The 72,089-nt window shown below is 40.6% G+C and overlaps 7 protein-coding genes and 2 pseudogenes across 7 annotated transcripts; 7 read left to right on the top strand and 2 right to left on the bottom strand.

Annotated features, from left to right (window-relative positions):
- Nucleotides 1-20,316: 20,316 nt before the first annotated feature.
- LOC148934660 (uncharacterized) lies at nt 20,317-21,330 on the bottom strand. Its single transcript, XM_089084619.1, has 2 exons — nt 21,290-21,330; nt 20,317-21,081 (listed from the first exon to the last, which is right to left on the bottom strand). Exons 1-2 carry the CDS (start codon nt 21,328-21,330, stop codon nt 20,460-20,462), a joined length of 663 nt encoding a protein of 220 aa, XP_088940745.1. The 3' UTR covers nt 20,317-20,459.
- A 3,359-nt stretch (nt 21,331-24,689) lies between these two features.
- Nucleotides 24,690-26,273, top strand: LOC112552955 (uncharacterized; annotated as a pseudogene).
- Nucleotides 26,274-40,981: 14,708 nt separating this feature from the next.
- On the top strand, nt 40,982-42,112 carry LOC148934659 (uncharacterized). Its single transcript, XM_089084494.1, has one exon. It carries the CDS (start codon nt 40,988-40,990, stop codon nt 42,110-42,112), a length of 1,125 nt encoding a protein of 374 aa, XP_088940620.1. The 5' UTR covers nt 40,982-40,987.
- Nucleotides 42,113-42,170: 58 nt separating this feature from the next.
- On the top strand, nt 42,171-45,536 carry LOC148934658 (uncharacterized). Its single transcript, XM_089084493.1, has one exon. The coding sequence runs from the start codon at nt 42,171-42,173 to the stop codon at nt 44,757-44,759; it is 2,589 nt and encodes an 862-aa protein (XP_088940619.1). The 3' UTR covers nt 44,760-45,536.
- Nucleotides 45,537-46,750: 1,214 nt separating this feature from the next.
- On the bottom strand, nt 46,751-47,915 carry LOC148934657 (uncharacterized). Its single transcript, XM_089084476.1, has one exon. It carries the CDS (start codon nt 47,913-47,915, stop codon nt 46,755-46,757), a length of 1,161 nt encoding a protein of 386 aa, XP_088940602.1. The 3' UTR covers nt 46,751-46,754.
- Nucleotides 47,916-48,050: 135 nt separating this feature from the next.
- Nucleotides 48,051-51,006, top strand: LOC148934656 (uncharacterized). The gene has a single exon (XM_089084478.1). It carries the CDS (start codon nt 48,953-48,955, stop codon nt 50,054-50,056), a length of 1,104 nt encoding a protein of 367 aa, XP_088940604.1. The 5' UTR covers nt 48,051-48,952; the 3' UTR covers nt 50,057-51,006.
- A 12-nt stretch (nt 51,007-51,018) lies between these two features.
- On the top strand, nt 51,019-52,044 carry LOC148934655 (uncharacterized; annotated as a pseudogene).
- A 237-nt stretch (nt 52,045-52,281) lies between these two features.
- Nucleotides 52,282-52,813, top strand: LOC148934654 (uncharacterized). The gene has a single exon (XM_089084479.1). The coding sequence runs from the start codon at nt 52,286-52,288 to the stop codon at nt 52,808-52,810; it is 525 nt and encodes a 174-aa protein (XP_088940605.1). The 5' UTR covers nt 52,282-52,285; the 3' UTR covers nt 52,811-52,813.
- Nucleotides 52,814-52,859: 46 nt separating this feature from the next.
- On the top strand, nt 52,860-54,573 carry LOC148934653 (uncharacterized). The gene is made up of 2 exons (XM_089084480.1): nt 52,860-53,495; nt 53,560-54,573. The coding sequence occupies exons 1-2, from the start codon at nt 53,434-53,436 to the stop codon at nt 54,131-54,133; spliced, it is 636 nt and encodes a 211-aa protein (XP_088940606.1). The 5' UTR covers nt 52,860-53,433; the 3' UTR covers nt 54,134-54,573.
- Nucleotides 54,574-72,089: the final 17,516 nt, after the last annotated feature.

Genomic DNA, 72,089 nt, shown 5'->3' with positions numbered 1-72,089 from the left:
AACACACACCACACACACACACGCGCGCGCGCGCGCGCGCACGCACGCACGCACACACACTTATTACATGTAAATTTAAAATTGTAGACAATGTCTAAATGTTCTTCAATTCAAAATTTTTAATAATATTGTTAATAGAAGATTCTATATTTCAGAAATTTTTATATAATCTTATAATTTTATAGTATATAATCTTATAATTTTACGTCATTCAAAGCAAATAAATGTTGATACATATTTCTATTTATTTTTGCAGAAGTTTAATGAAATATTTTTTACGGTTGTCCGAATGGTTTCTGAATTGCTTCTAAAATTAAAATATATAATGACGCTACTGATAATTCCTATGTCAAATTTATTTAAAAATACAACTTATCTTTACAATAGATAAACAATAAATAATTATTTAAATGAATACTTTAAAATTCTCTAAGGATAGCTCAAGTATTTAAATCATTTTGTCAATTGTATTCATAAAATTTCAAATATTGGGGATTGCAGTGCCAATTATAATTTGAAATTTTGAACTAATTATCAATATTCATGCCATTCTTCGTTAATTATCTTGTAATTCTTTTCGTAAAGCAATATTCAATTTCGAAAAATAAGTTTAGTGGACTAGTCAAAGTTAAGACTAATGTAAAATCGTTAGTATTATTTGATGTTTATTATACACGCATTTAAAATATATGTACAGAAGTGATTTATGCATTTTAGTATATCATAATATTATTAATGAATATTATAAAATTAATTATGTACAAAAATAGTTTATAATAATATTAATAATATTTTTTAAAGTAATGCTAACATAAATGCAAGAAAGATGCGAATACCGATGTGTATCTATTCTAACAACCGACCACAAATCACAAAATGAAAAATGCTATATTATATTCCGATTTTCTCTAACAATATTGAAAATCTATAATATTTGACACAAATTACGGATATATTTTCAGTAGTGGTAATAATATCGAAATGATTCATAGAGTTGCATAAATTTAATGCAACCTTCTCTTATATAATCCATTATATAATCCATCCAGGCTAAAGTGGGATCATCTTACATACTTCATCATACTTACATCTATAGTACCAACATATCATTTCCTGAGATGCATATATATTTTATATTCGAAATTGAACTGAAGTAATGAATTAGTAAGGTTTTTATGAATCCATTTCTGTATCTGCAAAATTAGCATGATCATGTTAAATATGCATACATTTTGCAAAATTAATAATTTTATTAAAAAAATTATAATATAAAACATGATATTATATAATAATATTATTACATTACTTGTGTATTATACATGTATTTGTTTATGTATTTTTTTACAGGCTATCTGGTCATTATTGACAGAGCTTATGTGCAGATAAAAACGATTTTACTGATAATAAATTAAAAAATCTATACCGCGTCGCGAGTTTTGCAATTAATAAAAAGTTATTGATTGATAAAAAGATAGGAGCGAATTTGGAGAGACAGTCCAATATTACGCGTATTTACAATTGTTAAATATATCATGAGATGTTTTGGAGTATAATCTACAAATAATGCACTATTCGCTTATTTGCACGTATTCAAACATCTCGCAGCGTTTCTAATAATAATGGAGGGCTTTCTCTCCTAAGCATATGTTTATTCACGAATTTTTATTAATTAATGATTTACTAGCAATTGGGAAATACGAAAAATATAGGACTTTTTATCCTATTTTGACAATGCTACTTGCATACAAACTTGTGTCAGGAAGTATAAAAGATCCTTTATATCACACGTGAGAGTATATCAAGTTTTAGAAAATACAGACGTTATTGTTTTTGTGTAAACATAATTTTCTAAATTTTTGTTGTTTGAAAGGAAATAAAAATATACATTAAAAATTATTCATTTTACCGACTTTTATGAAATAAATAGGAATAGAGTATTATTTTCCTTATGTTACATTTATAAGTTATTCATCTGATTTCCTACTCAACAACATTAAAGTAAAATTTTTGTAACATTATGACATATAAAATATAACCAAAAAATCGTAATTTAAAGAAAAGAACAAGAGTTATTGTGCTTAATAAAACTTACCTTACAGATTAATACACTAGAATAGGTATAATTTATAATATTAATTAATGCTGTGATTGTACTAATCTCTCTAGAAAAGAAATTCCATATAATTATAACGACACCCGACTCACCCCCCTCAATTACTAACAATTATTAACAATGTTAAAAGTCCCCGACCGATCAACCGTTGGGGCGCCGACACGGCGATCCTTCCGCGATCCCACCGTCGCGAAAAGCCCGTCGAACAGCGGACGCGGCAAACCGGTGATCACGCGGCTTCACGTGCGCGCCGCGTGAAACAATAGACACACGGTAAGGCCACCACCGCCGGCCCCGCTACCGACCGCGCCACCGAACATCCTCGCGGAATTCCCGAGCGCGTTCGGCGAATTATCGCGGAGATTCCGACAAAGACATCCCCGGAACTACCCCGACCCGAGTCTGGCCGACCCGTTCCCGACGACTCCCGACCGATGGCCGGCTCGGGTATATTAAGCGAGTCCGGGAGATAAATGAGACCTATCTCCGGCGAGACAGTAACCAGTCCGATACTGCTCTCCGATACTGATATTCCGAATCCTCTCCAGAAAAAGTGATCTAGGATGCTACCTATCGTGCCAGGAGCTTCTGGCCGATCGCTCCTCTAAATCCACCAGCGCACAAGTATTCACAGGTTGAGGAGCTTCTCAACCTGGGCTCCACAAAGAAAGCCCTTGTGCACGTATTCCTCTGACGATCGAGAAGCAGGGAGCTTCCTGCATTCGAGTCGTCATAGCCTTACACACAGCTGATCCGTCATAGCACTACACACAGCTGATCCGTCAAAACAAGACGACCGAAATCCCCGCGCACCGTCGCGCCGCGCCTATCGAAGAACGCGACGAAATTCGGAGAACCGACCACGAGCAAACGATTGTATATAATACGTAGAAACCGCGCATCTTTTCGCCGTACCAACGGCGAAATACCTGTAAATACTGTACATATAAAAACAGGCAGTCGGCATTGTAAATATAAACCTAGACATATCAAGAGACACGATATTTTATTTCTCGTACCGAATCCTGACCAAAAACCGATCGACGCTATCCTGCAAAACCGATCGACGCGAAGATAGAGATGTTTTATGGCGCCCGAACAGGGACCGTGACAGAGAAATAAAATATCGAGGAAAATGCCGACGACTGACTGGGTGCACCGTCTTAGAAAAGAAGAGCTAGAAATCGAACTTACGCGCCGTCACGCCGAAACCGAAGGGACAGTAGAAATTTTGCGTCAGCGATTACGAGAGCTAGTAAAAACGGAAAACGCGGCCAGCGCGGCGAAATCTTCCGACATACCAGCCGCCGCGTCCGTAGTCAAAATGACCGAGAACGACTCAGAGCAAGCCATCGCGAAAACCATTAATCAAATTAGAAAATGGGGCTGCCACTTCGATGGCAAGGACCCATGGGCTTTTTTAGAGCGAGTCAAGGAATTAAGTCTCGCGTACGGATACAATGGTCAGCATCTTATACTCGGTTTACCAGAACTACTGAGAGGGGAAGCACTCTCGTGGTACCGAAATCGGCGACACAAGTGGAGTACATGGGAACAATTTTGCGATGCCTTTCGAACACAATATTGTCCACGCCGTTACCGCAATCAATTATTGAAAGATATCGCCGGTCGCGCACAAAAACCCGACGAAAGATTTCATAAGTACGCCAATGAAGTAGAAACCATGATGCGTCGCGCCGGGAGGTTTACAACGGCCGCACAGGCGAAACAAATTTACGAAAATATGCATCTCGAGTACAAAATGTATATCCGCCGGCAAGATGCTATCGATCTCGAGAGCCACTCCAAGACTTAGCGGTGGATTTTGAAGATATCTTACGGCAACGAAAAACAACGACGACAACCGCAAAACACGACGCCCCTGCACTCACGAAACCAATCACCGCCGCCGTATATAACCGAGCCGAACACTGCTGGCGGTGCAAGCAACGCGGACATACGCGCTTTAATTGTCAGCGCCCGCCGCGCAAATTCTGCTCACAATGCGGACGGGACGGAGTTTTCACTCGGGAATGTCACCCTCCGGCGGGAAAAGCCGCCGGGGCCGGGACAAACGCGAACGAACCCCGGCCCCGCAAGTAACGTTCACGCTACGACCGCACCTCCAAATCAAGATCTGCAATCAATCAATAATCGCGTTGGTAGATACCGGATCCGAAATTTCGTTCAATCGGGATACTGCACGCCGTATGCAGGAACTCCGTTTCGTACCCGACGACACCGCGAGTCAGGCCAAACTCGCGGACGGCTCACCCGTAGAAATACCAGGCACCGTCGAACTTCCAGTACGAATCGAAGGACAAATCATTGAGCATCGCTTCCACATCCTACCAGAATTAGAAAGCGAAATGCTCATCGGAGTAGATCTGTGGGGAAAATCAAATATAAGGCTTATGCCACCGCGATTCGGTAGGAGGAAAGACCTCACGCCGGCCCGCGTCTCCGCCGCTAGACAATGCGGCGAAACTGAAAGCATCAAGCTCCATCACTTTTTGGAAAATGAAATGCGGAAATTCACGGAGGTTCGGGGTCCGACCGAACTTCTGCGGCACCATATCCGCCTGAAAAAAGGCACGCTTCCAATCAAACAAAGATACCGGCCGCGTAATCCGACGATGCAGCGCGTGATCGACGACGAAGTAGACAGCATGCTGCGCGAAGGAGTAATCGAACCATCTGAAAGCGCATGGAGTTCGCCGGTAGTAATCGTCCGAAAACGTGACGGCAGACCGCGGTTTTGCATAGATTTCCGACGCTTAAATGAAGTCACCGAGCGAGACGCGTACCCGCTTCCACAGATCACGGCCACTCTGGATAAATTACGCGGGGCACAATTTTTATCAACCTTAGATTTATGGAATGGCTACTGGCAGGTACCACTGACTCTCGCAAGCCGACCGCTGACGGCATTTACCGTACCGGGCCGGGGATTAATGCAATTTAAAGTAATGCCATTCGGATTGCATGCAGCATCAGCCTCATTCCAGCGACTACTGGATCACGTGATCGGTCCAGAACTAGAACCTTTCGCATTCGCTTACCTAGATGATATTATCGTGGCGAGTCGTACGTTTTCCGAACATCTCGAACATCTCGCCGAGGTTTTCCAACGACTACGCGCCGCTCGTCTGCGAATTAATCCGGAAAAATGCCGATTCTGCGTAAACGAGTTGAAATATCTCGGCCACGTCGTGGGCCGACAGGGCATCCGAACGGACCCCGATAAGACAAAGGCCATACTAGACTGGCCATCCCCGACGACCGTCAAGCAGGTCCGGCAGTTCGTGGGAATTGCCTCATGGTATCGTCGATTTATACAGGATTTCGCGACGGTTGCCGCCCCGCTCACTGCGCTGACAAAGAAGAACGCTCGCTGGACCTGGGGAGAACTCCAGAGATGAGCCTTCGAAACGTTGAAAAACCGTTTAACTACCGCACCAGTGTTAGCCTGCCCAGATTTTTCCCGACAATTTTTCCTGCAAACCGATGCCAGCACGACCGGAGTGAGCGCAGTACTCACGCAATTTTTTACGGAAGGAGAGCGTGTAATTGCCTACGCCAGTCGCATGTTAAATGCCGCGGAGTAAAATTATAGCGCCACGGAATTGGAGTGTCTCGCGGTCGTGTGGGGGATTAAGAAAATGAGGGGATATCTCGAAGGATATCAATTCACGGTGATAACGGACCATCAATCGCTAAAGTGGCTACAAGGCCTAGAATCACCGACAGGAAGACTAGGACGTTCGAATTGCAGCAATACCAATTCAATATCCGCTACCGAAAGGGAACCCTCAACCGCGTGGCGGACGCCCTTTCGCGACAAACAACCGTTGCCGCGATACAACCGACGCGGTGCTCATGGTACGACCGGATATGGGGAGAAATTAGAGCCAAACCCCACGAACTACCAGACTATTGCATTCAACAAAAACGACTGTTCCATCACGTACTCCACGATTTAAATTTCCACGAAACCCCGCCTCAGGAACAATGGAAACAATGCGTCCCCTCCCAGGAACGCACCGAGGTAATGAGGCGCGTGCACGAAGAACCTACCGCCGGACATCTCGGAATTGCGAAAACCATCGCACGGGCCGCCCGAGAATTCTACTGGCCCGGAATGTTTCGCGACATCGCGCGCTTCGTCCGAAATTGCAAGAACTGTCAAGCCTACAAAGTAGAACGGAATAAACCGCTGGGAATGATGCACGCCACCGCGATAAATCAACCATGGCAGCAGATTACAGTAGACTTGGTGGGACCACTGCCACGTTCGAATCGCGGATATACGTGGCTATTAAACATGCAGGATCAGTTTTCAAAATGGGTGGAAATGTGCCCCCTGCGAAAAGCCACCGGCGAAGCGATCGCGCAAAGCCTAGCCGAAAATATCTTTTACCGACATGGGTGTCCCGACGAAATTCTCTCCGACAACGGGACACAGTTCCATTCCGCGCCCGTCACACGTCTTTTACAAGCTCTCGGCGTTAGACAGCGGTTCACACCCCCCTACGCACCACACTGTAACCCGACGGAACGGACGAACCGTACGATCAAAACGATGATCTCGCAATATGTGGGACGGGAGCATAAACGCTGGGACGAACATTTAAACGAGCTGCGATTCGCATATAATTCGGCAGTCCATGAAGCGACGGGTTACACGCCCGCATTTCTGATATACGGCCGCGAAATCCAGCCTCCCCGCACCATCACTACTCGCCGCTCCACCGCACCCGACAAGCCCAGCGCCGTATACCGCCGCTTGCAAGACGCATACGAGCTTGTACGAATAAATCTAGCGCGAGCGTTTCAAAAGCAAGCAAAATATTTTAATTTGCGCCGCCGTGCCTGGCGATCGAAAGTAGGAGAGTGGGTATGGAAGCGGAACCCCTCTCCAACAAAGGTACTGCATTTAATGCAAAATTAGCGCCGAAATTTATCGGTCCCCTGGAAGTGCGCAGAATTATTTCCCCGGTAATTTTCCGGGATATCCGAGATCCTCGGGGAAAGTGGTACCGTCATACGCACCTGCAGGACTTCAAGCCATCTCACGTGGAACGCGAGTCCCCGATCGAGCCGAACGTTGACGAACCAACCCCGGAGGACAACGAAGGCACCCCCGATCACGATGACGCGCCGGCACGACGGGGGAATCAGCCCAGGAGAGGGAGGATCCAGGCGGCGAGACCACCGACTGAGACGTCGGGACCAGTTAGTCGAGAAATCGATAATCATCATGGACGATATCCTAGAAGACATCGATCATCTCTTAGAATGCGCAGATCTGCCCGGATACGATCCTACCAGACCGGGACTCGACGAGCTGTGGAATCGATGCTTCTGATGCCGAAAAGCAGCAGCCCGAGAACACCGACCGGACAGGCCGAAAGCGGGGAAGGCCCCGAAGAAGCAGTCGCTCCTACAAAGCGTGCACCCAACCCAGCAGGGTCAGCGGAACCAGCGGCAACAAACACGACGAGCCTCCGCCGAACTAGTCAACCCCCACGGACAGTGCCTCGAGTAGGAACACTTATCCAACGATCCGACGTTCAGCAACGCAAGAAGATGCTAGCGTTGATGACACCGCCACCACCGCCTCCGGTGCGCCGGCGGCCAGGAAACGCGGCCGCCCCGCAAAAACTAACCGTCAGAGCCCGCAAGCCAGCGACCGTTCCGGATTACAATAACAATACCCCGGTGCCAACAATCGACGCCACCATCGGACGTGCAACAGCCGACGACCAGGGTCTAGGAGTCCCCTTCGGACCAGCTGGACCACCGCCCGTGGAGGTCGAGTTAGCGCCAGGCCTCCGATTCACGGTACCGTACTTCGCGGCACATATCGGGCGTAAATATCGGGCCCGCCGCGGTGACGAAAAATATGTATTGCGATTCGACCACGAAGGTCGCCTGCGCACGTGGCGCAGAGTATACTAGAATATGCCCCAAAATTCGGGCACGTAAAGGAGGGGGTGATATAACGACACCCGACTCACCCCCCTCAATTACTAACAATTATTAACAATGTTAAAAATCCCTGACCGATCAACCGTCGGGGCGCCGATACGGCGATCCTTCCGCGATCCCACCGTCGCGAAAAGCCCGTCGAACAGCGGATGCGGCAAACCGGTGATCACGCGGCTTCATGTGCGCGCCGCGTGAAACAATAAACACACGGTAAGGCCACCACCGCCGGCCCCGCTACCGACCGCGCCACCGAACATCCTCGCGGAATTCCCGAGCGCGTTCGGCGAATTATCGCGGAGATTCCGACAAAGACATTCCCCGGAACTACCCCGACCCGAGTTCGGCCGACCCGTTCCCGACGACTCCCGACCGATGGCCGGCTCGGGTATATTAAGCGAGTCCGGGAGATAAATGAGACCTATCTCCGGCGAGACAGTAACCAGTCCGATACTGCTCTCGATATTTCGAATCCTCTCCAGAAAAAGCGATCTAGGGTGCTATTTATCGTGCCAGGAGCTTCTGGCCGATCGCTCCTCTAAATCCACCAGCGCACAAGTATTCACAGGTTGAGGAGCTTCTCAACCTGGGCTCCACAAAGAAAGCCCTTGTGCACGTATTCCTCTGACGATCGAGAAGCAGGGAGCTTCCTGCATTCGAGCCGTCATAGCCTTACACACAGCTGATCCGTCATAGCACTACACACAGCTGATCCGTCAAAACAAGACGACCGAAATCCCCGCGCACCGTCGCGCTCGCGCCGCGCCTATCGAGGAACGCGACGAAATTCGAAGAACCGACCACGAGCAAACGATTGTATATAATACGTAGAAACCGCGCGTCTTTTCGCCGTACCAACGGCGAAATACCTGTAAATACTGTACATATAAAAACAGCCAGTCGGCATTGTAAATATAAACCTAGACATATCAAGAGACACGATATTTTATTTCTCGTACCGAATCCTGACTAAAAACCGATCGACGCTATCCTGCAAAACCGATCGACGCAGAGATAGAGACGTTTTATAATATAATATAATAAACTAATGTAAAGTTAAAATGTAATAAAGTTTTAATTGTATGCAAATTAAAAATTTGCATTTAAAATTTAAAATTTGTGAAAACGTATTATTACTTAGGCTTGATTTTTTTCAAATCCTTTAATAAAATGTGATTAAATAAAACATCATTTGCATGTATCTGAATAACGTAATAAAATAGATTAATATAGTGTTTAGTAATAACAGTGATTGCAGTGATTATCTTCTGCATAAGCAGACACATAATCATTTTTGGACGTTTTTAGCTTATAGAGGAGAGACACAAGACTAGAAATATTATTATAGCAAGTTACAACTTTAAACACATTTAGATTTTTAATTTTCAACATTTCATCCCAATCTTTAAATAGTTTGTCAAGAGAAATAGATCTAGATACAGATAATCCATTACAGAACGTCCATTCTCTCCATGGTAATAGTTTATTTTCTCTGAAACATTTTATCATAAAATTAATATAATTTATAGTTTTACATATTTTTATTTAAAGTATGACGTGTGTTGCAAATATTGTAAAAATATTATAATAGAAGAATTAATAATTACTTTGTATTTGACAAATGCCATTGCAATTTAATTTCAGAATGTTTTTTGCATTTGCTATCATCGAGAATACATGGCCATCTTAAAGCTTCTTGTCTTAAACATTTAATAAAACTGTTGTCGTTAGGTTCTTCCTCGTACCCAATCTTTTCAAGAAGCGGACCCAGTTGCATTAGTAGTTTCCTCTAAGTATTGTGAAGTAACATAAAGATAACATTAATTATTCAAAAGATTTTAAGCTGAATCTTGTAGACACGTAACAAATTTTACTTTCTTCAATTAGTTACATTATATCTTTTAGAGAAAGATTTAGATTATTATAAATAAAATATTTTGAACATAACAACATAAGTTGTCAAAATTTTCCTTGCTGAAATCGCTTTTACCTTAAAGTTTATACTTTCGGTATCAAAATAAGGTAGAATGTATGACAGGTACTCAACAACTTTAAACATAGGATACCATGCTACATAGTCCGTTTCCGACTTTAAGTAGCTTGTGGCTTCCCAAAATACAGAAAAATTTGATTGGCCTGATATTATTAAATGGAACGTATTGTCGATGATTTGAGCACGATTTAAGACATTAATATTTGTATAATTTTCGGAATTAAGACAACTTACGATTCTTAACCAACTTTCCAAATTATAAAATACACGGTAATATCCTATCATATAATAAATAAATATTATTTATCATTAAATTGTATTAAATTAATGTAATTGGTATTAAGAGATGGAATATCATTAAATGTTATTTTTATTTTTAAATGCGACTAAATATACTTTCATTATGTAATAATTAAGCTTGTATTATAAATAATAAGAAATTGGTATTTACAAATATAATATTGAATTTTACGTTGAATTCTGCACACCATTTAGTTGACAATTTGTTTACAGAAATAAATTAAAGTTTTCGGAAAGATAATCTTTGTTCATAAATATTTTATGTCAGAAAGAATTAGTCAAAGAATTTCATCAAACCTGTGAATATGGTTATTAAACAAAATGCGTTAAATGTAATTCATTTAAAAAAAAAATTGTAAACAGATTAAGATCTCTATTAGGCAGTTCTAATTTATGGTAAATATACAATTTTAAAGTCATATATGTTTTATTTAAGAACTCTGTTATAGAAATAAGTAAAAAATCTTTCCTTTTCCATAGTTAACAAGTCTATATAATACAAGGTAAAGGTGAACAAGGTGAATTAATGATATTCCACATTAAAATATTTGATCGTTATTTACCCATTTGTTGCTGATTAATTATTATAAATTGACTATTAAGACAGTCGGGGTGATATTGTGCAAGAAAGTGCATTTATTCCCGGGCTAGACAAAATGTGGGTAAAATTCGTTTTAAATTTATACACTTGATTTGTTAATGGTATCGTCCAGTGCTAGGGTTTGAAAGCGGTTTCTAGAACAATTTGCATCCATTCAAAGCTTTCCGTTATATTAAGAATAGGATATTGCTTTTCTTGTATCCAAGGATTCATTAAATCTTTTACATTAATTTTTTCCAAATTCATAGTTTGTGAATCATAGACAGATTGCATTACAGTCCAAAAATCGTCCAAACTACCCGCCTCCTTATAAAAATGTATAAAAATTAATTCTATTCACAATGTACATTGTGTAATCGAGACATTATCAGAGGAAAAACATGATTCTCTCTATATATAACATAAATACAAATTTATACAATTGTTATAACTGTCAAAAGACATGCTCAGTTTAGTTCTTGTGGTACAGATGCCCGTGATTTTATTTGCATAAAACTCCGATGTAAGTTATATCTCAAAGAATAGCGATTAGACTGATTGAATTTTAGTTCATCATCAGGAATCATTGAATAACAGATAAATAAATTTTATAATAAAAATTTTATATAAAAATTTATATAAAAAATTATTATATAAAATTATAAAATTTATATAAAAATTTTATAATAAATATGTTTTTAATTTTTATCAATATAATTTACAAACAAAAATATATATGACGATATATTTGAAAAATAATTACATTATAAATTTTATTGCTGATTAGTCACTTATTCCGAATAGCAAATTTTGGATAGAAAACTTTCTACTTATTTTAACACATTTAAATTTTTTTTTATTTCGAGAAGTAACAAATAGTATTTGAGAATATAATTTTATATGTAGTAATACAGTTGTTATACTTCGCAAATATAACAAAGAATATAGACAAAGAATATAGCAAATCATTATTTACATATAACCTTACATTATGTAACGAAAAAATGAAAAATTATTCATTATTCATTTGAAGGAAAGGAAAAGAAAGAAAAGATACAAGACATGAAAATACTTACTCTCTTTTCATATACGTTTTAATTCCTTTCTGAAAAATTTCATCGCCCACTGTATGATGCAGCATATAGAAGGTGCTACAAAAAATAAGCGTTATAAGATCAAACATGCAAGAAATTATACACTAAATTTATGAAAGTTCTCAGAAGTATTGATAAGATTACAATTAATTAAAAACTTCTTTGTTTTTGGAATATATTTGTTTTAGAATATGTCTTTATTTATTTTAATGAATAAAAAAAATACGTAAAGTAAAACTTATTTTTGCTATCTTAAATAATTTTACATGTTTTAATTGTTTTAGTTTTATTTATTCAGTATTGTATATCTTTTATATAATAAGTGAAAGAGGAGAGAGAATTAATTTCAGAAATATTGTTAACTTCTGAACCAAGAGGATTCATAATTTGTGAATCGTCTAGACGGAGAGATTCTTGTTGAGTCTGGACTACGAACAAATCCAACATCCGAGTATCTGGCATAGTCTAGATATTACAAGTATAGTCACGGAATAATTAATTATTAATTATCAGTTTATTATCATTATACTAATAACCATTAACAATATAATTAAATTATTATAAATAAATTTTATAAAAGATGTCATATGAATGCGACAAAATTCTTTACGTTTAACATAATGTACGGGCTTGTATTAGATACTCGAATCGTTTCTCCAACTAAAGTCTTTATTTTGCATATTATTACAATTTGCTCAGTTCACTTACTCAATCTCGACTCTTCGTCTTTTCGCACGCTTGTCTATTTATACAATATCAAATATTATCCTACCTAATAAGCAAATGACACGTCGTGATCTCTCATTTGTTATCTCGCTCGCAAATATATCGATTTGTAATACACGAGTTCGCTCACAATTCGGAGCAACAGTTACAGAAAAAAATTTATATTTATATTATTAATTATTATTATTAATTAAATTTATATTTATATTATTTAGTCACCAACACATAAATATCATTGAAAATATTGGAAGAATATTCTTTCTCTCCGTGTATATCTTCAAATAGAACTTATATTTAGTTTTCTTACAAAGTATTATCACAGACATGAGGAAATACCTGATTGATTATGTACACGCCGAAAAACGTAGCAATACCCTCGTTCAACCACATGTAAGACCATCATGATGGACTAACCGCAGTACCAAACAATTGGCCTACAATTTTACGTCCTATTATACGTGATAGCTCCATTTTGCGTGCAATGGGATATATCTCTATATAGTAAATAATATCTTCTTCTCTGAAAACAGAGTCCCCGTAAACAGCATCCAATTCGATTTTAATTTGCGCAGGCGTATTGCCTTTCAAATGTAAGAATTTAATCACGGCACGATATTCAATTTTTTCCATTTTTACAAAAACACTGACATCGACTGACGCAAACGACTGTCAAACAACAACTGAGCGTCCAAAATGGCTGAAATGTTCACAAAAGTCTTTCAAAGCATATACTATTGTAGTACTAGAATGGTTTTGACGAGTAACGTCATCTTCATGTTAAGGCTCAAAACTTTTCAGACTACCTCGTATAATTTCGCTTCCAAAACGCAAAACCATCTTTACTAAGGCGGGATCTACAGTGCGATCGTAATGTCGTTACGATTCCACGACTGACCAATTAGAGAAGACATTTTTAAAACGCGAAATCATCTGTACTAAGGCAGGATCTACAGTGCAGTCGTAATGTCGTTACGATTCTACGACTGACCAAGAGAAGAAAATATATGATTTTTTCTTCTTCCCCCTTCTATACCTTGCAGTTAAAGTTTTTAGTGCAATTCAGTGCAACAAGAGTATAGGAAAAGTATAAATCATAGATAGTGATAATATATAAACGCGAAACCATTTATAAAGTTTCTAGTGCAATTTAGTAACAAGGCAAGAACCTTATTTTCCAAAAATATCACATACGATATTTCATAGATGTCACTAGAATCATACTTGGCGAATAATTTATATTCTCGAATTTTCACAAGTAACTCGTATACGATAACTATCGTATATTTGACATTGAGTGGGTCAGACCATGCAAAAATGATTATGCAAAATGACATATGAAATTTAAGATCTATCAATCTACTATCATAATGAAATTATTGATCAAATTGTATCAATATTATGAATTTTGTTAGAAAATTTGTGGACGGTATATCTATTAAATATTACAAATTATATTTTTAGTTTTATATAATAATTTTTTTATATGTTAATATATTAGGTTAATACTGAAACACTATTTTCACTGCTTATTTTTTTAGAATTAGATAAAGATGATTGTTCTACAATATATTTAAACAATTTTGGAAGTTATTGTATTTTATTTGCAGAACTTTGTATACAAAATTTTTTGTAATCTATAATACATTTAAACAATGTTAGAAGTTATTGTATTTTATTTGCAGAACTTCAAAGACAAAATTTTTTATAACTATTTGATAGGATTTTCAAGGATGTTTGTAATCATTCAATCAATTTTAGTTATCATTCAATTAACTTAACAAGTACTGATGAGCAAGTATTTTTACAAATTTAGTGGATCATGCAACATAATATAAATAATCTCATTAATTTAGAAGAAGTTTGTTTTTTTGAAGAAATTGAAATAAAAGCTATGGCAAAGCAATTATTTTATGTAAGAAATGATCCTTCCGAATTATTTAATAAGGACTTTATTCGATTATGTAAAATTAATAAAAGAATTGCTGAAAATGTAATTAACATAATGTCAAAATATACGAATGAGCCAAGATGATTATCAGCATATATAATCACAGATAAAAAATTATTTAAATTGTTTCTTGTGTAGTGTAAGAATTAGACGACCGTAAGCGGTCATGAAAGAGATTCGGAATATAAACAGCTAACAGAGAGGAGCCGTCGTGGTCATGCAGACTAAGTATCGGATTGGTAGACGAGGGATCCCGAGTTCAAATCCAGTCGGTCTCCGTTAATTTTTTCCGAATCTAATAGATATCTTTCAGTAGTTTGCTTGGTTTGAATGCTTATTTATGGATTGCTTGTGTATGAATGTTTAGAGTGTGAGAGCGAGAGTATTGCCTGATACGTGTGTGTAGCTGGGATCGGGTTGACTGTGAGCTGGTGTTGCTGACTGGTTGGTGTGCCTTGCAGAGTGTCGAGCGAAGCAACTTCGACTAGTGGCATGGTAGGCCAACGATGCAAAATTTTAAGCAATCAAGCGAATAAGCAGCCAATTATGCCGTGAAAGCGAAGGCGTAAGCTTAGCTAAGAGAGAAGGAAAAGAAGAGAAAGTTTATGCAATGAATTGAGGTGAAGGTTACGTGCAGGCTCCAATAAATTCGATTAAATCGTGTGTGCTCTTAACAATGTCCATGTATTCAGTGTATTTCTATGTACAAGTGTGTTTGTGTATGTGTGCTATATACAGGAGTGTCCACACGTTTGCGTCTCGCGAGTGAACTGTGTGGGTGCGCCGTAATCCGTCGTCTCGGCGCGAGCGGCGGCTAGCTCTCGGAGTCGCTGGCGTCTCCGCTCCTTGACGCTCGCGCTGCTGCGTCTCGGATGCGCTATGGAGAGAGTCGGCTGCACGTCATTGATCGGTCCTCTCTCTGTTTGGATACTCGCGTTTTCGAGGAATCGCCGAGTGTCCCTGCGAGGCGCCGCCCTATGGACGGGACCGAACTCTATCTCGTGTAGCCGTCAGACGATTGGCTGTGGGATCACTTCGGTGTTGAGGTGGCAATAAGGCACAAGAGGGTGCGCCCCGGCGTCGGTGGGCACGCGGGAGCCATGTGTTCCCTCTCCGGCGAATCCTCTGGCCAAAAAGCTATCGCTGTGGGCTGTTCTCCGAAGACGACGCCGAAAAGTTCCACAAGGCGTCTCCTCGTAGGGCTGGATATGCGGCGCTTCCGTCTGCCGGGCCGTGACGATGGTGTCCGGTTGGCCCTTTCGGGGCCGGTTCCGGCGATTGGATGTGGTTGTTATTTAAGTTCGGCGCCGTGGGTCGCGCGGCGATTGCGGCGGCAAGGAGTTCGCCCTTGTCGCGTACACGGGCGAATGGCGCGATGCTTATGGCCGCGAGGGAGCCTCCGGGGCAAAATGGTGGCGCCGCGGCGTTGACGACCGCTGAGGATGGCGCGGCGTTCACTGTCGCGAGGAAATGCCCGGAAACGGGCGGTTGACGCAGCATTAACCGCTACGGAGAGTCGCCCGGAAACGGGCGGTTGAAACAGTGATTGAAAACTGCTGCGGAGTCCCACATTGAAATGGCGTTGACGGCTGTTGAGAGGATCCCGGAACATTGACTACTGCGAAGGCTGGCTTTGGTCGAGGCGCTTCTCTATAGAGTAAGCTCTGGCAACTGTGACGAAGAACGATGCTGAGTGCTGCCTTTTATATGTCCACGACGGAATAAGTTGAACGCGAGAAGATAGTCTCGCGCTTCGCTGCCACATAGCGGGCCCGCGAATCGTTATCATATCTGGGCCACGTGCTATCGCCATGATGTGACAGTAACCACCACACTTGTATACAATTACTGAAGTATCATCCATTTAACACACAAAATTTATTTAATTAATTTTTTATTACAATTTTTTTTAACAACTATACATTTTATCAATTTTTCTAACAGTATTATAGATATAGATTTTTCATCAATATAGATATTCATCAATATAGATTTTTCTAAAATATTAATATAGATTTTATAAAATAATCCTTTTTAACAATTTATATCGATTTTGATCATATCGCGATGTGTATTCCAAGGAATAAGAAACAGTAACTGGATTCTGTAAAGCGCATATCGCGCATTTTGTTATAGTATATGTGACATGAACTATAGATAAATGCACGCATATTAAGGAATTCAGCCAATAATATAAATTTATGTTTTCATCTGCTGTTACAATAGAATTCTAGTCGAATGATAAATTTTACTTTATTTCGAGAATAGAAATCAGTGATGTGAAAAATTAATGCCTACGATATATATCGCATAGTTTCGAGAATAAGATCCCAGAAAAAATACAAATCACGGATAGTGATAATATAATGATGATTCTAATAGCGATTGGATGCACTAGTGCGCACTGAATGCTTCCTTTCTCACTTCTCAAAATTGGTAAAAGTGAGACAAACGACACTCAATGCGCACTGACGTTCCCAATCGAATTCGCTATAATATTACTAATCACATTGACCGTAGCCAGGACTTGTTATATTGTGATTGGTTGAAATAGAATCATCAACCGGCAATTGTAACCAGCAAACTGTAGTTTGACATAACCTTTATACATTTTGAAAATGGAGAGTCAAGTACGTAATAACCCTGATCATATAAATAATAAATGATTATTTATATGATCAGGAGACACTACCATGTCTCCTGATCATATAAATAATCATTTTTTCTTAATATTAAAAATATTTTATACATTTTAATATCAGATTTTAGATATTGAGAAAATGATGTTGGATGACGACGAAAATATCTTTTCAATGACCTTCGCTGCTGTTGTACCCGCTGCCGTTGTTTCTGCTGCCGCTGTCCCCACTACTGTTCCCGCTGTGACTGTCCCCGTTGCCATTGTCCCCGCTGCCGCTGTCTCTGCTGCCGTTACCATCGCCAGTATTCCAACAATTTTTCTTGCGCTCTCTCTCTCTCTCTCTCTCTCTCTCTCTCTCTCTCTCTCTCTCTCTCTCTCTCTCTCTCTCTCTCTCTCTCTCTCTCTCTCTCTCTCTCTCTCTCTCTCTCTCTCTCTCTCTCTCTCTCTCTCTCTCTCTCTCTCTCTCTCTCTCTCTCTCTCTCTCTCTCTCTCTCTCTCTCTCTCTCTCTCTCTCTCTCTCCTCTCTCTCTCTCTCTCTCTCTCTCTCTCTCTCTCTCTCTCTCTCTCTCTCTCTCTCTCTCTCTCTCTCTCTCTCCCTCACACACACACACACACACACACACACACACACACACACACACACACACACACACACACACACACACACACTCATTCTTTTTCGCTTTCTCTCTCTCACATGCATGCCCGCTACACGCGCACCCATATGCACGCACGCAGAGCCTAATATAAATATTATAATATAAACATTATTTTATAAATATTATAAATATTATTCTTATAGAATGGAGGCCAAGGGGAGGACGAGTAGGAGCGCGACGGTAGCAGGAACGATTTATATTGTTTTTATTTCAATTATCTAACGTATATGAGAATTGGGAGAATAGGAGAGGAAGAGGCGGAAGAGGAGGAAGAAGAGGAGGAGGAGAAAGTGAAGAGAGAGGAAGAATAGGAGAAAAAGATGGAAAAGAAGGAGAAATACAATAATTTTCATATATCATTTTAAATCTCGTTATTTGATTTTTATTGTTTACGTTTTGATCGTTTTATTTTATGTATATTTTATGTATATTTTATGTATATTTTCGTTTTGGAGCATAATAAAATAAATTTAATAATAAAATTTAATAATAAAATAAAATATAATATATTATACACTTTCTTAAATAATTTTAAATATCATATACTAATATTTGTCTGTGTTAAGCTTTATGTATATCTGCTATATCTATATCTATCTGCTATATCTATATCTATCTTTATAATTTATTCCTATCTATAAAGACATATTCACATTTTTTTTTAAATATCGTTATTATCTACATATATTCATATTGTAAATTATTAATTAAAGTTTAATAATTAAAGTTTCAAAATAAAAATAAATTCTATGTTGCTTAAGTTTAATATCATATTTATTATTTATTCTTTAATCTTTAATATTTTATGCGAATTACACATTTAAATAATCAAATAAACAAATAATCATTGAATAATCAATAATTAATCAGACCAAGAGGGAAAGAAAGAAAAGCGCGATATATATAGAAACACCGCGGTCTCTCACTCGCACTATCGTCGAGTGTGTGAGACAGCAAAGAGACATCGAAATCGGTATCACGTTCAATTATGCTTTCTCTCTCGATCGTGCGTCTCGCGTTAAGAATGCAACATCGAGTTACCCCTACTATTTTTTCCCTCAGCTCCGCGATCTCCTTCGCGCTCCGCGGAAACACGGATGTACGCGCTTCGTGTGTATGTGTAGCAGCCGCGTATCGAGCGCACAGACATCATCCCCGCCGGTGCGTGTACATTGGACAGTGGCGCCTCCGTGACAGAAATTGCAATTGTATGAAAACCAGGTGACGACGATAACGTTTCTTAAAGTAAAAATTTCCAAATCGAACTTTGCATAGCAATATCTCCGCTCGTAGGGCACGTAGTAGAAAAATAAAAATACTTTTATTATGCAAGTCGAACACAAGCTATCGATCAAGTCTACTTAGAACTTGATCGGTTTAGCCATTATTGAGATCCGATAATTTCGGATGCTCGTATCTCGCTGACTCGTGTAAAATTACACAGTAGTGTTCTCGGTTGACTTGACATCCGAGACACTACCGTGTCTCATGATACACTGAAACAAAAACTGGAAGAATCGGCAAGAGCGTTCGGATTACGCACAGATAAATTAGCCATGGAATTATATGAATCCATGATCGAAGGGCGACAAGGCAAAACAGAAGAGAGCGATCTTAGAAACTATACAACAACAATTCTTATATAACTTCCAATTAGGATTACAAGACGATATAAAATTACTAGTGCGTGCGCAATATTACACGACATTGCAAGACGCCATAGCTGACGCGAGCGCAGAGGAAAAATTTAAGGGACCAACGGGGAATTTCGGACGTCAGTAGGTATACTAGGCGGGTTCTAACTCAGAAGCGTTGAGGAAGGTGCGGGTGTGCGGGGGGGAACGATGAGCTCGGGGGAGGCAAGGGAGGGGAAATGGTAGGAGTGGGGGGGTAGTAAAGAAAGACGAAACGAGGTGAGATAAACAAATAGAATAAGATAGCAAGGCGATATAAACAAATAGGATAAGATAGCAAGGCGATATAAATAAAATGGATAGACGGGCGGCGAAAATGATATAAAAAAATTGCGTGTGGATAGGGCGCGTAGACATGACGTCAGGGAGGGGGGCCGCCGCTTCGCCCGCCGCAGCCGCCGCCGCCCGATGCCATTCTTTCTCTATACTTACCATTTATGCGTCTCTCTCCCTTCCTCCAGACCCTTTTCTCTCTATACCTACCACCATGCCATGTTCTTTCTCTATATCTCTCTATACCTACCATCTTCTATCTCTTTCTCTCACTCCGTTGCGGGTATCTCTTATTTTTTTATGAATCTTATTTTTTTGGAATTATTTTATGATGAGAGGAAAGGAATGAAAGAAATACATGTTTTTGCATATTAGATATGTTTGTATTTTTAAACAAATTGAATATATTTTCATTTAAACGTGAAAACTTTTTTTTCACATTTTTTTTTCTTACACACTAAAAACTAAAGCTAACAGCTCGCAATCGACGAGTTGACGTCTATCGAATGTACCGCAATCGCGTATCGCATTCGGCACTTCCTCGGGATCTGTTACAACAGACGCGATGTTGGAGAATTGCGTATACTTGGCATCAATCGTGTCGACGATTCTGACGAGTCGATCGAACGTCACATCGACACATCCGTCCAGATCAAACATACGGCGCAGGGTCGATTCGATCATCATTATGCGTACGTTCAAAGATTCAAGATGTACAAGTGTAACGTTGTTCATCTTGTAAACTCTGACGGTTAACGATCCGATACTTATAAAATTATCTTTGTAATCGTTTCGCAGCAATTTGTAGATATTCCATCGCTGCTCGTAGAATCCCTTCCACGTTTCGAGAGACAGTATAAGTTCCTGTCCCCAATAATCTCCCAGAGCGATCTCCACGTAGCTCGGTGAACCAATGTTGATTCCAATTTCCAGAAATTTGTAGCCCGTGGCTGTCTGCAGAGTGTAACGTCTGCTGAGTAGGTGCACAGCACGACGCTCCACCGAAATGCTGTTTAATGTAAAAGAAATTAAATATATAATATTTAAAAAAGAAAAAAGTAAAATATGGAAACTTACGCGTTACGTTCCTTCATCAGACGAAGTCTGTTTTTCGCCATCGTGCGCTGCTTCCTTTGACGGAATACATTGCGTGTTGTTCGTACAAACGAATGATGGAGGAGCGGAGTATATTGCGTTTGTACATACAAATGAATGATGGAGAACTGATCACATCCGCGTAAATTTTTGACACAGCGGAGCGTTAACTCCCCTCCCCGCACCCCCTTCCCCTTCTATCCTTTTTGCTAGGAATTTCAACCATCGTTGCAACTAAACGTGTCGCGACTTGTTCGCACCCGCTAAAAAAAGCATTGATAACATGTTTCAAAAAAAAGATAATGATACAATTTTTTCTAGGAAGAGCCCGCGAAAAGATAGCTCTTCGTAGAAATCGATACGTGTCGCGACGTGTTAAGAGAAGCGCCGATACTCCGGCTGCTATAAACAAATGGGGGAGACCTATGATGATGTTCCGATTTAGCCAAAGGGACAAAGAAATTGTCGATGATATATAATGAATCATGGGGTGTGCAGGATCACAGTAGATGGAAGTCTAATGTGTGTGAAAAAAATAGTTGACGGTGAAAATGGATAATGTGTTAAATATAGAAAATGTGTTTAATATGAGGATGAGGAAGACTTTGTGAATATATAGTGGACGAAGTATTTGGAAATGAAGAAGAAATGGAGATTGACAATATTGACAATATTGACATTGATATTGAAGACGAAGAGCACGCATTGTCTGACGATAGCAATTACGTAAGTGATCAAGTGATCTTACGGATTACGCAGAAAAAATTGTTATCCGTTCGGAACTCCTTGCGTTGAATAATAATAAAAAGTATTGTTCAATACAATTTTATTATTCAATGGGTGGTGCACTAACTCTATGTGCCGAATGCATGGTTCTGGCGGACACTGACATTGGAGTATTATATGCCGTTAGGAAGCACGAGATAGATACTGTCAATGCGCTAAACTGCGGATTTTGCTCCAATTGCCAACAGTCCGTCTGTGTGATAATGCCATGCAACATGTGCCTAATTTGCACAAATTGAAAAAAGACAACATTGTGAACGAGTCATATGCAAGTGCTCCGTGGAAGAGTGTGATGTGATATACAAACAATATGGAAAGGTCATTGGAAGAATTAACAAGTTCTCCGTTATGGGATTCTATCTCTCATCTACCAGTGAACGTGGCGGTGTATTTTATAAAAAGACACTATACCCCAACTCCCCATTTCCCGATTCCTCGTCCGAAGAGTTAAGGAACGCTACAATTCGACTCTCTGCTTCTCCGCTCCTTCTGAGAGAACGGAAATAATTCTGGAAGCGTGCACATATTATCATTATAGAGGACACGCATACAGGCAAAAAGTAGCAGAGATAATTCCAAGAAGCGAGGATAATCATATATGGTTGTTCTATTCCCATCAATCTCCGGACATGTCAGAAATACAACGCTTTATATATTGGCTTCGAGTTAAAGCAGCTAGAGAGAAAAGGAAAAAAGAAAGTAAAAAAATGTAAAATTGTTTTGATGAGACAGCACAACAATTTAAAAGAATCAAGATTTCGCAATATGGAACACCTAGAGCGAGTGAAACGCGAGCTGCTGGAGCAGTGCAACCAAGTCGCTACCTTGGTGGAGTGTTTCGCGTGGTTGCAACGATGACGAGTGCGTCGGACAACTCGAGGAACTTAGCCGTGTTAAACGTTCTCGACTCACCGTTGCAAATAGACAAATAGAATCTGTGGTGGCGAAGATCGCGCGACTCGCGGGTGCAAAAATACAACTAGAAAGACGTTTCGTGCACTTTGGTGATGAGTACGCGAGCACTAGTAGAGACAATGGATCTCTCGTTTGGCGAGAAATCGATACGACATTTAAAAGCCGTATATTGACTAATGTGATGATCAATGTGGACTATATCGAGCCGCGACAATTTTTAGAAGATGCTGGTGGTGTAGTGCTCAAGCGAGTGCGAGATATTCTATAAATACACGATAGTGTGAAAGTGAACACTGCATTTAACGAGTTTGTGACGGGCGATAAACGCGCGAACAAAAGTATAAACACTAAAAATAGTGAACTCTTTCGAGTGTCAAATTTGAACGAATGGTACGAGCAGTACGTTATCGAACCTATGTTGGCGTCGCTCGAAGAATTCTAAGAACGCGACAGTGGATAGGCGTTGTCGCGAATTCTAAATTTGACTGTAAATGTGAACAAATATAATGCACGCGGGATGTTATGTCGAATTACCGCGGGAAATTATATTAAAGCGAGCGGTGATCAATGTACTATCCAATGACAATGTGTTTTGCATGGTCGGTGGTCGCGGCTCTGCAACCGGCTGAAAGGAATACAAATTGGGAATTGTCGTATTCGCATTATACGACAGTGTAAATTTGCAAGACACGTTTGCGTTTACGTTTCCCATGACGTTAGATCAAATAAAGAAGTTTGAACGAATCAATGACATCTCCATTAACGTTTACGGTTTTGAGAGAAGAAAGGAGATTCTCCCGATACGGCTGACATCAAGGAAGATGGAGAAACACGCAAATCTATTGTACGTGCAGGATCCGTGCGATGACAACGCGGAACTTTGCGTGCATCAAAGACCTGTCCCGTCTCGTGAGCTCGCAAACAAGAAGAAATGCAAAAAATACTTTTGCGACCGATATGTATTTTAACAAATTTTATTATTTCTCTTATAAAATTTATTAAAAGTTTATTAAAAAATCATATTTTCCGTTTGCAGATGCCTATATTACTTCAGTTCCTCTGAAAAATTGCAGTCACATACAACGAACTGCAAAAAGATGAACGATTGCGCCATCCGACTGCCGAACGAGGACGACAAGTGGCTCGAATTCAAGAACCACACGAATAAGGAACGACTTTCATTCATCGTTTACGCGGACTTGGAGTGCGTATTACGGCGAACAGAACCGGCAGAGAGAGAAGACGCATCGTACACCTACCAGCAGCACGAGGTATTTATTTATTTATTTATACTACGTGCGATGTTCGTATGATGACGCGTTATCGGTATATCGATTTCGTCGCGGCGAAGACTGCGTTGCGTGTTCGTTCAGCAACTCGAAGATTTGGCGCATCAAGTAAAAATTCTGTTATCCGCGAATGTCATCTTACCGGTCGTTATCGTGGTCCCGCGCACTCAAATTGTAATATAAATTATAAAGATTCATATTGCATTCCCATAGTATTTCACAACTTATCCGGTTATGACGCGCACTTTATCATTATGGAAATAGCTACGGCGTTCGAAGGCAGGATCGACGTGCTGCCGATAAAAGAAAAATATATTTCATTTACAAAACACGTTAAAGATACCGCCGAGAAATCAGATTCGCGAAATTGCGTACGCCTTCATTGATTCATACAAATTTTTAAATACCAGAGCCTTGAAATTAAATTAGCATCTTTTCTAACAAAAGAAAAATTAAAAATTTTACATTCCGAATTTTCCGCGTTATCAAATAAAAATTTGGATTTGTTGACGCGTAAAGGTGTTTTTCCTTACGAATACGTGGATCGCGCGGATAAGCTGCAGGACACGCGTTTACCATCGCGTGACTCGTTATATAGCTCGTTGATCGGTGACACGGTGTCGGAGAACGATTACGCGCACGCCGCGAACATCTGGCAGCGATTCTCCATCCGAACGCTCGGCGAATACAGCGATCTGTATCTCAAGACCGATGTCTTGTTATTGGCCGACGTTTTCGAAAATTTCCGCGAAAGTGCGTCGCGAGTTATGGACTCGATCCCGCGCATTACTACATTGCCAGGTTTCACGTGGGATCATGTTGAAACATACGCGCGTAAAATTTGAGTTGCTCATCGACATCGATATGGTTATGTTTATCGAGCGCGGCAGATACGCACAGGCCAATAACAAGTACATGCGTTCGTACGACCCGTCGAAACCGTCGCCATACCTTATGTACTTTGACATCAATAATCTGTACGGATGGGCGATGTGTCAACCGCTGCCCTATGCCGAATTTCGATGGATGGAAGACATTGAGAACTTTGACGCGAGCGCGATCGCTCCGGATTCGCCCAGGGGTTATATTTTCGAGGTTGATCTCGAGTATCCGCATCATCATCTGCACGATTAACACGCTGACCTACCCTTCTGCCCGACGCGCGATAAACCACCCGGCACGCGGCAGAATAAACTTCTCGCGATACTATACGATAAGAAGCGGTATGTCATCCACTACCGCAACCTGCAACAATATACGCGCTACGGTCTTCGTATCACAAAGATACACCGTGTATTACAATTTGTTCAATCCGTCTGGCTCCGCGATTACATCGAACTCAATACGAAATTTAGAACGTGTGCAAAAAACAATTTCGAAAAAAATTTGTACAAATTGATGAACAACGCGATATTTGGTAAAAACAATGGAAAATGTGCGCAATCACGTCGACGTTAAACTTTTGACCAAATGGGACGGACGGTATGGCGCGGAAGCAATGATCGCGAAATCAAATTTTCATAGCCGCAGCGTCTTTGCGGAAAACTTAATCGCCGTCGAACTGCGTAAACTCGAGGTGAAATTCGACAAACCGATTTACGTGGGTATGTGTATACTCGACATATCGAAAATCTGCTTGTACAAATTTCACCACGAATACATGTCACCGTTGTATCGCGAGAAATTTAAAATAATGTACACCGACACAGACAGTCTCGTATATCACATCGAGTGCGACGATGTGTACGAAACGATGAAACACGATATTGCTAGATTCGATACGAGCAATTATCCAGACAACGTGTACGGGATGCCTCTCGTGAATAAAAAAGTACCCGGTCTAATGAAGGATGAGAATAACGGTGCGATAATGACAGAATTCGTCGGACTCAGAGCGAAGATGTACGCGGTGAGGGTGGACGGCAGAAAAGACATTAAAAAGGCGAAAGGTGTAAAGAATAATGTCGTAACGCGAACAATAACGTTCGACGATTATACGCGGTGCTTGAATGAAGAGATCGAAATGACTCGTCGCCAGTCGTGTATAAGATCCAAGCTACACCAAGTATATACGGTATCCGAATCGAAAATCGCTCTGAGTCCGTACGATGACAAACGATATATCGTACCGGATTCGACGGAGACGTTACCGTGAGGACATTGGCGGATTCCATTGTAATATATATACACGTTTATACAATGTATACATATTTTATATATTTGTATATGTAGTTTATATGTATGCATATATGCACGTATGTATGTATGTATGTACGTACCTATGTATCATATCTATGTATGTATGTATGAACGTATTGTTGCGGCCGTGCGGTGTTCCGTTCGGCGCTGCTGAAATTAATCAATATCAATCGATAAGAGTTTGAATAGAGGATCGGCCCTTGGCAACGCGTCGTTCTTCGACTGTTATACAGATTTGACGGCCAGATTCCGCGGTGGCCGGACGCGTTTCTGTACCGTTGTACCGTTTGTTTAATAAAGAGCGAGCTTTTCTGTTAACAGTGTTCTTCCTTTCCGAAAGCGCTCCGCCGAGTATTGCGATCTCGGGAAGTAACGCCGCGAACGCGACAATTTTGAGGGCTCGTCCGGGATCGAATTTTTCGATTCGTGTGTGTGTGTGTGTGTGTGTGTGTGTGTGTGTGTGTGTGTGTGTGTGTGAGATAATGGCGGAGGGACAAACGGAAGAGACGGGGACTGGACAGGAAGGTCGGAGAGTGATCTCTGCGAGAAAAAGGGCTTGTACTCGAGCAGAAGGGCCGGAGGCATCTCCGAACTTGGAGGAGATTCTTTGCTTAACACTGGAGGAGCTTCGCTCTCTGAGGGAGGAGCGCGCTCGTCGAGAGACGGAAACATTTTCAATGCCCGGTCCGCAGGAAGAGATTTCGCAACGTCCGATATCAGGCCAGTCATTTCCTTTTTCAAATTTTAGTTCCGACTTGAAACTTAAGCCCGATACTTATGACGGTAGTGTTCCGTTGCGCGAATATCTTACGCAGTTTAATTTAATTGCGCAGGCGAATAATTTGGGAAACGCGGAGAAGGCCGTATTAGCGTCATGTCTCCGAGGAAAAACGCGTGCGATTTTGAAAGGGGGCACGGATTTTGAGAACTCTCAATTTGAAAATTTGGTCGCGCGTTTAGAGCTACGTTTTGGAGAAAATTTATCCTCGCAAAATTATTATTATCAATTTACGAATCGGAAAACAGAAATTCGGAGAAGATTTAACTGCATTAGGCTCGGATATTGAGCGCTTATCTCGATTAGCTTATCCTGAATGTTCTCGGAGTCCGTGACAAAATTGCTTGTTCTCAATTTGTAATTGCATTGTCTGATGTGAATGTTAAACAGACATTGCAGCTAGAAGGATTAACATCTTTGAGGGCCACGGTAGAAAGAGTTTTGGCTATTAAAATTATTAGGGAGAATTGTTTAAAAGAGCGGAGAAATTTGGATTTTAAAGAGGTTAAAGATTACTCGAATTATAAGAGCAATCCTGATTTAAACGGGTTCAAAGTAGAATCTCGTGGAACGAGGGGATTAAATTTTAAGAAAAAGAAGAATTTTAAAATTCAAGAGAAAAAGGAATGGCAGTGCGGAAAACAAGGGCACTTCCGTTCCGAGTGTCCATCACTTTCTGTTTCACAGCAGAGAAAATAGGTTTTGTCGAACTTACAGGGGCGGGCTCGACAAATGGAAGAAATGCCCCGGGTGTTTGTAGTCGTTTTGAGAGAGGGTGTGAAAAATCAGGAAATTTTGTTTTCCAAGGCTCTCTTAATGGAAGAGACTGTTTTTTTAAATTGGATACGGGCTCCGATGTGACCTTGGTGAGTAGTAAATTTATAGGGAGAAAAGGGAAGCGTTTTTCAGCAAAGGAAGAAAATTTGAGGTATCCTATGGAAGAAAGGATCTCGATCAGTTTTAAAATGTTTGCTAAGATCAAGTTAGGGAAATTTAATTTAGAGTTACCGATTTTCGTTGCCGATATTGGAGAGGATTGTATTTTGGGCGCGGATTTCTTTTCACGAATAGGGATGCAAACTGTAATAGAATCTTTTCTCCGTGGAGGTCATAGGGAAGATTTTTGTCGTCGGATTAAGCAAGAGGACGAAGCTGTGCCCGCGAAGTTGGAAGAATTCTTTAATAATAATTCCCGAGAGTTGGAGGAAGATCAGAGAATAGTTTTCGCTACATTGTTGCGAGAATTTTGTGACGTGTTTTCGAAGCAAGCTGTTGCAGGAAAGTGTGAAGTTCTTCAACATAATATTGAATTAATGGATTCTTGTCCTATCAAACAGGCTCCTAGGAGAATTCCAATTCATATGCGTTCAGAAGTTGAAAAAATTATGGAGGACATGAAAGAACAAGGGGTAATTGAAGAATCTTCAAGCCCTTGGGTTTCTCCAGCAGTTTTGATAAAGAAGAAAGATGGATCTCTTAGATTTTGCATTGATTTTCGGAAATTGAATGCGGTTACGAAAAAAGATTCTTATCCGCTACCAAGGATTGACGATCTTCTTGATCAGTTATCGGGAAATACCTGGTTTTCTACTCTGGATTTGAAGAGTGGTTATTGGCAACTGAAAATTCGTCCCGAAGATAGGGAAAAGACTGCTTTTTCTGTGGGGAATGGACTTTGGCAATTTGTTGTAATGCCTTTTGGTTTGTATAATGCCCCGGCTACCTTTGAACGTCTTATGGAACGGGTTTACTTTCGAAAATTTGCCTGGTTTATTTAGATGATGTGATAGTATTTGGCAAAACCTTTGAGAAAATGAAAGAGAATTTAAGAAAAGTTCTTCTGAGATTTCGTGCTGCGAAACTTAGTGTTAACCCAAAGAAATGTGATTTATTTAAGAGACAAGTAAAATATTTGGGTCATGTTGTTTCTTCTGCCGGAATCGCTACGGATTCTGAGAAGACTGAAGCGGTCACTGAGTGGCCAACAACCATTGCCAGTTCCTCAGAATAAAAAACAGGTCCGAAGTTTTCTTGGATTTTGCTCTTATTATCGGAAGTTTGTTAAGGGATTTTCTTCAATTACGAAGCCTCTGTTTAAGTTAACTGAGAATTTGACTAAATTTGAATGGACTGAGCAATGTCAAGAAGCATTTTTGAGGTTAAAACAGGCATTAACGTCTGCACCTCTTCTTTCCTTTCCGAAGGGGGAAGGAAAGATGATTTTGGATACGGATGCTTCAGGTTTTGGAATAGGGGCGGTACTTTCACAAGTTCAGGACGGCTATGAGAGAGTCATTGCTTATTATAGTCGGTCGATGAAACATTTTCATCATTATTTGTACAGAAAGAGTTTCTCTATTCGAACTGATCATGCTTCTTTGAGATGGTTGATGTCCTTCAAAGACTTGGAGGGACAATTGGCTCGCTGGATAAGGTTACAACAATACGATTTTGATGTTGCTCATCGAAAGGGGATTATACACAGTAATGCCGATGGTCTTTCGAGACGCCCTTGTGTAAAAGAAAAATGTAGATTCTGTTCTAAAGTAGAAGTTCAGAGAGGGCTTTTTGAGATAAAGTAGTTGCTCGTATTGTTTTGCGTGATTATTCTTCTGAGAATTGGCGAAGGGCTCAAATAGAGGATCAGGAACTGGCAATGTTTTTACTTGCCAAAGAAAATGATTTGCGACCTTCTTGGGAGGAAGTTTCTTCGAAAGGATTGTCAGCCAAGATCTATTGGCATCAATGGCATGCTTTGGAAGTCCAAAATGGGATTTTGCATAAAAGATGGGAGGCTCCTAATTTGAAAAACAATTTTCTTCAGTTGATGGTCCCGCGAAGCAAAGTGAAGCAGATTTTAGAAGAAGCTCATGATACTCCTTCTGGAGGGCATTTCGGGATCAATAAAACGCTGGAAAAGATCCGGAAGCGTTTTTATTGGGCAACCTGTAAGAAAGATGTTGAGGAATGGTGCAGAACCTGTAAGATTTGTATTGCGAACAGGGGTGCTGCAGATAAGGGGAAATCTCCTTTGCAGATCTTTAATTCGGGAGCTCTTTTTGAGAGGATTCAGTTACCTGTTTCTTCTTCAGGCAATAAGTATCTCCTAGTTGTTGTTGATTGTTTTACTAAATGGGTAGGGGCTTTTCCTTTGAAAAATATGAGAGCTACTAGCAGAAATTTTTGTTAATCAGGTTGTTTCTAGATATGAGGTCCCGTTGGAACTTCATACTGATCAGGGAAGGAATTTTGAATCACAGCTCTTTCAAGAATTGATGAGAATTTTGGGAATTAGGAAAATGAGGACGACCGCTCTTCATCCTCAGTCTGATGGTCAAGTTGAAAGACAACATCACACAATTCTACAGTATTTGTCAAAGTTTGTTGAGGAGAATCAAAAGGATTGGGATCGTTGGATTCCCATGTTTCTTCTTGCCTATAGGACCTCTAAACATGAGGCTACAGGCGTAACTCCTTCAGAATTGTTTTGCGGAAGAGATCTTACCTTGCCGATGGATTTGCTAAGAGGTACTCCTCCCAGTTATGATTTTTCCGAGTCAGCGGAGGAGTACGTTCGGAATTTGCGGCAGAAGCTGGATGAAATTCATCAGAGAGTAAGAGAGAGATTAGAATCAAGGTCTTTGAAGATCAAATGCCGCTATGATCGAAAGGCTAGGCATCCCGTTTTTGAGGAAGGACAGAAGGTTTGGTTATTTAATCCTCATCGTAAGAAGGGTAGGTCTCCCAAATTACAGAACGATTGGGAGGGGCCTTTTGAGATAATTAAGAAAATTAGTGATGTAATTTTCTGTATTTCTCGTTCAGGTGGTCGGAAAAGCAAGGTTGTGCATGCCGACAGGTTAGCTCCGTTTAGAGAAAGGGAAGAACTTTAAGTAAAGATTTTCGGGGCCCGATTTTTCAATTTTGACATTATTTTTATTTCTTGTTAATTGTTTTGAGTTACTGTGTTCTGTTTTATCTTTCTTTAAGCTTCCTTCCGTCATGAGAAGCGTCGTGGGGAGATCCTCGAGCCTGAGCACCAAGCAAGATCTTCAAGCTCGTGCTTCAAACTGAAAAGAAGTCTGCCTCGCCCCCGGTTTTCCGAGTCGTGGTTTTTCCGGGGGACAATGGGCGAATGCCGAGGCAGGGGGCTTAGTGTGTCTTTTAGAAAGACGTAAGGGTCCACGACGATTACCCCCACTTTGCCCGAAAAATGGAAGAGAGAAATGCGCAAAGCTCAAGACGAAGAGTCAAGAGTGAAACGCGCGAAAATTTCAAGAACAAGATTTTTCTGAAGAGTAGAGAAGACTGGGATTGGAAGTAGCGGCGCCCGGTAACCTGAGGCAGCAGCCCAGGGTAGGGCAGGAAGTCGTCAGGAGCCCAGAAGTCTTTTCCAAGAGGAAGTTCTTGAAAGAAGAAGAATTGGGACGACAATTTTATGAAGAGGGCGGCCGTGCGGTGTTCCATTCGGCGCTGCTGAAATTAATCAATATCAATCGATAAGAGTTTGAATAGAGGATCGGCCCTTGGCAACGCGTCGTTCTCCGACTGTTATACAGATTTGACGGCCAGATTCCGCGGTGACCGGACGCGTTTCTGTACCGTTGTACCGTTTGTTTAATAAAGAGCGAGCTTTTCTTTTAACAGTGTTCTTCCTTTCCGAAAGCGCTCCGCCGAGTATCGCGATCTCGGGAAGTAACGCCGCGAACGCGACAGTATTCTTGTAGTTTTATACGATATTGTTATATATATAGTATAGATGTATGTATTTTTTGTAGTTTTTGTATGTAGTTTTATAATAAAATTTAGCTGTTCAAATTTATTTTATATATAATAATATATAATAATTTATATTATAAAATTTATAATAGCAACCAAGATCCTGCTTGCTGAGGAATTAGCTTTAATTCTCTTCAATTTATTTAATGTATACTCGGCTTAATACATATATTGTTTATAATACATGTAGTTTTACATGTGTTCTCGTAAGTTGCATACATGTATAGTTTAAAAAAAATGTAATGGAAGAAAAAAATAATAAAAACTCTTTGTATACATGTATACAGTATATATTTATTTTTTTAATACATTATTAAAATAAGAAAAATGAATATCACACTGCTTTTGTTTATCTATGAGTTATGCGATCTATCGAATCCCAGCCACTTGACGTAAACCTTGTCTCTCTTCCTGCGTAGTACTTTCTCCACGAGATACACGTCCGGATGAGTCGCGCGATGCAATTCGTGCTCGTAAAACGCGCCCGCGATTTTCCGCGATAGTCCTCGAACAGATAAGTTACGGGATTAGTATGCTTTAACGATCTTAAACACCTCGGTGGTCCAATTTGGCGTGTAACCTTTTTTTGAAAACTGTCTTGTATTTACGGTAACGCTCACGCGTATCGATTCGCCTACTTTGAATTTTGCTGGACCTGCGATCTTTATCGCGCTGTATACCGTATCCAAGAGTCTTTTGGCGATCGCGGGAGTTACGTCAACGGGTCGCATGCCGATAGTGTGATGCTTCCGCGCATTGTAATCTGACACGAGACGCGGTAGCGCGTCGACCCACTTGTAAATGCCGTTGAGCGTAAACATCTTCCACATGTTCTTAAGCGTACGATTGAATCGTTCGACGATCGAAGCCTTCAACATCGTATACGTGGAATAATAATTAACGTTGTGTTTTTTCAAGAGTTTTTGCACATCGGCATTGTAAAATTCCTTTCCCATATCCGTTTGCAAGTTTCTCGGGCATCTTCCACTCTCTCGAATTATCTTAGCGATAGCGTTAGCCGTCTCGCTTCTGGCCTTGCTCTTGAGCGGTACGGCCCAGGCATGCTTGCTCAGCACATCGATGACCGTGAATATGTAGTGATGGCCTCTGTTGAATCTCGAGTACGGGCGCATCTCGATGATATCAGCTTACCACAGATCGTCGTATCCCCGAATTATGACACATCTTTGTGGAAAATTTTTTCTGGCCGGAGCGTGCAATTCCTCAATGAATTGTCGTTTCTCGGAATTAACATTTTTTTTTTGTCACGTCCATCGGATTTTGACGATCTCATATCTCGACGATATTTATTATGTACATACGATATAGTACGCTTTGTACAATTGTGTTTTTCCTCACTGATGTCAATCTGGTTCATTTCATCGATACACGATTAATTTATGATAATGCCTACTTCGCGAAGTTCCTCGATGATCGACAACATCTCGTTGTCGTGAGCGTTGTTACAGATCGGCGCGAAGCGTCGAGCAATCGGAATCGATCCACCAACTCGTTGGGATCGTCCCAATGCACGTAATCGATCTTGTTGTCGTTTAACTTCATGGCGGTTGGTATATTGCTCATGCCTGCACCCTTTTTATCATTACTTCCATATATAGATATGAGCGGAGCGATGATGTTAATATACTTGGATCCCCCATTGCCCTTGATAGGATTATGGGCGCTGTGACCACGTCTATGAGCATTTGTTGTTAACAATATACTTACAGTTTTGCGGTTCGGGTACTCGGCTAAAGAAACGATTAGCCAAAGATGAAACGAGCATAAATCCATTGAATGCGGCGTGTCGTGAACACGACATTGCGTATTCTCGAAGCAACGATCTCGCAAATAGACACGCGGCGGACAAGGTATTCGCCGATAAAGCCCTAGGACGCGTCATCTCGAGAGATTCTCGAGACTCTGGGCGAGAGAGCTGCCGCTGCAGCCGTTTGGACAGCGATGAAAGCCAAGACCAAGATCGGCATGGGTATGAAAGCGAAGACGAGGAAAAAGTCTGCCAAAAAAAAGAAACGAATACTTCCGATGGCAAAACGAGGCGGCGTGTTACCGATTCTGCTAATGTTGGGCGTGCTCGGATCTTTGATCGGCGGAGCGGCCAGCGTGGCGAAAGCGGTAAACGACAGGAAAATCGCGCAACGTCAGCTCGAGGAATTGCAATGTCACAATCGCGCGATGAAAACGCGCGGCCAGGGACTGTATCTCGCCCCGTACAAATACGGATGAGGACAAAGAACAGCGAAAAAAGAAAAAAAATGTCAAAAAAACGATAAAAGTACGGGCGTAGATACGATTTCATACAGCAAAGCTAAGAGTTTGATTACAAAGGCTGTGCTTGGAACGGAAGAAGACGACGATGATGATAACAGCGACAACGATGACAGCGATGCTGTCGTATATGTCAAAGGACATGAAAAACGACAATAACTGTGGAACTTGCTTCTGGACGATGAGCGAGAGCGCGTGTGCATCGAAACTCTGGATGCTGATTACAAAGACGTAGATTCTTTAAACAATCTGGATGCTGATAATACTATGCGGATATCACTATACTAATTGCGCATTACAAAATGTATTCAAATTATTTAATTGGTGGTCAGATAACTATGAATAAAATAAATATGATATACGAATTGTTTTTTTATTCTTTTTTTCCCGCTATCCAAAACACAAATTGCTAAAACATATTTTTATACTCTTCTGTAAAAAAATCTTTTTACAACACATATAAACACATATATAAACACATGTAATTCAAAAAAGTCAAAAATCATTACGGATATGAAAAGAGTCTGGAGGAAGGGAGAGAGACGCATAAAAATGGTAAGTATAGAGAAAGAACATGGCATTGGGCGGCGGCGGTTGCGGTGGGCGAAGCGGCGGCGATGGACGCGGCGGCGGCCCCCCCCTCTCCCGACGTCATGTCCACGCGACCTGTCCACACGCAATTTTTTTATATCATCTTCGCCGCCCGTTTATTCATTTTGTTTATATCGCCTTGCTATCTTATCCTATTTGTTTATCTCACCTCGTTTCGTCTTTCTTCACTACTTCCCCCCTGACGTCATGTCCACGCGCCCTGTCCACACGCAATTTTTTTATATCATCTTCGCCGCCCGTTTATCCATTTTGTTTATATCGCCTTGCTCTCTTATCCTATTTGTTTATCTCACCTCGTTCCGTCTTTCTTCACTACACCCTCCACTCCTACTATTCCCCCTCCCTTGCCCCCCGCGCCCACCGTTCCCCCCCGCACACCCGCACTCCCCTCAACGCTTCTGAGTTAGAACCCGCCTAATGTACCTACTGACGTCCGAAAGCGAGTATACCCCACCCACCCATCCGCGAGAATAGATTGCCGCAATGTCACAAATGCGGAAAGGACAGGACACTACGGCGGAGATTGCCGAAACGAGCAAATATACGAGTCGATTCCCTCTACCTCAGCCAGACAGATAACCGCGTATAAACACAATAAATAAATACTGCACGCACTGCAAGAAAGCAGGACATAATCGTGCAGAATGCTGGATACTTCACGGCAAAAGGACCGAAAAAGGACCACTCGCCAAGTCAAAAATAGTAATGCGAATAAATACAATGATAAAGACGAAGCGAGATAAACCGCGAAAAGGAAGCACTGATTCAGCGTCAAGCAGCAGTAGCGGTGATGAAAACGACAGACCGAAGGCCAGGGCTACCAACACGACCGGAAAGTATCAAATTACACAAGTAACGCAAGGAGAAGCGCGCAACGGGTTAGAATTGATAACACTACCAATAAAAGAAGTAAAAAAGGGTAAAGCAACTTTTCTGCGGTGCTACCCTCATCTTAATGAAATTTCAAAAGCGAAACTTCAGTGCATGAGAAACGCATTGTGTTAACCGGCGTAACGAGACATAAGATCTACATGCTAGGGAAGGTGAAATTAACAATAAAACAATAAATAAATTAACAATAAAACTAGGAAAAGAAGAAATTCGCCATTCAGTATACGTGATTAGAGATGATTTCCTTATGGATTACAAAGGAATACTTGAAATTGATTTCTTAGCCAAACAAAAGGCAAGATGCGATCACGGAAAAAAGATACTAAGTATCGGCAAAACAAATCTGAAATTGCAACCATATTAAAAGATACTGCTGAAACCACGTAGCCAAACGATAATCGAAGCGTTTACCATAGAAATCAAGTAGGGATAATAAGGCAAGAGCAACCGAGTATTTATTGGATGCTATCTGGTAGACCCCAAGGAATTCATCTGTCCGATAAGTATAATAAATACGACAGAAGAACCCGTTGAAATAAGCATACTAATGGTAAACTTAGAAAAGATAGAAACACAGAGCGCTGAAATGTTCACTACGGTGAAAAAAGACACCGAGACTATATAGACGAAAGGAGAAAACGAATGCGAGAACAATTACAGATCAATTCTCAACATTGAAGAGAAAGAAACGTTGGAACAAATATGTAATGATTGTAATTATTGCGATATATTTCATTTGGAAGGTAACTCACTCTCGCACACAACCTTGGTACAACATGAGATCATTACGCGCACAGAGAGCATACCGGTCAATGTCCGATCATATCGCCTGCCCGAGAAGCACAAGGCGGAAGTGAATAAGCAGATAACGAAAATGCTCGAGGAAAAAATTATCCGTCTAAGCACAAGCCAGTGAAACGCACCAATTTTTTTAGTCGTCCCGAAGAAGGCCAATGCGTTCAGAATACCTAACTACGCATTGTAGATTTCCGGAAACTAAATAATCTAACAATAGGAGACTCGTTTCCTTTACCGAACATCATGGACATCCTCGACCAGTTCAGGTATGCGAAATACTTCTCGACGCTAGACTTCGTGTCGGGTTACCAAATAGCAATGCACGACAAAGATAAAAGCAAAATGACTTTCTCCACGCCGTACATTATGAGTTTAATCGAATGCCTTTCGGGTTAAAAAATGCGCCCGCCACGTTTCAGCGATTAATGAATTCGATGTTAACGAGAATACAGGGCATAAGATGCCTTGTATATTTAAACGACATCGTCGTTTACGGACCAAACTTAAAGGAGCATAATAAGCGACTAATCGAAGTATTCCAGAAATTGAGAAGTTATAACCTGAAATTACAAACAAGTGCGAGTTCCTAAGAAAAGAGGTGACATATTTAGATCACATTATTTCGGAGAACGGAATATAATTCCGGATCCATCAAAAATAACGGCCGTCATAAATTTTCCGGTACCCAAAAAAGTAAAAGACGTGCAGTCCTTCATAGGATTAGCTGGGTACTACAGGAGATTTATTGAAAATTTTTCAAAGATCGCAAACCATTGACAAAGCTAATTAGAAAAGACGAAAAATTTAATTGGACGGCAAAACAACAAAACGCATTTAAAACATTAAAAGAGAGGTTGACGACCGCGCCAGTTGAATTACCCCAACTTTACAAAACAATTTAAATTAATAATAGACGCATCCGATTATACCATCGGAGCGGTATTATCGCAAGAGCCAGTAGGCCAAGACCGACCAATTACTTACGCGAGCAGAATTCTAAATAAAGCAGAACAGAATTACAATACGATGGAAAAAGAATTGCTAGCCATAGTATGGGCAGTCAAATGTATTCGACCGTATCTATACGGAACAAAATTCCAAATAGTTACGGATCACAAGTCATTGATCTGTGTATTGTATTGTTGACGTGTTATTCTAAACACGTTATTTGCGATAAATATTATCACATGCCTCGAAGGGATAAGATGCCTGCCCGGTAAGCAGAAGATCCAGGTTCGATTCCTGGCTGAGATGGTATTTTTTTGCAAAATAATTACGAGTTTTTCACGACTGGTTCGTGATCGGGCCCGCCGTGACACACACCCTCCCTTTTTATTTGGGGACAGATCACTTATTTAGCATAACAGATCCGGACTTGCGATTAATTAGATGGAGACTTAAATTGGAGGAATACGATTATGAAGTAATGCATATGGCCGGCAAAGGCAATACAAACGCTGACGCGCTTAGCAGAAATCCGATCGTGCGCGACACAGATAAATAGCATCGAGCGTGACAAGGAAGAACGAATACAGTAAGGAGGAAAAAGAGCAGATAATATACGAATATCATAATGCCTCCCTCGGAAGGACATCAAGGTGCTACACGCACAATAAACAGAATAAAATTAACGCACAACAGGCACGATTAATAAAAGACGTGGAAGATTACATCGCTAAATGTGAGTTGCCAGAAGAACAAGTTAAGCAGAAAAACTAAGATGCCTCTAACCAGTACTAAAAGAAACGGTAGAGAAACCGTTCGAAAAATACGCCGTGGATATCGTGGGACCACTCACGGTCACCACGCAAGGAAATAAGTACCTGTTGACATTTCAGGACGATTTAACAAAATTCAATAAAGCAATATCGATACCGGACCAAGAAGCAAATACAATTGCCAAAGAATTTATTACAAAGATAATATGCGAATTCGGAAAACAAGAGAAAATATTAATAAATCAAGGAACAAATTTTGTCAGCGAGATGTTCAAGGATGTATGCACCCTTTGAAAATAATGAAAATTCAAACTACCGCATATCATCCAAAAAGTAACGGAGCTCTAGAGAAATCACATAGAACTCTAGCTGAATATTTGAGACATTATATAGATGAAGACCAAACTAATTGAGATGAATGGATTCCATACGCGATGTTTACATACAATACTGAAAGATATTTATTAGATTCGGAAAAATAAACGGAGGATAAACGACTGGATTTGAACTCGGGATCCCTCGTTTACTAATCTGACACTTAGTGTTCTGCTCCCGAATTCGTTCACTTTTTGAACGATCGACAACGACATTGGAGTATTTTAACTCCCCGAATTGATTCATTTTGAACAATATACAAATGACACACACAAAATCGACTGAATTCTCCCTGTCAGGTAATATAGACTGTATCCTCTCTGAGGTAACATGGGCTGAATCCTACTTCTGAGATGAAAGATATTTATTAGATTCGGAAAAATAAACGGAGACCGACTGGATTTGAACTCGGGATCCCTCGTTTACTAATCTGACACTTAGTCTGCACGACCACGATGGCTCCTCTCTGTTAGCTGTTTATATTCCGAATCTCTTTCATGACCGCTTACGGTCGTCTAATAGTAGTGATACTAGGCCGGTTCTAACCCAGGAGCTCCGAGCGGGGTGCGGGTGTGCGGGGTAACTCGGGGACGCGGGGGTAAAGGAGAGGGGGTAACTGGTAGGCACGGGGAAGGGGGAATGCTTTGTCGACAATCCTTTGGAATGTACTTTTGAGGGGGAAGGGAGGAGGGGGTCTTTTTTTGTCTAGGAAGAGCTGCTAGAAAAGATATTTTTTGTAGAAATTGACATAGGAAAAAAAAGCGCCGATATTCGGGCTGCTATGTATTTAAACAAATTGCTATTTGGGAGATTTATAATGACGTCCCGAATTAGAAAAAATATTGACGACTGTACGTGTCACAGCATGTTAAGAGAAGCGCCAATAATCCGGCTGCTATAAATAAATAAATGTACATGTTGCAACGAGTTAATTTCGAACAATCTCGAAAAATCCGTTATTTAATGAAAATAATGTACCTAAACAAATTCGAAAGATTTATAATGATGTCCCGATATAGAAAAAATATCATTGACGATTGTATGTGTCGCAGCATAGTAAGAGAAGCGCCAATAATCCGGCTGCTATAAACAAATGTACACGTTGCAACGAGTTAATTTCGAACAATCTCGAAAAAATCCGTTATTTAATGAAAATAATGTACCTAAACAAATTCGAAAGATTTATAATGATGTCCTGATTTAGAAAAAATAGCATTGACAATTGTACGTGTTACAGCATGGTAAGAGAAGCGCCAATAATTCGGCTGCTAAACAAATGTATATGTTGTAACGAGTTAATTTCGAACAATCTCGAAAAAATTCATTCAATAAAAATAAGTCGGTAAATGGACACTTCTTCTCTCTTAATTTTTTCCTAATAATAAATATTGAAACATGTTCGTTCCTGTTTGGTCAAGTCCAAGTTTTCACGTACGAGCCAAATAAATTTTGATAGTGACATGGAACGGAAACTATAAAACTGAATACGATTTTTTATAGATGTTACACCGATAAATAATATTCCATCATAAATACCAAGTTTCTTTCTTTTTATGTTGAAAAAACTATTCCGGATATCGATTGATATTATTCCAACTGTTACTTTCAAGTTAGTGCTGTCTTTAAAAAAAAAGTCATCAAATCTTTTCTATCGAATCTTCTTATCGGAGAAAAATTGGAGATAAAAAAACGGGAAAACTTGGGCTGCTACAAAAATCAAAATTGTGATTCGGAAAACTTATGACCATGCTTCGAGTTCGACAAAGGGACAATGAAATTATAGACGATATATATAGTAGACTCCTTGGGCACACAGAATCACAGTAGATCTCGGAAGTCTCGGAAGTCTCGAAACGAATATCGATCGTGATACTGTAAGAAAAATAGTGAATATGAATAACGTATTAAATATAGAAAATGTGTTTAATATAAACATGGAGAACCTCAGAAATATAGTGGACGAAGAGTTTGGAGATGAACTAGAAATGGAAATTAATAATATTGACAATATTAATATTGACATTGAAGACGAAGAACATGCGTTGTCTGACGATAGTGACTACATAAGTGATCAGAGTGAAGAGCTAACGGATTATGCAGAAAAAATTGTTACGCATTCGGAACTCCTTGCGTTGAATAATAATAAAAAGTATTGTTCAATACAATTTTATTATTCAACGGGTGGTGCACTAACTCTGTGTGCTGAATGCATGGTTCGTCTGGCGGACACTGATATTGGAGTATTGTATGCCGTTAGGAAGCACGAGATAGATACTCTCAATGCGCTAAACAGCCGATTTTGCTCCAATTGCCAACAGTCCGTCTGTATGATAATGCCATGCAATATGTGCCCAATTTGCACCGCGTAAAAAAAAAAAAGACGATATTGTGGACAAATCACGTGCAAGTGCAAGTGCAAGTGCTTCGTGGGACGCAATATAAAAAAAAAAAAAAATGGAACATCTCGAGCGAGTGGAACGCGAGCTGCTAGAACAATGCAGCCAGGTCGCTACTTTGGTGGAGTGTTTCGCGTGGCTGCAACAATGCGATGAGTGTATCGAACAACTCGAAGAACTTAGTCGTGTTAAGCGTCCTCGACTCACCGTTGCAAATAGACAATCTGTGGTGGCGAGGATCGCACGACTCGCGGGTGCAAAGGTACAATTAGAAAGACGTTTCGTGCACGTTGGTGGCGAGTACGCGAGCACCAGTAGAGACAATGGATCTCTCGTTTGGCGCGAGATTGATACGGCGTTTGAAAGCCGTATATTGACTGGTGCGGTGATCAACGTGAACTATATCGAGCCGCGACGATTTTTGGAAGATGCCGGTGGTGTAGTGCTCGAACGAGTGCGAGACATTATAGAAAGACACGATAATGTAAAAGTGAACACCGCGTTCAACGGCGAGTTTGTGACGGGCGATAAACGCGCCAATAAAAGTATAAACACTAAGAATAGTGAACTCTTTCGAGTGTCAAATGTGGATGAGTGGTACGAGCAGCACATCATTGAACCTACGTTGGCATCGCTCGAAGAATTTCAAGAACGCGACAGTGGATGGGCGCTATCACGTATATTAAATTTAACAATTAATGTTAATAAATATAATCCCATGCACGCGGGGTGTTACATCGAGTTACCGCGGGAAATTATGTTAAAGAGAGCGGTAATTAACGTGCAGTCAACGGATAATGCGTGTTTCGCATGGTCAGTGGTCGCGGCCTTGCATCCGGTCGAAAGGCATACAAATCGGGAATCATCGTATCCACATTATACGACGGTGTTAAATCTCCAAGACATTACGTTTCCGATGACGTTGAATCAAATTAAAAAGTTCGAACATCTCAACGAAATCTCTATCAACGTCTACGGTATCAAGAAAAAGGAGATTCTCCCAATACATCTGACAACAAAGAAAATGGAGAAACATGCAAATTTGTTGTACATGCAGGATCCGCGCGACGATAATGGACACTTCGCGTACATCAAAAACTTATCCCGTCTTGTGAGCTCGCAACTAAGTAAAAAAGAACACAAGAAATACTTTTGTGATCGGTACGTATGCACATTTTTTTAACAAAATATGTAAAATATTTTATAATTGTTAATTTAAATGCTAAAAATACTAAAAAAATATGTTTTCCGTTTGCAGATGTTTACATTATTTTAAGTCATCTGAGAAATTGGAATCGCATACGGTGGATTGCGAACGGATGAACGATTGCGCCATCCGACTGCCGAATGAGGACGACAAGTGGCTCAACTTCAAAAACTACTGCAACAAAGAACGACTTCCATTCATCGTCTACGCAGATCTTGAGTGCATACTGCGAAGGATGGAGCCGCAAAGAGAAAACACGTCGTACACATATCAACAACAACAACACAAAGTATTTAGCGTAGGATATTATGTGCGATGCTCGTACGACAATGCGTTATCGACGTATCAATTTCGTCGCGGCGAAGACTGCGTTGCATGGTTCGTTCAACAACTCGAAAATTTGGCGCATCAAATAAAAATTTTGTTATCCGCGAATGTCCCTATGGAAACATTATCGAGAGATCAGTGGGAGACATACCGTAGCGCAACGCGTTGTCACATTTGTGAGAAATCATTTGCGTCGGACGACACGCGGGTACGTGATCATTGCCACCTTACCGGTCGTTACCGAGGACCCGCACATTCGAATTGCAATCTAAACTATAAAAAATCATATTGCATTCCTGTAGTCTTTCACAATTTATCCGGTTATGACGCGCACTTTGTTATCACAGAAATAGCTACGGCATACGAAGGCAAAATTGACGTGCTGCCGATAACAAAGGAAAAATACATTTCATTCACTAAACATGTCAAAGATAGATCAGATTCGCAAAATTGTGTACAATTACGATTCATCGATTCGTACAAATTTTTGAGTACCAGTCTCGATAAATTGACATCTTTTTTAAGTAGAGAGAAATTGAAAATTTTACATTCCGAATTTTCCACGTTATCGAACGAGGATTTTGATTTGTTGACGCGTAAAGGTGTCTTTCCTTATGAATATGTGGATCATGCGGACAAGCTGCAGGACACGCGCCTACCATCGCGCGAATCATTTTATAGTTCGTTAACCGGTGACACAGTGTCGGAGAATGATTACGCGCACGCCGTGAACATCTGGCAGCGGTTCTCTATTGAAACCTTAGGCGAATATAGCGATCTATATTTGAAGACTGATGTCTTGTTATTGGCCGACGTTTTTGAAAATTTCCGTGAAAATTGTATCAAAAGTTACAGTCTCGATCCCGCTCATTACTACACATTGCCAGGTTTCACGTGGGACGCCATGCTGAAACATACGCGTGTAAAATTTGAGTTGCTCACCGACATCGATATGGTTATGTTTATCGAGCGCGGTATACGCGGCGGCCTCAGTCAATGTTCCAACAGATACACGCAGGCCAATAACAAGTACATGCGTTCGTACGACCCGTCGAAACCGTCGTCGTATTTGATGTACTACGACGTGAACAATTTATACGGATGGGCGATGTGTCAACCGCTGCCCTATGCCAAATTTCGATGGGTTGAAGACATCGCGAACTTTGATGTGAGCGCGATCGCTCCGGATTCGCCTACGGGTTATATTCTCGAGGTCGATCTCGAGTATCCGCATCATCTGCACGATCGACACACCGACTTACCTTTCTGTCCGACGCGCGATAAACCACCCGGCACGCGACAGAATAAACTTCTCGCGACGCTATATGACAAAAAGCGATATGTCATCCACTATCGTAACCTGCAGCAATGTACGCGCCACGGTCTTCGTATCGCAAAGATACACCGCGTACTACAATTCGTTCAATCCACCTGGCTCCGCGATTACATCGAACTTAATACACAGTTTAGAATGTGCGCGAAAAACGATTTCGAAAAAAATTTATACAAATTAATGAACAACGCGGTATTCGGTAAAACGATGGAAAATGTCCGGAATCACGTGGATGTAAAATTGATAACGAAATGGGACGGACGATACGGTGCGGAGGCAATGATCGCGAAACCAAATTTCCACAGCCGCAGCGTCTTTGCGGAAAATTTAATCGCCGTCGAACTGCGTAAACTCGAGGTAAAATTCAACAAGCCGATTTATGTGGGTATGTGTATACTCGATATATCAAAAATCTGCTTGTATGAATTTCACCACGAATATATGTTACCGCTGTATCGCGACAAATGTAAAATCATGTACACCGACACAGACAGTCTTGTATATCACATTGAATGTGATGATGTGTACGAGACGATGAAACGTGATATCGCTAGATTCGATACAAGCGATTATCCGGCGGACAACGCATATGGTATGTCTCTCGTGAATAAAAAAGTACCCGGCCTAATGAAGGACGAAAATAACGGTGCGATTATGACGGAATTTGTTGGACTCAGAGCGAAAATGTATGCGATGAGAGTGGATGGTAAAAAGGACATCAAAAAGGCGAAAGGTGTAAAAAATAACGTCGTAGCGCGAACAATAACGTTCGATGATTATACACGGTGTTTGAATGAAGAGATCGAAATGACTCGTCGCCAGTCATGTATAAGATCCAAGTTACACCAAGTATATACGATATCCGAATCAAAAATTGCTCTGAGTCCATACGATGACAAACGATACATCATACCGGATTCGACGGAAACGTTACCATGGGGACATTGGCGAATACCTTTGTAATATACATGTATTTTTTATATATAGTTTTATACATATATATGTACATATATACGTATTTCTTATAGTTTATATATACAACATATGTACATATGTATGTATGTAATGTACAGTATGTAATGTACATATATATGTATTTATGTACGTGTGTACGTATATACATATTTGTAGTTTATGTACATATGTACGTATGTATTTATGTATGTACATATGTACGTATGTATTTATGTACGTATGTACATATGTACGTATGTACATATGTACAGTATGTACAGTATGTAATGTACGTACATATATATGTACGTATGCACATACATATGTACGTATGCACATACATATGTACGTATGTATGTACATATGTACGTATGTACATATGTACAGTATGTAATGTACGTACATATATATGTACGTATGCACATACATATGTACGTACATTATGTATGTACATATGTACGTATGTATTTATGTACATATGTACGTATGTATTTATGTACGTGTGTACGTATGTATTTATGTACGTGTGTACGTATGTATATACATACTTGTAGTTTATGTACATATGTACATATGTATGTATGTATGTACATATGTACATATGTATTTATGTACGTATGTATATACATACTTGTAGTTTATGCACATATGTACGTATGCATATACATATGTATGTATTTCTTATAGTTTATATGTACTTGTAGTTTATATGTACTTGTAGTTTATATGTACTTGTAATTTATATGTACTTGTAGTTTATATGTACGTATTTCCCGTAGTTTTATACATTTTATATCTTAAGGTCATCGTAGTTAGTCCATCAGTATAGTTTCTTTATGAAAATGTAATGGAAGAAAAAATAAGACTTGTTGTATATATTTTTATGTAAATATTTTTTTATATAAATATTTTTATATTTGTTTACAATAAATGAATTAAATCACATTATTTTTGTGTATCCAAGAATTGTGTGACCCATCAAATCCCAACCACTTGACGTAAACCTTATCTCCTTTCCTACGCAGTACTTTCTCCACGAGATACACGTCCGGATGAGTCGCGCGATGCAACTCGTGCTCGTAGAACGCTCCAGCAATGAATTCTCCGCGATAGTCTTCGAGTAGATAGGTTACGGGATTAGTACGCTGCACTTTAACGATCTTAAACACCTCGGTGGTCCAATTTGGCGTGTAACCTTTTTCGAAAACTGTCTTGTACTTGCTCACGCGTACCGATTCGCCTACTTTGAATTTTGCTGGACCTGCGATCTTTATCGCGCTGTACACCGTGCCCAAGAGTTTTTTAGCGATCGCGGGAGTTACGTCAATGGGTCGCATGCCAATAGTGCGATGTTTGCGCGCGTTGTAATCTAACACGAGACGTGGCAGCGCGTCGACCCACTTGTAAGTACCATTAAGTGTAAACATCTTCCACATGTCGTTTTTAAGTGTGCGATTGAACCGTTCGACGATCGATGCCTTCAATATCGAATACGTGGAATAATGATTAACGCTATGTTTTTTCAAGAGTTTCTGCACATCGGCGTTGTAAAACTCCTTCCCCATATCCGTTTGCAAATTTCTCGGGCATCTTCCGCTCTCTCGAATTATCTCGGCGATAGCGTTAGCTGTCTCGCTTCCGATCTTGCTCTTAAGCGGTACGGCCCAGGCATATTTGCTCAACGCATCGATAACGGTGAGTATGTAATGATGACCTCTGTTGAAATTCGAATATGGACGCATCTCGACGATGTCAGCTTGCCACAGATCGTCGTATCCTCGAATTATGACACGTCTTCGTGGAAAATTTCTTCTGGCTGGAGCGTGCAATTCTTCGACGAGTCGTCGCCTTACGGAGTTAATATTTTTTTCACGTCCATCAGATTTTGACGATCTCATGTTTCAACGATGTTTGATATTAATGCGTGTAAATAAGATATATTACAATTAAAGTTTTTTTTCCTCACTGACGTCAATCAACTGGCTCGTTTCATCGACACGCGATTTAATTTATAATAATGCCGGCTTCGCGAAGTTCCTCGATGATCGACAGCATCTCGTTGTCGTGAGCGTTGTGACCAGCTCGGTGCGAAGCGTCGAGTAATCGAAGTCGATCCACCAGTTCGTTGGGATCGTCCCAATGCACGTAATCGATCTTGTTGTCATTTAACTTCATGGTGGATGGTATATTATTCATGCCTGCACCCTTTTTACTGCTTCTTTTATATGTAGATACGAGCGGAGCAATGATATTAATGTACTTGTATCCCTTGTTGCCCATGATGGGATTATGGGCGCTGTGACCACGTCTATGAGCATTCGTTGTTAATAGTATATTTTTATACGTTTGTTTGTCATCTTCGGTAAATATAGCTTCATCGGGAAGTCTTTTGAAGATCAATTCGTATAATCCTGGTGTACCATTGTATCTCACATTGTCTATGATTATGGAGTCATTTTTGTCAACGTCAAACTTTTTGTCACCGAACATTGTACCACTTTTGTCGAAATAGATACCGTACACATTATCGATCGCTTTATCTATGTCGTCACCGAGAAGAAGGCCCACGTACTTTCGTCCCAATGGTCCTAGCTGACCATGAAGCGTCTCACGACTTCCATGCGTTTGCAGATTCTGTTTGATAGTTGTTTCGAGTGATGGTTCACTAACGTCTTTTGTTTCAAAAATATTTTCATTTCGCACGAATAGCGGTATTTTCGGTAGTTCTTTTGATGGTTCTATCGATGTAGAATCGAACGTGAATGAATCTGACGCAGTATTCAATTGTTTTGTACGCTTTTTAGATTGCGGCGATAATTTCAACCATCCAACATCCGTCCAATACGAATCCCTGTTAGTAGTAGTAGTAGTAGTAGTAGTAGTATCGTCATCGTCATCGCTGTCTTCACGTTTCTTTTTTTTCTTAATACTGATATCCTTTGCAACATTGGCTACTTTTTTAATTGGATGTGTTTCCTCGACAATCTGTTTTAGAGGTTCGACGATGGGTTTGAAGCGTCTCTCCAACGCTACATCTTCATCTATTTTACCAGTTTTCAAAGCGCGATATTTTTTGCGAATCGAATCGCTCGTTTTCGCAATCTGTTTTGCTATTTTCTCGCGATCTTTGATGTTATTCATGTTGTCTAATTGACGTATCAACATCGACTAACCACATTATGGTACCACGAACATGTTAAATTCTTTTCTGTACCGCCCGTTGACAAGCGGACTGTCTTTGTCTATCACTAGGAATCCGTACTCGCGCCGCCAACAATCGCGACATAACGCACAGAATTCATCATACGACATGTCAGTATTCACATGATCGTTGTAAACATGTTTCAAGTTGGTACCATCCTGTTTAAATAAAATCAGCAAGTTCGCATTGTCGCGTATCAGATGTTTAGGTATCTTCGCATACGTCTGACAGAGATAGAAACAGTCGACGTTCGAGTGGCGACCCATCGAGAAATACTCTCTCATCACATCTTGCTTATCACATGCAATGTCGTCGAAGACGAAGATCGAATTGGGACGTGCCTCGCTCGGTGGGATGACGTCACTGTTGTTGGAAAACGTAAAATAGCCGATTTCGTCGATCGATGCCAACAAAGTTTCGAGATATCGATATTTTGGTTGTTGCAATGACTTTGAATACACGTACACGTTCTCGAAACGTACACCGTGCGGACTCTCGAGCAAACTTATGAGAACGTTGGTTTTACCGCAATTCGATGGACCGCAAATAATGGCGCGTATAGTACTCGGTAGTATTTCACCATGCTTGCGCTTTGTCGCGATGTCTCCCATCATTTGCGCTTTCTCGTCGTAGTTCACAACGTGTATCGTCTGCGGGTACCGCACGAATTTCATGTTCACACTGCGTTATCTAGGCTTTGATTGAACGCCTATTTATAGGCGCGCGAAACCGCGATTCGCTTAGTAGCAAAAATGTATCTCGCGCTATCGTATCTATTTGATATTTGGAATTTGCGCGCTGAACAGTTGCAATATATACCGAAGATCATATTGTTACGCATATGTGGTGACTATATCGACCACGTGTGGGACAAACTTCCGGAGCATATAAAGGCGGATTTGGAGGTTCAAATCTATCGTCGCTGCGTCAAGCATTATAATCAATCGTGGCAACGCACGCATATAGACGGCCCCGCACCGAAGATAAAGGATTGTAACATATGCCAGCAGCAACGAACAAAGGCTGCGTTGGAGGACTGCTCAATCGAGCGATAAATGCGCTTCCTTTCGAGTTACATATTCCCGGCTATCAGTTTTGCGGTCCGGGTACTCGGCTGAAAAAGCGATTAGCCAGAGGTGAAACGGGCATAAATCCACTAGACGCAGCGTGCCGTGAACACGACATTGCGTATTCTCGGAGCAACGATCTCACCGATAGACACGCGGCGGATAAGATACTCGCCGATAAAGCCCTAGGACGCGTCATTGCGAGAGATTCGAATTTGGGCGAAAAAGCTGCCGCTACAGCTGTTTGGGCAGCGATGAAAGCCAAGACCAAGATCGGCATGGGTATGAAAACGAAAACAAGGAAAAAGCCAACAAAAAAAAAAACGAATACTTCCAACGGCGAAACGAGGCGGCATATTACCGATTCTGCCAATGTTGGGCGCGCTCGGTTCCATGATTGGCGGAGCGGCCAGCGTGGCGAAAGCGGTAAACGACAAGAAAGCCATACAACGTCAGCTCGAGGAACTACAACGTCACAATCGCGCAATGGAAACGCGCGGACAGGGATTGTATCTCGCTCCGTACAAATACGGACGGGGATTATATCTCGCTCCGTACAAAGGCGGACGAGGTGTAACAGCGAAAAAAGAAAAAAAGAAAAAAAAAACGTCAAAGAGACAATAAAAATACCTATAGGTGTAACTACCAACGTACAATTGGACCAGCTGGCGAAGCGTATGCGCGTACCATACTTCAGAGGCGTTTTCATGCGTGACGCATTACCGATTAGCGGCGCGCGTCGAAAAGAGAGCGGTATCGTAAATCTGGATGACACGATGGGTCCCGGCACTCATTGGGTAGCATACGCAAAGAGAAACGATCGTGTTATATATTTCGACAGTTTCGGTAATCTTCGACCGCCGAAGGAACTGGTACGATATTTCGGAGACAATGTTATGATAGAGTACAATCGAACGTCCTATCAGACGTACGATCAGAGCGTCTGCGGACAGCTGTGTTTGTGGTTTCTCCAAACGGTCGACGCGCATGAATTTATAAAGTCTAACAAAATGCCGCGACGTTTCAGTATTCGTTGAACGCTTTTCCATCATGTCGCTGACGCTTACGTAAGCGGGAAGAGCAGCGTTCTCGCGGCAAACTACTTTCCAGCCATAGATTTGAACGACGATGACTACGAGCTTGGTCTAACAATTTTGGAGACTTATCACACGATACCGAATGTAAATGTTTCGAACAACAAATTTTATTTTGACAAAGACGACGCAGAAATTACGATTCCCGAGGGGTCGTACGAACTGCAAGCCATAAATGATTTTTTGAAACGTGAGATTTTACGAAAACATCCGCGACGCGACACATCCGATGGTAACGCCGGTGACACCGCGCGCGGCGATGATGACATTGGTGAATACCCGATAGTGCTCCGCGCAAATTACAACACGATGAGGTGTGAGATTAAATGTGATTACAGAATAAACTTTAACAAGCCCAATAACATTGGATCGCTGCTTGGTTTCTCGTCAAAGCGTATATTGCAACCGCGAAAGTGGTATAAATCGGACATGTCAATCAACATAATGAATATAAACATTATCCGTGTAGAGTGCAACGTGACCGCGGGCGCATATAGCAACGATAAAAGTGTGCACACGATACATGAATTTTCGCCGAGCGTGCCACCAGGATATAAGATATCGGAAAGGCCGATGCAAATCATTTACTTGCCAGTCATCGTACGGAGCATTACGGAGCTAACGATACGCATTGTTGACCAGAACGGACGATTGCTCGATTTCAGAGGAGAAGAGATCACTATCAGATTGCACGTACGACGGCGACGGCGATAACGTGAGCGCGACATTTGGGATGCTCGTGTTGAACGAAGCGAAGCACGCTCAGAGAGATAACGCATCTTTTATAAAGAAAACACCAATCGACAATACTCGCTCATCCGGTTGCATCAAAAAGAGAAAGAAACTCAACGCATCGAACGTTAAATTTTTACAAGCTTTAGGATTCGCGGTGCGCAACTTGTGAGATGACTGACATTCTAAACATCGAAGATGAGCCAATCTTCGACGATCGCATCTTCAAGATTGAAACTCATACGTATAACCCGTTCGCCAATACAACGTTTGGGTACAGTGATGAGATAAGAATACCCATACAGCAACAGGATCTGTACACATTGCCGTACGAAAGCTTTCTATATATCGAGGGAAAATTAACGAAGAAAAATGTTGTCGACGGATCTGATGTGATGTTGGGAAATAATTTTGTGGCGTTCATGTTCGATGAGATTCGATACGAGCTCGATGGCGTGGAGATTGATCGTAATAGAAACGTGGGCATAACTAGCGCACTCAAATACTACGTAACGACGTCATCCGAGAGAAGCGTGATTCTGAGAAATGCTGGCTGGGATGCGCGTACCAACGCGGATGGATATTTTAACTTTTGCGTACCTCTCTACGTACTGTTGGGATTCTGCGAGGATTACAGACGCGTGGTAATCAACGCTCGTCACGAGTTGATCTTAATACGATCGCGTAACGACAACAATTGCCTGATGGGAAATTCAGCATTGGATCCCGTGATCGACTTATTCAAGATACAATGGCGAATGCCGCACGTGTTATTGAACGAGATAACAAAACTATCGATGCTGCGCACTTTGGAGAGCGGACGATACTTGAGCATGGCTTTTCGCTCGTGGGATCTGTATGAATTCCGCTGTTACAGCGTACAACCAAGCATTCGTGGGCCATCAAGACCGCTACTCAGCTGGAGAAGCCGCGATATGTCATCTTCGCTTTGCAAACAGGCCGAAAGAACATCATGGCCGAGAACACGAGCCGATTCGACGACTGCAACTTGACCAATGTGAAACTCTATCTGAACTCAGAATGTTATCCGTACGATGATATGAATCTGGATTTCGAAAAAAACAGATGGTCTGTGTTGTACGAAACGTACGCGCGTTTCTGCAAAAATTACTACGGATACGAGTATCTCGAGCCAAGTCTTACCCTCACGTCTTTTCTACGTTACGGTCCATTCGTAATCATCGATTGTTCTCGACAAAACGAATCAGTCAAGAGCGCAACCGTGGATGTGAGATTGGAATTTGAGACTAAGGAGAACGTACCGATGAATACCACCGCATACTGTCTCATTATACACGATCGCGTGGTTCAGTACAACCCATTGACCAATGTTGTACGCAAGATCACCTAAGAGCATCGCTGGTATATGAGAGATAATAAAATCTATACATCGAAATCGATCGCAGTCTTCTTCTCGACATGTCTGTGCCAACGTTCGTAGACCTGCAAGGTTTCCTCGTTGAAGGACAGTTTGTCGTAAAAGAGTTTGCTGCTCTCAAAGAACGGACCGTTCTCTCTCATTACATTTTCGCAAGCCCTATACCGTGGCATTTCCTGGCAAGTGCCGACAAATCTCGCGCACGCTGGGTGATACGTCATCATCATAGACTGCAATGGAACGATGGAACGATTCCGTACAGCGAAGCTAAAAGTTTGATTACGAAAGCTGTGCATGGTACGAAAGAAGATAACGACGACGATGACGGCGATGATGCTGTCATATATGTCAAGGGACACGAAAAACGAAAATGGTTGCGGAATTTGCTTTTGGACGATGAGCGAGAGCGCATGTACATCGAGACCCTGGATGCGGATTACGAAGACATAGATTCTTTAAATAATCTAAATGCTGATAATTCTATACGATGTGGATATCATTATACCAATTGCGCGTTACAAAATGTATTTAAATTGTTTAATTGGTGGGCAGATAATCTTAAATAAACATATATAACATATAATATATTTTCTTTTATTTCTTTTCCCCGCTATTCATATACATCGATGATTACTTAATATTCCAACGATCCTATACATTTTTTTTCAATGTAACGTTCGATCGACTCATCGATGATAAAGAAATTGCGTTATGATTGAAGCGTGAAACTTTTTATTCACATTTTTCTTTTTTTCTCTTTACATATTTTTTATAGCTGATTAGGTTTTTTCTTGAAATAAAAATTTTATAATTAATTGATAATGACGCAATCTTTTTTTCTTTTAATTTATAATAGTTTATAATAAAACAGTTTATAACAATTTATAATAAAACACTATAACAGTAAACTCGTTCTCGATTTGCAATTGTACGATTCTTTGTCTTTTTCTTGGCCACTAACATGCCTATTCACGAAATACTATCATAATAGAGTATTGTCGTTCAGCGAGGTCATTGGATTTTTTGTCCACTCCATCTTTCAAATGAGAGGAAGGGGGGATTTAACACGCTCTGACGTGTCAAAATTTACGCGGGTGCGATCAGTCCTCCGTCATTCGTTTGTACAAACGAACCATACGCAACGTACTCCGCTTCTTCATCATTCGTTTGTACGAACGATCCACACACAATGTACTCCGCCAAAGGAAGCAGTGCACTGTACGATGGTGAAACGAAGAAGGAACGTAACGCGTAAGTTCGACATTTTCTTTTTTCTTTTTGCAACATTACGCAATATTATGTACTTGTTACACAGCATTTCGATGGAGCCTCGCGCGGTGCGCTTGATGAGCAGACGTTACAACCTGACGGCTACGGGCTTCAAGTTTCTGGAAATTGGAATCAATGTTGGTCCACCGAGCTACGTAGAGATCGCCCTAGGAGATCATCGAGGACAAGAGCTGATATTGTCTCTCGAAACATGGAAAGGACTCCATGAGCAGCAATGGAATATCTACAAATTGCTACGAAACAATTACAAAGACAATTTTATAAGCGTCGGACCGTTAACAGTCCGAGTTTGTATGATGAACAACGTTACACTCGTACGTCTTGAATCTTCAAACGTACGCATTATGATGGTCGAATCGACGCTACGCCGTATGTTTAATCTCGCCGAATGTATTGATATAACGTTCACTCAATTAGACAGACTCGTTGAAACGATCGATGAAAAGTATACGCGATTCTCCAACATTGCGTCTATTATAACAAATCCCGAGGAGGTACCATACGTGATACGCGATAGCGATATCTTCGATAGGCATCAACTCGTCGATTGCGAATTGTTAGCTTTAGTTTTTAGTATGTATGAAAAAAAGACGATGTAACAAAAATGTGAATAAAAACGTTTTCACGTTTAAAAATATGATTTCAATCAAAACAAATTTCCCATCTTAAAATAAAATAATATTTCAGTTATAATAAGATATTATTTATTGGTATAATCAATAAAAAACATCAATAAAAAAAGGGTAATATCTTTTTTTCTTATTGAATTCATTTCATTTTTCTATAGTTCACTTTTTTGTAGTTTCCCATTTTCCGTCGCCATCAAAATTTATTGTTTCCTACGTGAGAACTTGATCAAATAGAAATGAGCACATTCAGTATTTATTACTAAAAAAAACAAGAAAAAAATTAAGGAAAAGTGTCCATTTACCGACTAATACATTATTTTCATTGAATAACGGATTTTTCGAGATTGTTCGAAATGTTGCGACACGTACATTTATTGCAGCCGGAATAACGGCGCTTTTTTTCCTATGTCAATTTCTACAAAAAATATCTTTTCTAGCAGCTCTTCCTAGACAAAAAAAGACCCCCTCCTCCCTTCCCCCTCAAAAGTACATTCCAAAGGATTGTCGACAAAGCATTCCCCCTTCCCCGTGCCTACCAGTTACCCCCTCTCCTTTACCCCCGCGTCCCCGAGTTACCCCGCACACCCGCACCCCGCTCGGAGCTCCTGGGTTAGAACCGGCCTAGTATCACTACTTCTAATTCTTACAATACGACACCGCGACGAGTTATACACCGTTCGAACTAATGTACGGGCACCGAGCAAGCCTACCTACGGCACAGACGGCGCCGTACTACACATACGATAACTACGCGCAAGAACTAAAGGAACGACTCCGAGCCACACAGAAGCTGGCGAAGAAAATCCGTGAGGCGAAACAAAAAGCGAAAAACTATGCCAACAAAAATACTAACAGCAAAACTTTCAAAGTAGGTAATAAAGTCTTCCTGCACGACGAAGCAGTGCGTCGAGGACGGTCAAAGAAATTAGAAGCACCATGGATAGATCCGTACCAAGTAATCGAAAAAATTTATGGAAAAAATGTAAACTAACAACTAAACTAACAACGCTAACAAAGATAACATTAGTAACGCAGCGACAACTGCTGACGAAATATACAGGCACAGTTACCAGACTTCAATTTAAAACTCATGCCGCGCGACAGCGGAATTAATCGATAAAAAATATTAAGTTACAATCGATAATAAAGAATCCCCTCGAACTCGCTAGACTCAGCATATTAGAAGACGAAGTAAACAAACAGGTAGACGAAAATATGTATATACTCAGAAATAGCCATTTTGTATATCCGATTAGCTTTAGCGGATTAATAATAATTGTAATCGCTGCCGTTATAATAATTGTAATTATAAAGAAAAAGAGAAACAAAGAGCAATAAAGAATTTCCCGTCGTAACTCCAAAGGTTTGCGACGAAGCAATGGTGTAGATTAAGAGCAAATGTAAAACAAATGTAAAAAAAAATGTAAAAACAAAATAACCCATGTAAAACTTAACTATAAGATTAGCATAAGCATTGCGTACCGCGTCTCGAAATATTATTGTACTACTATATTGTAATACTATATTGTAATACTATTGTACTAATATAAGCGCTAAACTAAAAGAAAACCCTCTCGTTTTCTTTTTTCAAAGGGGGAGGGATGTTGCGAGACAACCTAAATAAAGCAACCCGACTTCGTAACATCGCTAATTAGCCAAAATCTCAAGGATTCTGACTAATCCGAGAATTATGGATTAAGTAATTAAAATATGAAACTAAAATAATAAGAAATAATGGGCGCCCGTGCCGATTGCAACCGATGTGCAATTCGGCAAAGACGCTGACTCTGATAACACGTGTCGAAACGCTGACGCACCAAACGTTTCGACACAAAGACGCGCCGAGATGCGCGCGTAACAGCGGACCGATAAAAGAGCGACGAGAGTAATCAGGCGCGGCTCAGAATCAGGCACGGACGTACGAATACCGACGCGTAGGATTGCTAAGGAAGTGTGACCGTTCGCGAGTGATTTGGTAATAACGAACACCGAGTGTTACAATAAAGCTGTTTATTAAAAGATCGTGTGATTCCTTTTCCCCCTTTCGCCATTATCCCCTCAGTTGCATCCGGAGCGGCACAACAACTGCTTCTATCTCTGTCAGAGATATGCGAAGATAAATATCTGATACGCGACAATGCAAACCTACTGATTCTATTTAAATAGGATGGTACCAACTTGAAACATATTTACAATGATCATATGAATACTGACATGTCGTATGATGAATTCTGTGCGTTATGCCGCGATTGTTGGCGGCGCGAGTACGGATTCCTAGTGATAGACAAGGACAGTCTATCCGCTTGTCAACAGGTGATACAGAAAAGAACACGTTCGCGGTACCATAATGTGGTTAGTCGATGTCGATACGTCAACTAGGCAACATGAACAACATCAAAGATCGCGAGAAAATAGCAAAACACATCGCGAGACAATTGCGAAAACGAGCGATTTGATTCGCAAAAAATATCGCGCTTTGAAAACTGGTAAAATGAAGATGAAGATGTAGCGTTGAAGAGACGCTTCAAACCCATCGTCGAATCTCTAAAACAGATTGTCGAGAAAACACATTCAATTAAAAAACGAAGCCAATGTTGCAAAGGATATCAGTATTAAGAAAAAAAAGAAACATGAAGACAGCGATGATGACGATGACAATAATGATACTACTAACAGAGATTCGTATTGACGGATGTTGGATGGTTGAAATTATCGCCGCAACCTAAAAATCGTACAAAACAATTGAACACCGCGTCAAATTTATTCACATTCGATTCTACATCAAAACATCGAAAGAACTACCGAAAGAACTATCTAAAGAATCACCGAAAATACCGCTATTCGTGCGAAATGAAAATATTTTTAAAACAAAAGACGTTAGTGAACCGTCACTCGAAACAACCATCAAACAGAATCTGCAAACGCACAGAAGTCGTAAGACACTTCATGGTTAGCTAGGACCATTGGGACGAAAGTACGTGGGCCTTCTTCTCTGACGACATAAATAAAGCGATCGATAATGTGTACGGTATCTATTTTGACAAAAGTGATACAATGCTCGGTGACAAAAAGTTTGACGTTGACAAAAATGACTCCATAATCATAGACAATATGAAATATAATGATACACCAGGATTATACGAATTGATCTTCAAGAGACTTCCCGATGAGGCTATATTTACCGAAGATGACAAAGAAACGTATAAAAATATACTGTTAACAACGAATGCTCATAGACATGGTCACAGCGCCCATAATCTCATCATGAGCAACAAGGGATATAAGCACATAACATCATCATTCCGCTCGTATCTATATGGAATATAAAAGAAAATATAAAAGAAGCAATAAAAAGGATGCAGGCATGGGTAATATACCATCCACCATGAAGTTAAATGACAAGATCGATTACGTGCATTGGGACGATCCCAACGAACTGGTGGATCGACTCCGATTGCTCGACGCTTCGCACCGAGCTGGTCACAACGCTCATGACAACGAGATGCTATCGATCATCGAGGAACTTCGCGAAGCCGGCATTATTATAAATTAAATCGCGTGTCGACGAAACGAGCGATTGACGTCAGTGAGGAAAAAAATTTTAATTGTAATATATCTTATTTATACACATTAATATCAAACATCGTCGAAATATGAAATCAAAATCCGATGGACGTGAAAAAAATGTAACTCCGTAAGGCGACTCGAGGAATTGCACGCTCCGGCCAGAAGAAATTTTCCACGAAGACGTGTCATAATTCGAGGATACGACGATCTGTGGCAAGCTGATATCGTCAAAATGCGCCCATATTCGAGTTTCAACAGAGATCATCATTACATACTCCACCAGTCATCGATGCGTTGAACAATGCCTGGGCCGTACCGCTCAAGAGTAAGGTCGGAAGCGAGACGGCTAACGCTATCGCCGAGATAGTTCGAGAGAGCGGAAGATGCTCGAGAAATTGCAAACGGATATGGGGAAGAAGTTTTACAACGCCGATGTGCAGAAACTCTTGAAAAAATATAGCGTGGAATCATTATTCCACGTATTCGATATTGAAGGCATCGATCGGTTCAATCGCACATTTAAAAGCGACATGTGGAAGATGTTTACACTCAATGATACTTACAAGTGACGCGCTGCCGCGTCGCAGATTACAACGCGCGCAAACATCACACTATTAGCATGCGATATTAACGTAACTTCGATCGCCAAAAAATTTGGGCACGGTGTACAGCGCGATAAAGATTGCAGGTTCGGCAAAATTTAAAGTAGGTGATTCGCGTGAGCAAGTATAAGACACCTTTCAAAAAAGGCTACACGCCAAATTGATCCACCGAGGTGTTTAAGATCATTAAAGTACAGCGTACTAATTCCATAACCTATTTACTCGAATACTATCGCGGAGAATTCGTCACTGGAGCGTTCTACGAGCACGAATTGCATCGCGCGACTCATTCGGATGTGTATCTCGTGGAAAAAGTACTGTGTAGGAAAAGAGACAAGGTTTACGTCAAGTGGCTGGGATTCGATGGGTCACCTAATTCTTGGATACACAACAAAAACAATGTGATTTAATTCATTTATTGTAAACAAATATAAAAATATTTATATAGATGTATACAAAAAATTTTAAATTCATTTATTATAAAAACAAAAATATATATATACAATAAGTCTTATTTTTTCTTCCATTACATCTTCGTAAAGAAACTATACATGATGGTAACTATTGATGAAACTTAAGATAATATATAAAATGTATAAAACTACAGGAAATACGTACATATGTACATATACCAAAGTATGTACATATAAGTACATACAAGTGCATATAAACTACAAGAAATACATACACATATATGTGTATGTATTTCTTGTAGTTTTTATATATATATATATATATATATATACATATGTACGTATGTATGTACGTATGTACGTATGTATGTGTATACGTATGTACGTATGTATATATATATATATATATATATATATATATATATGTATATTACAAAGGTATTCGCCAGTGTCCCCATGATAACGTTTCCGTCGAATTCGGTACGATGTATCGTTTGTCATCGTACGGACTCAGCAATTTTCGATTCGGACACCATATATATTTGGTGTAACTTGGATCTTACACATGACTGGCGACGAGTCATTTCGATCTCTTCATTCAAGCACCGCGTGTAATCATCGAACGTTATTGTTCGCGCTACGATGTTACTCTTTACCCTTTCACCCTTTTTTGGTGTCCTTTTTACCATCCACTCTCACCGCATACATTTTCGCTCTGAGTCCGACAAATTCCGTCATAATCGCACCGTTATTTTCGTCCTTCATTAAGCCGGATACTTTTTTATTCACGAGAGATATATCATACGCGTTGTCCGTCGGATAATCGCTCGTATCGAATCTAGCGATATCGCGTTTCTTCGTCTCGTATACATCATCGTATTCGATGTGATATACAAGACTGTCTGTGTCGGTGTATATGATTTTATATTTGTCATGATACAGCGGTGACATATACTCGTAGTGAAATTCGTATAAGCAGATTTTCAATATATCGAGTATACACATACCCACATAAATCGGCTTGTTGAATTGAATTTCACCTCGAATTTACGCAGTTCAACGGCGATTAAATTTTCCACAAAGACGCTGCGGCTGTGGAAATTTGGTTTCGCGATCATTGTCTCTGCACCGTACCATCCGTTTTATTTCGTTACCAATTTTACATCCACGTGATTCCGAACATTTTCCATTGTTTTATCAAATATCGCGTTGTTCATCAATTTACAAATTTTTTTCGAAATCGTTTTTCGCGCACATTCTAAGCTGTGTATTAAGTTCGATGTAATTGCGGATGTAATTGTCAATATACGGCTTTCAAACGCCGTATCAATCTCGCGCCAAATGAAAGATCCATTATCTCTACTGGTATTCGCGTACTCACCACCAAAGTACACAAAACATGTTTCTAATTGAATTTTTGCAGAGTCGCGCTATTCTCACCACAGATTGTCTGTTTCCAATGGTGAGTCGAGAACGCTTAACATGACTGAGTTCTTCGAACTGCTCGATGCATTTGTCACATCATTGCAGCCACGCGAAACACTCCACCAAAATAGCGACCTGGCTGCACTGTTCCAACAGTTCGCATTCCACTCGTTCGAAGTGTTCCATTTTTTATATGTTATATTACGTCCCACGGAGCAGTTGCACTTGCACGTGACTCGTTCACAATATCATCTTTCTTACGCGGTGCAAATTGGACACATGTTACATGGCATTATGTTATATACGGACTGATTGCAATTGGAGCAAAATCGACCGTTTAACGCATCAAGAATATTTATTTCATGCTTCCTAACGGCATACATTATTCCAATGTCAGTGTCCATCAGACTCATGCATTCGGCATATACAATTAGAGCATCACCCGTCGAATAGTAAAATTGTATTGTACAATGTTTTCTATTACTATTCAGTGCAAGGACTTCCGAACGTGTAACAATTTTCTCTGCATAATCCGTTAGCTCCTCAGTCTGATCACTTATGCAATCACTGTCATCAGACAACGCGTGCTCATCATCTTCATCTTTAATATCAATGTCAATATTTCCAACATTAATCTCCATTTTTTCTTCTTCCCACACGTCCACTGGTCGGGCCCCGCGGTGACACACACCCTCCCTTCTTATTCGGGGGCTCGAGCCATGCTTGATGCAATCTCTCCTGTCGTGCTCCAGGAGGATTATTTGTATATTTGCCAATGGCGTTGGAGGGTGTCGCCGCTGCAGTCCGACCTGCATCCATCGAGAGAATAGGACCATCATCTCTCTGGAGTACCGGTCGTGGGGATTCGAAAGAATACATGTATATATGTATATTGTAATATATATATATGTATCATTGTATTGTTGACGTGTTATTCTAAACACGTTATTTGCGATAAATATCATCACATGCCTCGGTAGTCGAAAGGATAAGATGCCTGCCCCGGTAAGCAGGAGATCCAGGTTCGATTCCTGGCTGAGGTGGTATTTTTTCGCAAAATAATTACGAGTTTTCACGACTGGTTCGTGGTCGGGCCCCGCCGTGACACACACCCTCCCTTCTTATTTCTTATATTCGCGATATCTTTCACGTCCATATTTATCACATTTTCCATTAAAATATTCGCACCGTCAACTATTTTTCTCATACAGTATCACGATCGATATTCGTTTCGAGACTTCCGAGATCTATTGTGATTCCGCGTGCCCAAGAATCTATTATATATATTGTCTGTAATTTCGTTGTCCCTTTGTCGAACTCGAAGCATGATCATAAGTTTTCCGAGTAGCAATTTTGATTTTTTATAGCATCCCAAGTTGCCCCATTTTTTTCATCCCCAATTTTTTCTCCGATAAGAAGATTCGGTAGAAAGGATTTGACTCTTTTTTAAAGATAACTTGAAAGTAACAGATGGAATAATATCAATCGATATCCGGAAATAATTTTTTTTTCAACATAAAAAAGAAACTTGGTATTTATGATGGAATATTATTTATCGGTATAACATCGATAAAAAGGGGTAATGTTCATTTTTATAATTTTCGTTCCGTGTCGCTACCAAAATTTATGTGGCTCCTACGTGAAAACTTGGACTTGACCAAACAGGAACGAGCAGGTTTCAGTATTTATTATTAGGAAAAAATTAAAAGAGGAGAAGGATCCATTTATCGACCAATACATTATTTTCATTGAATAACAGATTTTTTGAGATTGTTCAAAATTAACTCGTTGTAACATGTACATTTGTTTATAGCAGCCAGATTATTGGCGCTTCTCTTATTATGCTGCGACACGTACAGTCAATGCTATTTTTTCTAAATCGGGATATCATTATAAATCTTCCGAATCGTAATTTGTTTAGGTACAGTAGCAGCCGGAGTATTAGCGCTTTTTTTTCCTTTCTTTTCTTACGTCAATTGTTACAAAAAAAACATCTTTTCTAACAGCTCTTCCTAGACAAAAAAGACTCCTCCCTCCCTTTCTCCCTCTCCCTCAAAAGTACATTCCAAAGGATCATCGACAAAGCATTCCTCTTCCCCATGCCTATCAGTTACTCCCTTTCCTTTACCTCCGCGTCCGCGAATTACTCCGCACCCCGCTCGGAGCTTCTGGGTTAGAACCGGCCTAGTATACCTACTGGATTACATTCCGCGCCCGCAACGTTCCAATGATTGCTAGATTCAATCATCGGGCCAGAGCCGCACGCTTTCGTCGTTGGACGACATTGTCGTCGCAACGCGAACGTTTGACGAACATATCGAAGTGCTGTCCAACATATTCCGCCGACTACGTGGTGCTACGAATTAACCCCGAGAAATGCCGATTTTGCACCGATCAAATACTTTGGCTATATTGTCGATCGCGACGGGCTCCATACCAATCCCGAAAAGACGAGCGCAATCCAGAATTGGCCGACTCCGATTACGATTAAGCACGTCTGGCAATTCTTGGGAATGGCATCGTAGTACCGCCGATTTATAAAAGATTTTGCGACCGTAGCTACCCCGTTGATCACTCTAACGTGGAAAAACGCACGCTGAACCTGGAGTGCAAAAACGGACAAAGCATTCACAGCATTAAAAATGCAACTAACGTCCGCATCGATACTTGCGTGCCCAGACCGGCAATTCTCGCTACAAACCGACAGCAGCACGCATGGTCTCGGCGCCGTACACAAAACTTTCCCAAAATTTGAATGCTTGGCTGCCGTATGGGACATCCGACGAATGGGTACCTCGAAGGGTACCACTTTACCGTCGTGACCGACTATCAGGCTCTCCACTGGCTGCAGAAACTAGAATCGTCCACCGGACGATTAGAATGATGGTCGCTGGAATTGCAGCAATACAATTTCGAAATTAAATATCGAAGGGGGGTTTTGAATAAAGTTGCTGATGCCCTCTCGCACCAGTCCGAGCTCGCCGCCGTCACGCAACTGACCTGCCAGTGATACCGAATATGGAAACAGATAGAATCCGCACCGCACCCGATTATACTATACGCGAGAAGAAATTGTATCGTCACATATTACACAACTTAAACTTCCGCGAAACACCCGTCGCCGAACAATAGAAAATCTGCGTATCGTTCAATCAACGCACAACAATAATCACGACGCTCCGTCGGTCATCTGGGTATCGCGAAAATGATAGCGCGCATTGCGAAATTATATTATTGGCCGGAAATGTACCGGGAAATCGCTACGTGCGCGCGTATAAAAACTATATCGCGCACAAAGCCGAATAGCAGCGACCGCCCGTGCTCTACGCCACTGATGTAAAACGCCTGGCAACAAGTGACGATAGATCTGGTAGAGTCGCTATCCCGATCAAGTAATGGTTACACGTAGCTATTTAATATGCAGGAGTATCGTTTTACGAAGTGGATAGAAATGCGACCGTTAGCAAAGCCACCGCCGACGTCGTCATAAAGAGCTTCGCAGAAGCCATCATTTACCGTCACAGGCTGCCCAGAAGAAGTGTTAGACAACGGGACGCAATTACGTTCCGAAAAGCTGCAGCGAATGTTGACAAGCCTAGAAATCCGTCAGAGATTCACACCAGCATATGCATCACAATGCAACCCTATGGAACGCACTAACCGCACGATGATTGAAGACGATGATTATACAATATATTGACAAAAATCATCGCCGATGGGACGAACATATAAGCGAACTACAATTCGCTTACAATACTGCCGTAGACGCCACGGGTTATACCTCGTCGGCCTATTTAAATCACAGCCGAGAACTAGCTACACGATGCCACGGGACGACCGCCGCCGCACATTCTGAGACAAATCGCCACCTTCAGGAGGCATATAAGGTGATGCAGATAAACCTGACCAAAGTCTTTTAATGGCAAGCTCACCATTACAATCTCAGACATGAGATTGGAAACCAAAGATCGGAGAAAGTGTGGAAAAGAACGCACTTCCTATCCAAGAAAACCGATGCGTTCAATGCTAAATTAGCGCCGTGCTAGGAAGGGCCGTACGAGGTGCGAAAAATAGTATCACTCGTAATTACGGATTTGAAAGACGCACGAGAACGGGGACGCTGGCACCGGCATATACATGTGCGTAATTTGCGCCTCACTCCAACTGAATACGCGCACTGACGAAGACTCCGAAAACAAATTAGCAGGAGACGAAAACAAAGAGACTAGAACGACCGCTAGAAAACAATTTGGAAAAGAAACCAACCACTTTTTTTACGACACCGTTGAGGATGGAGAAGCAATTGAAGGAGCTCGAGAAGATTCTGGCAGAATATGCCAACCTAGAATACGATCCCGAAAATCCCGAGATCGGGGAAGAGTGGGTTCGCCTACGACGATCACTCACTCCAGTCATCACAGCAACGGGGAAGAGTGGGTTCACCACTACGTCGCAAAACTAGTTACCAACCGCTGAATCACCGCCGGTAATCGGCATCCGAATACAAAGATCTGACAGCAGCAACAGAAGATGCAAGCGCTGCTGACACCGCCGCCTCCGCTGCAGCCACGGAAGCGCCCAGCAATCGACGCCACTCAAACCGACGCTGCAGCCCGAACGTGAGATCCAAGCCGCCGCCATCAGTCCCCGTAGAGGTAGTACCCGGGGTCATTATTGACGTGCCTTACTTTACCGCGCACGTCAGCTGCCATTACAGGGCCCGGCAACGAGCGATGGCTCATTCGGTTCAATCACAACGGCAAGCTGCGAATGAGCCGCCAAATGGAAATGTGCCTCGAATTCAGGCACTCAAAAGGGGGAGGAAGGAATGTAACGATGCACTCCGCATTCCGTCCGATCCTCAATTCTGTGGACGAAAAGCGACCGACTACCCGTCGGCTTAAAGGCACAAAAGCGCCAATAAACTTTTTAATTATTTCAATAATAATCACGGCCTCCGGACCGTATGGGAAATCTGCGCTACTTAGCGCGATGTGGCGAAGATATCCAAATGCGCCTGGAGAGTCCGAACGTGATACTTCAAATTCTATCGAAGTAATAAACAAGATTGTTTATTAGTTATTTTGTTGTGAATTATTACGGTAAAATAATACTCGCGGATCGATCCGAAATCAACCGAATTATCGATCCGTGGGATATAAAAAGCCCGATCCGACCGTAGAAGAGACAGATTCTTGGAATCATCCGCCGGGCTCGCTCTAGCAAAACCGACTCCGATCCCGACAGAGAATCCGCCAAGAAGATGCGAGTACGCAGCTCCAGTCAGAAGTTATTGGCCGGAGCCGATCTTTGTCTCCTACCCGATTCGCCGAATCCGCTTGCCAGAGACACTCGAGGTAGCGTGTTCGCTGCCCCAGCCAGGAGTTATTGGCGCCGGTCAAAGCATCTCCTCCGAGTTAAACGCAACGTACCGCAAATCACCACGCCAGGTGTTTCTGGCCATTGTGCCCTGTGGCTGAACACGCCGGCGCTCGCCGTGAACGGCCTCTTCCTTCCTTGCCTCCGGGAATCAACCCGCGGTCCGCGCCCGCGACGAACCGCTATTACATTCGCACCGCTCCGATCATCCCCCACGACCATTGTAAATATCCGCGCCTCTGGACGCTTTCAACCGCGTTCACCGTAAGTACCCATATCCGCGCCTACTCTAAGTTTCCATGTCCGCGCCGCTGTAAATAACCACGCTTGTTAATTACTTATCACCGTACATAATCGCGTCCACTCCATTGTATGATAACTGCGCCGTTTTCATAATAAATTGTAAAATACGCTGCGATCGTTGCCATCACGATTGGCCATATTAATTTGTCATTTAAAATCCTTTACTGAATAAATTTACTGACAATCAAGGATAATTTATTCGTCTTGCCGTCTTTTCATCCCGAACCCGAAATCGACGAGCGTATCTGCGTACTTATAAAAACTTCGCAAATTATTTATTGGCGAAAGGCGGACCGTTTTACACTGTATATTTTTAGTTTAAAATTACGCGCAGTGAGAAAAAAAAATGTTTCCAAATATGTAATTACATCAAATACTAACTATCAAATTACGCTATTTCATTTTTCAGCTATAATAAATTGTATTTATCTTTGTTTTTTTTCGTTTTATTTGGAGATGTCCCAAAGATCTCTTCGAATTAATATTAAAAATAATTAAAGGATTAAAACATATAAATCAAGTAAACATGTAAATTAAGTTAACAAAGTCAGATGCTTTGTCCATATTCTAAGGTAAATACGAACTCTTTCAAATTCAAATGCTGATGCCGAAAGAATGTTTTCCATGCTGACGTAAAAACAAAGAAACGTAATAAACTTTCTCTGATTCACGTTCAATCTACGTGTGTATTAAAATTATGTTTGAGGGCGAGAGGACAAACGGCTCAAACTATGAAAATTAATCGACATTTAGCTCTTATGACAACCGCGAATTTATACGGAAGAGATGCAACAGAAGATACATGTTTTTTGTGTTTGTTTGCTGCCGATGAATGTGCTTCTACGTCTTCCGATTTGTAATTGAGTCTTTCAAAAACCAAACTAATTCCATTTTTTGTTAATTTCTAAATTTTAATATTACAGCATATGTTTACAATTAATCCTATGATGCTACAATTAAATAAATTACATAGAATCAGTTTAATTACTGAGAGGTTGAATTATAGCTTGGATTGCTTGATGGCCGCTAATATTACTTTTTGTAATATATTCGTGTATATTTCTTTGTATTTCTTGTGTTTTTCATTTTCTTTGGTTAGTTAGCGAATTTTTATGAAATGATTTTTCATATAATGGACTGGCAAGATATTTCACGTTCATCTCTAATTTCTCTGCTGAAATTAATCGTATGTTTAGTATGTATAAATATTAATTAAACCTTGAAAAGTATTAATATAAATATTAATGAAACCTTTATAGAATCCATCGAGAGAATAGGACCATCATCTCTCTGGAGTACCGGTCGTGGGGATTTGAGAGAATACATGTATATATGTATATTGTAATATACGTATATATGTGTATCATTGTATTGTTGACGTGTTATTCTAAACACGTTATTTGCGATAAATATCATCACATGCCTTGGTAGTCGAAGGGATAAGATGCCTGCCCGGTAAGCAGGAGATCCCGATTCAGGTTCGATTCCTGGCTGAAGTAGTATTTTTTCGCAAAATAATTACGAATTTTCACGACTGATAGTCGGGCCCCGCCGTAACGCACACCATCCCTTCTTATAAATCGTAGAGCGATAATTCTTTACAAACAAATATGGAGAATATGTATTCAAGAATTTTTCAGGTTTTGGCTAAATTTGTTGTTTTACATCATTCATTCTCAGATCAGCTCTCTAACGCAACTTTATGCGATGGAGAACGTATTCTACAACCGAAAGTTTTTTCAGAATCTGTGTAGTTTCTGATTAAAACTGTGTAAGTCCAACAATTAATATTTTTCATGCAAAATTTTTGATGCAAAATTTGTTCATTTTTCAACTCAAATCCACGTCTCGTAATGTTGCAAACAAATGTCATCACACCTTTGAATTTTATATTCATTATATTTAATTCAAATTGAAATGAAGGGTTGACATGCTCTAGAAAGTCTATAATTATTTCGTCGCTGTTATTGTCAAATATGCATTTCTTTCATTGTCTATCTAAACTCTTTACGAAAGTAAAGGAACTTGGTATAGATTTTCAGCTTAAAACGAAGCTATTTCTTAGTAAAAAAGTTTTTATAAAGAACATACATGATTATACACGAAATATATGTTTATATTAATTTCTTTCTTTTGGAAAATAATAAGAGTAATAATGACAGAACATAAGAAATATAATAATTAAAAGAATAAGTTTTACATTGATTCTTTTACAAAAATTTAAGTTGAGATAAAATTGAATAACAATATATATAATCATATATATTTATGATAAAATATATGTGATTATATATGGACAATTTTATCTTCAAACTTTATTTCTCCAAACTTTAAACTTTTATAAAAGAAACAAAAATTATTATAATTATTTTTTAATAATTATTTTTATTTATTATTACTCATTATTACTGTTATTTTCTTATAAAAAATTCTATTTGCAAACAATTATATGTATATAATATATCTATATATATATATATATATATATATATATATATATATATGTGTGTGTGTGTGTGTAATATATATATATATAATATAATATTAATAATATGTAATATATATATATATATATATATATATATATATATATACACACACACAAGGTGATTCAAAACTCCGTGTCTTTGCAAGGACGTACTCCTGAATTAATTCTGAGACGATTTTTCTTCTACGAAAATTTTGTCCGACGCTTACATTTTAAATTATAAAAGAAAAAAGTTAGCGAATAACGAGACGCGTACGGAAGGTAGGCAGGGACGGCACAACTCACTGTCTGACGCAAGCGATTACTGCAGGGCGTTCGCTGCGTTGACATATTTACCATACGCGATAGTATGCACCTATGCGATTTCTCACTTACTTTCTCTCTCTCTCTCTCTCTCTCTCTCTCTCTCTTTCTTTCTCTCTTTCAATCACTTACCTTGTAGAGATCTCTATGATATCTTTACACCGTTGTAGCTTGACGGATGAATTTCATCATGAATGAACAATGCCCCATGTGATAGATTTACACACACATTTACACACATACACACACACACACACGTACCGCATACGCACACGCACGCACGCACGCACGCACACACACACACACACACACACACACACACACACACACACACACACACACACACACACACACACACACACACGTACCACATACGCACACGCACGCACGCACACACACACGCACACACACACACACACACACACACACACACACGTACCACATACGCACACGCACGCACGCACACACACACGCACACGCACACACGCGCGCGCACACACACACAGAGTAATAAGCCAGGAACTATTTTCTTTAATAAATTGTATCGCGTATCAATATTTTCACAGTCTTTCACTAACTTGATCTCACTTGATACTCACACACTTGATCGATAGAATGACTTATTTACGAACGAATTTATTAGTTTGTTATTATCAATCATTATCGATTAATTATTCGGTGATTAAAAATGACTTGAAAGAAAGAACTACACATTATATGTAATCACAATAATCTATCAGAAGTTCTCTTTTATAAATTGTCAACATGTTCACGGATTTACTCACGCACTTGATCGATAAAATCATTTATGAACAAATCTATCGGGTCACTACTATTAATCATCACTGGTTAATTATCCCGCCAATTGAAAATTATTACAAAAAACGCGTTACATACACAGCGCACGTAACCTGTCGCGGATTCTGCCCGCTGACAACAATCAGACAGATTATGTTCTTAATGCAGTTGTTACGTCCGTGGTTCTGGACGAAAGATAATATCTCTCGTCAGGAGGAGGAGAACTCGGGTGGACGCACGGAACCTCTTCTTCTGTTCTCGCGGAACGTCGTGAAGCCGATCCGCGAGTCGAATGCGCGTTAAGGGGGCAGAGATCGGGTTAGCGTCGGTGACGTTATTACCCTTGCCTGCGCCCGCGCTGTCGGTGGTCCGTTTTTAGGTCAGAGAACCGAATCTCTTTTACCAGGGATGGACCTAGTGTGATCCTCAGGGAGCCGGGAATGGCCCGGGGACAAGTTTTAGGGTAAAGAAATTAAGACGGAATTCGGGTTAACTAATGGGTTAATTAATTTAATAATTATAATAAAGAATGAAGTACAATGTTTTCTTTGCGTACATCAAAAAGGGTTGAGATATTGGTTACAAAAAGAAAAGAAAAATTTTATACATAAAATTTGAAATATTGTAAATGACAGCAGACATAGGAAAATCTGGATTTATATACCCAATTGTTCTAATTGGGGTAAAAAATTGGCGATCGCGAGCATGCCAATGGGATCGGGTTGCAGGTGTGGTGGGGGATTAGGGTGCGCGCTGCGGAAAGCCTTGACTGGGACGAGGTAGGGAAGAGGATCACGGGAAATATACATAGGGATGGTATCAGTGATTTGGTGTTTTGAGATCTGATTCCAAAACTGACTGTCGGGTTTAAACTTTCTTTTGATGAAGAAGGTGTCAGGAGGTGGATGGGTGGGAGAGCGAGGAAATTGGCGGACGAGATTAAAGAACTTCTCCACGTCGAAGTTCTCTGGAGTGCACAGTTTTTCGAATTCGGCCGCGGAGCGGAGGGCGGAGGCGTATTGATGTAGCGAGATGTTGGCTAGCCCCGGCTCTACTTCTATTAATTACTCTGCGAGTTCTTCGGCGTGGCAGGTTTCGCGACGAATCCGCTTATTCGACTTCTCCCGACGGCAGGTGTCGCAATGCCCGTTTCGTTCGTCTATTCGGGATGGCGTTCGTTTGGTTCACTATGTAAAAGAGAGTCAGAATGAAAGAGAAATTGAGGAATCGAGATAAAGCAGCTTCACTGAATCAATCGGCGGCTTGCCAGGTTGGAATGTTGTGGAATAAAATGTTGTGGAATCGGGGGAGGCAGCTTCACCGAGTTAATCGGCGGCTTGCCAAGTCGGAGCGTGAAGAAATCGGGGAAGACAGCTTCACCGAGTTAATCGGCGGCTTGCCAATTTGGAATGTTGGAGTGTTTTAATGAGATAAATATGTAGAGTTCGCGAACCAAACTGCCAGTTACCGCGAAAAAAAAATGATAAAGTTGGACTTACTTTTATTGTAGCGGCCGCTGGTGATGGTCGAGAAATGCAATGGCCAGGCTGGATCACACGAAAATATAAGAATCGCGCACAGATTCTAACTGACAAAAGAGATTTGCTGACAATTTCGGATGGTCCCGACCGTGAATGGAGCGATGAGAAGCGGGAAGAAGAGAGCGATCCACTCCAAATCGCGGTTTTTAAAGGGTTCCGAAGGGATGGGAATATCTGAGGGCGTGATGGATTTCCGTGTTGGCTTGTCGAATGATAGTTTAGGAAAATTGTGAATATAGAGGAAGGAGAGGAGCGGTGTTCTGTGAATTGTGGTTGTTTTTATATTTCCAGATTTCCCAGCGAATGATAGAATTAGTTAATAAAAATTTTCCCGCCAGTCCACACCCTCAATCGTTCATTGGTGTGGCAACGGCCACTAATCGTTTCTTCTTGACTGGCGTTTTTTTTTGTTTCCCCACCAATTTGGAGAGTCACCTTCGAACGATCCGACGCGTTTCTTATCCGTTAGGAATTTGCTTTTGTTAATATTAATTTTTTATTGGTAGGTCATAAACTTGTCGGTGCCGACAAGGCTGTTTACTCCAAGAATTTTTTTTGATAGTGAGACATATCTTGAGAGGAAATTTTGTTTATTTAGGGTTTCTTTAGATCGTTCGAAGTGCTCCGTTTATAGGTTAGCAGCCGTTAATTTTTTCTTCTCGAAAGAGAAGAATTCGTGAAGTCCCCCGGACGTAACACAGTAAAGTGCATTAATTCGCCAAGTGATAATAACGATCTAACTTATCGACCTAATGTAATGTAAATCAGATCGATAAGTCAACCTATTATCATGATGCAGTGCATTAATGACCGATAGTGAAACGCTTCGAACGCTTCCTAATATCAAGTAATAATAGATAAGTTCGATAGATAATATCGGCAGGTAATGTCCACCTGTCAAACATAATTGATTTGATTTTTTGTTGATTTTTTTTTTAATAATTTGTGAACTCGAAGAGAATGTCCCTCGAAATGTCCCTCGAAATAAAATATTTGGTTGCCCTGAAAAGGACAGATAAATTATTATAAAAGATTTCTTTTCTTTTCATAATAAATGTTCGAAATGTCCGCCGTCCATTCTGATGCAAGCTCTCAGCTGATGCAGCG

The sequence above is a fragment of the Pogonomyrmex barbatus genome, unplaced genomic scaffold (assembly GCF_055798465.1).
Source record: "Pogonomyrmex barbatus isolate J1 unplaced genomic scaffold, ASM5579846v1 scaffold9, whole genome shotgun sequence".
In the NCBI taxonomy this organism is placed as follows: domain Eukaryota; kingdom Metazoa; phylum Arthropoda; class Insecta; order Hymenoptera; family Formicidae; genus Pogonomyrmex; species Pogonomyrmex barbatus.
The sequence above is the reverse complement of the archived record's forward strand: the minus strand, read 5'-3'. Positions and strand labels throughout refer to the sequence as shown.

Coding starts and splice junctions, on each gene's coding strand:
- LOC148934660 (XM_089084619.1), bottom strand. CDS start 21,330: ATGGTTGAAATTCCTAGCAAAAAGGATAGAAGGGGAAGGGG. Junction 21,082..21,289: donor AAGGATAGAAGGGGAAGGGG/GTGCGGGGAGGG, acceptor GTAACGCGTAAG/TTTCCATATTTTACTTTTTT.
- LOC148934659 (XM_089084494.1), top strand. CDS start 40,988: ATGGAACATCTCGAGCGAGTGGAACGCGAGCTGCTAGAACAATGCAGC.
- LOC148934658 (XM_089084493.1), top strand. CDS start 42,171: ATGTTTTCCGTTTGCAGATGTTTACATTATTTTAAGTCATCTGAGAAA.
- LOC148934657 (XM_089084476.1), bottom strand. CDS start 47,915: ATGTTGATACGTCAATTAGACAACATGAATAACATCAAAGATCGCGAG.
- LOC148934656 (XM_089084478.1), top strand. CDS start 48,953: ATGCCAGCAGCAACGAACAAAGGCTGCGTTGGAGGACTGCTCAATCGA.
- LOC148934654 (XM_089084479.1), top strand. CDS start 52,286: ATGTCTGTGCCAACGTTCGTAGACCTGCAAGGTTTCCTCGTTGAAGGA.
- LOC148934653 (XM_089084480.1), top strand. CDS start 53,434: ATGTACTCCGCCAAAGGAAGCAGTGCACTGTACGATGGTGAAACGAAG. Junction 53,496..53,559: donor ACGAAGAAGGAACGTAACGC/GTAAGTTCGACA, acceptor CTTGTTACACAG/CATTTCGATGGAGCCTCGCG.